The 71,691-nt window shown below is 38.0% G+C and overlaps 4 pseudogenes; all 4 read right to left on the bottom strand.

Moving 5' to 3' along the window:
• Window positions 1-12,364: 12,364 nt before the first annotated feature.
• Window positions 12,365-20,973, bottom strand: LOC149139838 (replication factor C subunit 2 pseudogene; annotated as a pseudogene).
• Window positions 20,974-22,012: 1,039 nt separating this feature from the next.
• Window positions 22,013-22,772, bottom strand: LOC149139837 (DNA-directed RNA polymerases II, IV and V subunit 3 pseudogene; annotated as a pseudogene).
• A 4,758-nt stretch (window positions 22,773-27,530) lies between these two features.
• Window positions 27,531-41,659, bottom strand: LOC149139836 (replication factor C subunit 2 pseudogene; annotated as a pseudogene).
• Window positions 41,660-42,811: 1,152 nt separating this feature from the next.
• On the bottom strand, window positions 42,812-43,249 carry LOC149139835 (DNA-directed RNA polymerases II, IV and V subunit 3 pseudogene; annotated as a pseudogene).
• Between the last annotated feature and the right edge of the window lie 28,442 nt (window positions 43,250-71,691).

Genomic DNA, 71,691 nt, shown 5'->3' with positions numbered 1-71,691 from the left:
TATGCTTTTCCTCTTTTGGTTTCAGGTTGTTGGTATTTAGGTCACTTTTTTGTCTTGTTTTAGCCTGGTGGATTTTGTGGTAGTACAATGGCTCTTTTGTTTGGCTTTGGACTACCATTCCTAGATTTAGGTCATACTGAGTATACTTTGAAGATTGGGTGGTTTGAAGATTTAGATAATTGCAGCAGGGTTGTCATTAATTTGTGTGGTTTCTCAATTGGTCGTGGGGTATGGTTTTCTAGGTTCTTCTTTTGGAGTCATCTTTGTTTTTTATGTGGGTGGTGGCGGTTATTTTCGTGGTGTTGCATGTCTCTACAATGACCTGAATTAACCAATCTTCTTGGATTCGAGCCCTTGATTTGGAGCTTGAGGGATGATCTGTTAATTTTGAGGTCTGGATTAGAGGGGGTGATAGTTCGACCTTTTTATTGTTATTTTGGTGGAGGGTTGTTTTGGGTTGTTTCTCTTGTCGAGTTGTAGAATCCATTATGGCTCCTTGGCAATGTATGGTGCCTCGTCATGGTGGTTTGGGGCACGTGAGTGTAAAACAATCACGACCTTTTGCATGTGACTCTGGCAACTCTTTTCGATTTTTCCCTCTTGAAGTTCGCAGGGAAATGCTAATCCTCGAATCTCAGTAAGATCATGAAAGTGTTGGCATTATGATACATATGTTGTACTTGATGGCAACCCACTCATCTTAGATAATAAATTATAATGTAGAGAAAAGTTCACACACTTATATGCAGAGAAAATTTTATTTCATGTAGAGAAAAGTTCACGCACTTTTATGCAGAGAAAAGTTTATTTCATGTAGAGAAAAGTTCACGCACTTTTATGCACAGAAAAGTTTATTTCATGTAGAGAAAAAGTTCACGCACTTTCATGCAAGGAGAAGCGCGTATATGTTGGAGAACTTACCTTTGGTCCATGGTAGTTAGTCCTTGGTATTTGAACCTATGAGGAAAAGCGCGTATATGTTGGAGAACTTACCTTTGGTCCATGGTAGTTAGTCCTTGGTATTTGAACCTATGAGGAAAAGCGCGTATATGTTGGAGAACTTACCTTTGGTCCATGGTAGTTAGTCCTTGGTATTTGAACCTATGGTTTTGGACATGGTACGCACTTTCATGCAAGGAAAAGCGCGTATATGTTGGAGAACTTACCTTTGGTCCATGGTAGTTAGTCCTTGGTATTTGAACCTATGGTTTTGGACCATGGTACCTCGTCAAAAGTGTTGATCTCGCGCAATTTCATGGTTGGTTCATGGTATTAGTCCGACAGTTTTTTGATCCTATGGTTTTGGCCCGTGGTATGGCATCCAAAAGTGTTGATCTCACGTACTTTCATGGTTGGTTCATGGTATTAGTCCAACAGTTTTTTGATCCTATGGTTTTGGCTCGTGGTATTGTGAAAGGCCTAAGACTATAAAAGAGGAAGGAGATCATTTGGCAAAGCATCTTCTGAATTATCGAATATCTGATAAAGTGCTAGATCTGGAATATTGTGATTGGGTTTTGGTGCAGATCTGGATCTGAATGAAGAAGGAACCTGAGCGTAAGGAGAAGGATAAGTTCTATTGATGGGTCAAAAACTTAAGGCTGGAATAGTGGTATCTCTATATGATTTTGATCTGTGATATGTGGCATACGCTTGATCTATAAATCTAATAATCTGGGTCTGAATTATTGATGCATGTTTTATTTTACACATGTTATGATCTGGGTATGTCTGATGTAACAACTGCAAAGTTATAAGGAAATATTTGCAGATCTGTATGCGGGTTGGCTTTGGTGAAATCAGAGATTGATGATGCAAGTGTAGTTGATGGGTTTTTGATGTTCTTGGATCCAGTTTGAAAATCTATGAAAAGTGGTCCTTGAAAGAAAAGAAGTAGGGGGTTGTAGCTCCCTTCCAGGAGAGACTGGAAAACGAGAGATAGTTGTAGCTCTCTGCAGGTTGCAGCCTGCGTACTGGTAAAGGAATGCACCAGTACAAAACCATTGTAAAAGGAGTTTCTAATTTGAAAGAAGATAGAGACATATTGCAGCAGGTGGTTTTCACCCACATTGGGTTTCCACCTTACATTTTGTGTTCTTTGGTGTGACTATCTGTTTTCTTTGTTCATGCTCATTATTTTATGGTACTGACATGCAAAAATAATTCAAAGAATAAATAAGGAAGATTTATTAAAAGAACTTGATAATACTGATTCACGCCCCCTCTCAGTATTATTTCCAACAATTGGTATCAGAGCAGGTCCTTCAGAGAAGCTTGATCGCTTGAAGGAAGATCATTCATCATGAGCAACTACGAGAGGGAAGCATCAATCAGGCCACCAATTTTTGATGGGACAAACTTCAATTATTGGAAGGTAAGAGTTACTGCCTATCTTCAATCTCTTGGTACAGAAGTTTGGGATATCATAGATACAGGCTACACTTTTCCTTCAGCTACTCCTACAGATACGGCCGAAAAGAAGAAATATGAAACAAATGCTAAAACAATCAATACTTTGCTGGGATGCTTATCTCAAACAGAATTCGTGAAGGTTATGCAATATAAATCCGCAAAAGAAATATGGGACAAGATTGTCTTGAGCTACGAAGGAGATGAACAGGTAAAGCGTGCTAAACTTCAAACCCTCAAGATTCAGTATGAGAATCTCAGAATGTATAATGATGAAAGTGTGGCTAACTATTTCCTTCGGGTAGATGAGATTGTTAATTGCATGAAAAACTTGGGTGAAGAAATAAAAGAGGCTATTGTTGTTGAAAAAGTTCTAAGATCATTGTCCCCCAAGTTTAAATCTAAAGTGTCTGCAATAGAAGAAAAGGAAAATCTACGAATTCTTACTATGTCTCAGCTACACGGAATTCTAACTGCTTATGAAATGAGAAAGGGAGGTCCATCAGACAGAAGAGAAGCTGCTTTCAAGGCTTCAGGCAAATGAGACTATTATGAAGCAAGTCACGTGCCAGAAGAAGAAGAAGAAGAATCAAATTTTGTCAGAAATCTTCAAAGGGGAACTGGAAGGTTCAGAGGTAAGTTACCTTTTAAATGCTTTGCTTGTGGAAGAGTAGGTCATTATGCTGCAAAATGTCCTCATAAGGATAAAGGAAAGGAACCTGCTAGATGGAACAAGAAAAGCTACTACACTCATGAAGATAGTGATGGTTTATCAAATAGTGACGAAGATGAACGAGGTAATGACTATAAACTCTTAATGGCATTTGAAGATGATGATTACATGGATGCTATAGATGTGGATAGCTTTTGTGAAGAAATTTCTAGACTCAAGACATGTATAGAAGAAAAGAATAGGATCATTGATACTCTACAACTTCAAATTGATGAAAAAGAAAAATATCTTGAAAAGTTAGAAGGCGAAATTGTTGGTCTTAGAAAAGAGATTGAGAAAACAAAGGCTATTAATCTTAAGTTTGTCAAAGGATCTAAAACTCTGGATGAGATCATCAATGTACAGCGCTCTCCTCTAAACAAGACAGGTCTGGGCTATAATGGAGAAACTTCTCAAGCATCCACGTCAAAGAGTTATCTTGATGCAGCAAGAAGGAATGAGCAAAAGCACAATGGAGATCACCAAGTAAAGCAGGGACCAATTACAAACAAAGACTATCAGGCAAATCAGGGGCAATCTGTCTTAAGGATGAACAAAAGCTACAACCAGCCACAGGTAAAATCCTCTCAATTTGCTTCAAGAATGAATGACAATAGAAATTACAATCGTTTGGCCGGAAGATTTGATAACCGCAGAAATTTCTTCAATGGACAATGCTTTTCTTGCCATAACTTTGGTCACAAAGCAGCTCAATGTGTTGCATATAAAACGATCATGACTAGAGAAGCTCAAAAACAAAGAAGTATGACCGGGATTACAAAAAGGACCTATAACAACTTTTCGGTTCTTGAAAATGAAGTTGAATGTTCTATTTGCAATAACTTCGGTCATGAAGATTCTGAATGCAGGAGCAGGTTTCAACAGACAAAGGAACAAGCCTCAAGCACCAAAACATGGAGAATAAAGGAACCACAAACAGAAAGATGTGGGATAGCATTTTATGCAGAGGGACAGGAAAATCTATGGTACATTGATAGTGGATGTTCGAAGCATATGACAGGTGATAAAGAAAAACTTGAATCATATTCTGCTCTAGAAAAAGGAAAGAAAGTTTCTTTTGGAAATGATACTCCTGCAACTATAAAAGGAAAAGGCACTGCTCAGTTAAAAGAAAAGCTCAAAGCTGGAAATGTTTTGTATGTTGATGGATTGAAACATAATCTTCTAAGTGTCAGCCAGATGTGTGATCAAAGAACCGAGGTGATATTCAGATCAAATGGATGTCTTGTTCGTGATCTTGATACAGGTAAAACAGTGATCAAAGGTAAAAGAACTCCAAATAATCTATACATATTTGAAGAAGGACAACAATAATGCTATCTGAGCACTGGTTATGGCACCGGAGGTTGGGGCATCTAAGCTTTTCACAAATAAGGAAAGCATGCAAATATCAGGCAGTTCGTGGTCTTCCAGATATCAAAGTTCCAGACAACACCATATGCAAATCATGTCAGTTTGGAAAGCAAACCAGAACTACCTTTCCGGAAAAGGAAGGATCAGCTAGCATGCCTCTTGAGCTAGTACATACAGATACATGTGGTCCATTCAGGAAAAGGACACCTCGAGGAGAAGAATACTTGATATTATTCATTGACGATTTCTCTAGGTTTGTCTGGTTAGGACTTATGAAGCACAAAGATGAAGCATTCGAAAAATTCAAATCCTTTAAAGCCTTGGTTGAAAATGAATCAGGATACAAAATTAAGTGTCTTAGATCCGACAGAGGTGGGGAGTTTACCTCAAATGAATTTTTCGATTTCTGTGAAGAACATGGGATAAGAAGAGAATTCTCTACAGCTAGAACTCCTCAGCAAAATGGAGTGGTGGAAAGAATGAACAGAATTGTCCAACAAATGGCTCGTGCTATGCTTGATGAATCTGGAACTCCCGCAACTTTCTGGGGTGAAGCAACACATGTTGCGGTTATTATTCTCAACAAAACAAATGTCCGAGTGAACAGCACTCAAACCCCTCATGAGCTCTGGTATGGTTAGACTCCTTCGGTAAAGCACTTCAAAATCTTTGGGAGCGAATGCTATATTAAAAATACTGATGAGCAACTTGGCAAACTTGAACCTAGAGCAGATGAAGGCATCCTTCTTGGTTATTCTCCACACAGCAAAGCATACAAGTGTTATAATAAAAGACTTGGAAGAATTGTTGACAGCATTGATGTAGTGGTTGATGAGAAGGGATATATTCCTAAGCAAGTAAATCATGAAGATATCGAAGAAGATGAAGGCCATCCTCAAAGGCAGAATGATGAAGAAGAAGAACCTCAAGAAGAACCAGAGGAGCAGATAAGGATAGAAGAGAAGACTCCATCCATATATGTTCAGAAGAATCATCCAGAATCTCAGATTTTGGGACAGAAAGAAGCAAGTGTACAAACAAGAAGAACAATTGCAGAAGCTTCAAGCTATTTGGCATTACTCTCTTCCACTGAACCACAAAATGTGAAAGAGGCATGCAAAGATGAATGTTGGGTCAAAGCAATGGATGAAGAACTTGAGCAGATCGAAAAGAACAACACTTGGGAGCTGGTTCCTAGACCAAAGGATAAGAATGTTATAGGAACAAAATGGGCCTTCAAAAATAAATTGAATGAAAATGGAGAAGTAATTAGAAACAAGGCCAGACTTGTTTGTAAAGGGTATGCGCAGCAAGAAGGAATAGATTTTGAACAAACTTTTGCTCCTGTTGCAAGACTTGAGGCCATCCGAATGTTCCTTGCTCTCTCAAGCTTTCAAAACTTCAAAGTATTTCAAATGGACGTGAAATCAGCCTTTCTGAATGGAGACTTGGAAGAAGAAGTATACATTGAGCAGCCAGATGGTTTCATTCTTGGAAATGATCCAAATCTTGTATGCAGATTGAAAAAGGCTCTCTATGGCCTCAAACAAGCTCTAAGGGCTTGGTACTATCGTTTGGACAAATATCTTCATCAACAAGGATTTTCAAAAGGATCAACAGACAGCAATCTTTATATAAAAGTTGAAAATGACAAATTGCTGATACTTGTTGTGTATGTAGATGACATTATCTTTGGCAGCAATGAAGAAGCTATGAGTCAAAGCTTTGCCTTGGTGATGCAGAAAGAATTCGAAATGTCCTTGCTGGGAGAACTTACATATTTTCTTGGTTTGCAAATCCAACAAAATGAAGGAGGGATCTTCTTGTCTCAAACCAAGTATCTCAAGCAGATTTTGAAGAAATATGGTATGGAAGAAGCAAAACCAGTATGTACACCCATGGTCACAGGATGTAACCTCAATGCAAATGATGAATCAGCAGCAGTGCATCAACCAACTTACAGATCTATGATTGGAATTCTACTTTATTTGACAGGTACCGGACCAGACATCATGCATGCAGTGGGAATAGTTGGAAGATTTCAGGCAAATCCAAAGGAAACTCATCTTCAGGCAGTAAAGAGAATCTTCAAATATCTTCAAGGGACTCAAAACTATGGCTTATGGTATCCTAGAGATACAGATCTCACACTTCATGCTTATACAGATGCAGATTGGGCCGGAAGCGTGGATGACAGGAAAAGCACATGTGGTGGTGCATTCTTTATGGGTTCCAGATTAGTATCTTGGTTCAGCAAGAAACAGAGTTCGATTGCCTTGTCTACAGCTGAAGCAGAATATGTTGTTGCTGCATCTTGTTGCACTCAACTCCTTTGGATGATGCAGACCTTGCAGGATTTTCAAATCACTTGTACACCACCCATCTCCATCTTATGTAATAATACAAGTGCAATCAGCATTTCAAAGAACCCAGTCATGCATTCAAAAACCAAGCACATACCAATCAAGTATCACTTTCTCCAGGAACAAGTGCTTGAACAAAAGGTCAAGTTGGAGTATGTTCCTTCTAAGGAACAGGTTGCTGATATACTCACCAAACCATTGCCTAGGGAGACCTTTGAATACCTCAGGCAAAAGCTGGGGGTTGTTGATGCATCATCTTGTTGTTGAAACTCTTCTGATTGTTGGTTGTACGCAAGGTTCATCTAAAGTATATGCGTACATGTGCTGGGTTGCGGATTGGTCAAAGATCAAATGGCACAGGTTCACAGGGAGCATATCATGCATTGTTGGCATTATGGAGGAAGTACAGAAGGAGATCATGGATGCTGGTCTGAATATTGTTGCAATACGTCTCTCTCTCTTTCATGGTCATGGATTATGGTTCTTCTTTGCAGATCTGGTTTATAGTCAGGGGGGGCATGTTCTTAGGGGGAGCATAACCCTTTGCCCTTGATGTCAAAGGGGGAGAGTGATTGGTTGTTGTTGCCATCAAGTCCAAAGGGGGAGATTGTTGGCATTATGATACATATGTTGTACTTGATGGCAACCCACTCATCTCAGATAATAAATTATAATGTAGAGAAAAGTTCACGCACTTATATGCAGAGAAAAGTTTATTTCATGTAGAGAAAAGTTCACGCACTTATATGCAGAGAAAAGTTTATTTCATGTAGAGAAAAGTTCACGCACTTTTATGCAGAGAAAAGTTTATTTCATGTAGAGAAAAGTTCATGCACTTTTATGCAGAGAAAAGTTTATTTCATGTAGAGAAAAAGTTCACGCACTTTCATGCAAGGAAAAGTGCGTATATGTTGGAGAACTTACCTTTGGTCCATGGTAGTTAGTCCTTGGTATTTGAACCTATGAGGAAAAACGCGTATATGTTGGAGAACTTACCTTTGGTCCATGGTAGTTAGTCCTTGGTATTTGAACCTATGAGGAAAAGCGCGTATATGTTGGAGAACTTACCTTTGGTCCATGGTAGTTAGTCCTTGGTATTTGAACCTATGGTTTTGGACCATGGTACGCACTTTCATGCAAGGAAAAGCGCGTATATGTTGGAGAACTTACCTTTGGTCCATGGTAGTTAGTCCTTGGTATTTGAACCTATGGTTTTGGACCATGGTACCTCGTCAAAAGTGTTGATCTCACGCAATTTCATGGTTGGTTCATGGTATTAGTCCGACAGTTTTTGATCCTATGGTTTTGGCTCGTGGTATTGCATCCAAAAGTGTTGATCTCACGTACTTTCATGTTGGTTCATGGTATTAGTCCAACAGTTTTTTGATCCTATGGTTTTGGCCCATGGTATTGTGAAAGGCCTAAGACTATAAAAGAGGAAGGAGATCATTTGGCAAAGCATCTTCTGAATTATCGAATATCTGATAAAGTGCTAGATCTGGAATATTGTGATTGGGTTTTGGTGCAGATCTGCATCTGAATGAAGAAGGAACCTGAGCGTAAGGAGAAGGATAAGTTCTATTGATGGGTCAAAATCTTAAGGCTGAAACAGTGGTATCTCTATATGATTTTGATCTGTGATATGTGGCATACGCTTGATCTATAAATCTAATAATCTGGGTCTGAATTATTGATGCATGTTTTATTTTACACATGTTATGATCTGGGTATGTCTGATGTAACAACTGCAAAGTTATAAGGAAATATTTGTAGATCTGTATGCGGGTTGGCTTTGGTGAAATCAGAGATTGATGATGCAAGTGTAGTTGATGGGTTTTTGATGTTCTTGGATCCAGTTTGAAAATCTATGAAAAGTGGTCCTTGAAAGAAAAGAAGTAGGGGGTTGTAGCTCCCTTCCAGGAGAGACTGGAAAACGAGAGAGAGTTGTAACTCTCTGCAGGTTGCAACCTGCGTACTGGTAAAGGACTACACCAATACAAAACCATTGTAAAAGGAGTTTCTAATTTGAAAGAAGATAGAGACATATTGCAGCAGGTGGTTTTCACCCACATTGGGTTTCCACCTTACATCTTGTGTTCTTTGGTGTGACTATCTGTTTTCTTTGTTCATGCTCATTATTTTATGGTACTGACATGCAAAAGTAATTCAAAGAATAAATAAGGAAGATTTATTAAAAGAACTTGATAACACTGATTCACCCCCCCTCTCAGTATTATTTCCAACAGAAAGGGCTGAATTTTCAGATTCTGAAATAGCTGGAGAAAGACTTAAATGGGTTCCTAACTTAGGTTGTTTTAAGAAAAGACAACTCAATTTCTTATATTCCATGTCTCTGCATCAACAATTAGACTCCCTGCTTCAACTGGTCTTCAAAGATAACCGAGTTATTAGTTACAATGTTTTCTCTTGTCTTGAAGACATAAACGCATTTGAGGAATCATCATTTCAGTCTTAACAATATTGATGCTCATTTGGGTTGTGTGGAAGGTTGCTTGACTTTTGATTCTACTTCCGGTGACTTAACGGATCCTCCAGTGGATCCTACTCTTCCAATAGTAGTAGCAGTTGAGAATGCATTGTTGTCTACTCAGATCCCAACTGAAGGTTATAGTTACTTGTTTTACTTTTTGTCAGGACAGTTTCCTTCAGTGAGGTATAAGACCCCATTGCACTATATGGCAGGGCTTTGCGAGGGTAACCGACATCATGTTTTGTATATTTTGTTGGTATTGTTTTTTGAATAGTGCAGGGTTCTATGGCTCACTACACTGATGTTTGATATTATCATGCGAAGGTTGTTTTGGTTCTATGTTTCTATCACCCTTGTGCATGTTGTTCGTGCATGTTTTTCGTTCAGGTTTTTTAGCATGAGTTTTTGTGATACGACTTTTCAAGTTGACTTCTATGTTTCTCTTCACAGAATGGTTGTGGATGGTGAGTTGTGCAACTCTTACTTTGTGTTGATTCTCCTTGGCACTGTGGCACTGAGTTACGATGTTTTTCTTTCCAGTTGGCACAACTCTTATGATATGTTGGTTTTTTTTGGCACTGTGGCACTGTATTATTATCTTAGTTGGTCACTGTGGTGTTTCATGAGCTTATGTGTTTCCTTAGTCTGTGATAGACAGATGGTTTATGTGTTTGTCATCTCTTGTGTTGTCTTTTTGGATTGTGCAAGTTGTTGCAAAACTCACACTTTTTTCTTGGGTTGTCATGATGAGTCTATTAGTGAGTTCCTCTAATGTTTTTGTTATCATTGGATATTCATGATGTAACCCATTTTTTGAATCAATAGAATTGTTTCAGCTTACCAAAAAAAATCAATTATGTATTTATATTAAAATGAATTGATAAATTCGAAAAAGTTTTTAGCTATAATTAAATTAGAAATGCAGTTATTTGAAAATAATTTTAAATGATTTACTAATTAAACTTACATAATTTGACTAGTGAAATATAAATTAAACATATCCTTAACTAAATGTTTATATTTAGAATTTTAACAATATTTTTATTTAGAAATAAATTAAATTTATTAAAATATTTATATATTTAAAATTTAAAATTTAAATTACATTTTTATTTAACATAAAATGAATTCGTTGGAAGATTTATTATTTTTGTTATGGTATGGACATTAAGCATTCTATATATTGAAAATCTTAGTTTTGTTAATGATTTATTTTCTCGTGGTAGACTAAAAATTAACAAAGATGATTTTAACTTGTCATCCATATAAGTCAACGAGGTCTTAGATAGATGACAATTGGGTGCATTGTTAAGGCACTCCTAGTTAAGTCACTAGTTCAAATCCTCACCCTATTCGGGTGTTATTCTTGAAGATGACCATGATGTAGCCTCATTGTTGTCGAAATTACAAAAAAATTACCCTCCATATATATCAATTTATTTTTAAATTATATATGAATATTAAAATTAAAACTCAAAAAAAAATATTTTAAATATTGTTTTGTTATTAATCTTTAAAAATAATATTGAAAATATTTATGTTGTTTTCAATAATAAAATATTAAAATAATATATTAAATCAAAAAAATTCCTCATAAATTATTCTCTTAAATTTAATCTTATTTATAGCATTTTTTAAAATATAATTATAAAAAATAGTGTAAAATAACATTATTAGTTTTTTTTAACTTTTAATATTATAAAAAATATATCTATTATCAAAATTAAATTACATATTAAACTAAAATATGTTTTACGGTGCATATGTTTTACAGTGCATGTAAAAATAACATTACTAAATTTTTTTATTTTTTTTTTAACTTTTATTATTATAAAAGAAACATTAAAACAAATAATATTAGTTTAGACCCCTGTGTGGTCAGTTGCTATGCCACAATGTTATAATGCATGTGCAACGTGTGTAGGATCTGTGGCCTAATTCAAGGGGTACTTTATCAACTCGTGTGAAATATCTAAGGCTTTTCCATCATCCATATACATGAAAAAGACCTTTTGGACAATGCCCTCTATCGCACATATGCTCCCTAATATACCATCTTTGATTGCTATCATGGTGTTGTTTGATGCCTTAGCTTGCCCTTGCCTTTGAGTACATTGCCACATCACTATTGGAACAACATTGGCTTTACTGTTGCATATATTGATCCAATGCAAGGCGTTACTCATAATTTGGATTTTGACACACCCCTTTGTCAATGTCTTGTGCATGCAAAACACTCAGCACCACTTCTTATCCATTAGCCATCCTCTGCTTTGCACTATCCTTCTGGGACTTCATAGTGTTGTTTAATAAGATGACAAAGAGCATAAGAATATGCAACCGCAGGAGATAACCCATTTGATCATGCCTCATCGCTTGACTAAGAGACAAAATGTGATGGGAATTAGGCAGGTCGCATTGGTTGTGGGTCGCAAATGTGGCCTTGAATGCAAGTCGCACACCCCCTGAGGACGTAGGTCACAGTGTAGACGGGTTAGTGTAGGTCACATTTCACCAACGCCATTGAAGAGGAGGTCGTAAAGTTGCAGACTCTGGGAGGTCGTGAGGTCTGCTGGCTCAAAATCATGTGACTCTGCGACTGGTCGTGTTCAGGAACCGCGCCTTGTGGAAGTCACATGTTCGCATTTGACCAAAGGTCACACCTTCAGTTGCTTCTTGAGGTTGCGACTCAGCAACTGGTGAGAGAGGGTTGCAATTGAGGGTCGCATTTCGGAGTGCATGGCTAGGGGAATATACCACACCAGCGAGGGTCTGCTCACTCTATTGATGCATGACCTCATTACACAGTGTGGCTCTGCATGCATATCATATCATACTGGTTCATGTTTGAATTCATTTCAAGAAAATATTCTTGAGACATGGCATGAAGGCATGCATCATACTGCTTGCTACATCCAGTACCTGCAAGTATTCGTCACCCTATCCACTAGTCACCATGACTTGTGAGCAGAGAACGAACTCATTAGTCAGCTATTTAGTCAAGTGTATTTCAGATCAATAACAGCATTCTTGGGTCATATTACACAAGGAGCGCATTGCATTGTTGGCTACATCAAGCAGCTGCAGGTATTCATCAGCTTCGTCAATAAGGCATTTATCAGCCTCAACTAATCTCTGGGTTATTCGTGCCTTTGTCTCATCAAAAGTATCTATAGTTTGGACTACCATGTCGTACAACTAAGAAAATATTTGGGATGTTGGTTGTCCCTCAGCTATGATGTCTAAAACGTCCTTCTGCGCCAAATCAAATTAGCCAATTCTGCATGATTGAAACAATGATTGGACCACCTCCTTTGGTACTATCCCAGAAACACTAATGAGGTCGGTGTTGGAAATGGATGATCCATACAAGCGAGCAACACTTTGAAAATACATGATAGTTCATCGAAGATCACCTTCAGAAATAGAACTCAACATTCTCAAGGCATATGAATCAAGATGAACTCCTTCCTCTTTGCAAATAAAACAAAACCTTGTAACTTTGAAGTATGTCTCCATCGTACGACGCAAGGAATTTTGGGCATCTCTTGTCATAGAATCTGCCTCATCTAAGATGATGAGTTTGAAAGGTGGACAAAGATAACCATCATTCATATTTCCAAAACCTACTACAACTTCTGCAAACTCCTTTATCTTTGTGCGTACAACATTAATACCACGATCATCACTTGCATTAAGCTATAAGACTCTTGATTTGTATTCAGGCCCGAAAGGCTAGTGTGCAATTGCAAGAGTTGTAGTTGTTTTCCTTGTCCCTGGAGGACCATACTTGAAACCGTCTTCTTTGCTATCATTCTCTGAAAATACAGAGAACACTTGATTATTTGAAAGGTTTTTGTTCTAATATGAAATTGTGGTGCCACTTCCTTTATGTATTGCGACTAATTACAACGCATCCCTTCGTGCCCCTTTAATGCCTTCCGTTATAGACAGGTACTAATGCAACACGTGGTCTTGGATGATTCAAAATAGATAAATCTCAGTGCTCTATCATTCGGCGTGATGCCAGTTATGCCACATGTATTGGTTTCATTAGCGTATATTTCAGCCAAGTTTCCAGCGCTATGAGTAGGTTGATATTGTCATAGCAGGTCAGTCCTTTTATACAAGTTTGTTTAGTACCGAACAAATGCATTAACCTAACGACCAAGGTGGTGTTAACATATCAAGGGGTTCTTGCCATGATGCAAATCTAGTGTGATGTGATACACATGGGGCATAAAGGTGAGGTTGAAACATGAAGGTGACTCCCATTCTGACCATCTAGGGTTTCAAGGATGCACATGATGAGGATAACAATACATCAACCCTCATGAATTTGGAATGGGTGAGGATGATAGTGAGGCGAAGTCATTGACAAAAGGTAATCCCATAAACCCTAATGCTACTGATGTGATCATGTTTCACAATAAGATGAGAAGGGTGAAGATGATAAGCACCCTAAAGAATGACGATTAATTCAAAGCAGGGTTGGACCTTCAATCACATAACTCTAGGGTTACAAGGATGCAAGGGGAATATATAATTCCCGCAAACCCTAATGCACATGCTGAGGTGTAGGACTAGTCAAGGACCTAGGGGTAATATGTTTTGCAATGACCCTCACTGTGATGTCGTGCAAATTCGATGAGAATGCAACCCTAAAGGCATGCGAATTAGGTCAATATAGGAAAGGGATCACACTTTTGCCAATTTAGGGTTTCTCTCAAACCCTAGTATGGTCAACATAACGAAAGCAAGATCAAAGTCTTGTTTGTTCACACAAGGTTCCACCACTAATTTAGCGATGAGTACTATGGAAAGTTAAGTTTTAAATTCATGGGAGACTCTCAATACATCAATGGAGCAACAAACCTTCAAAACCCCAATGCAATCATAAGGTCAGTATCTAAGACACCACATTATGTGTGGATTCAATATGTGAAGGATGAATGGGCAGACCAACAGGGTTTGATAGGAAGGATCGCAGGGAGTGTAACCAGTTGAAGACCTTATCAAAACCCTAATAGCCTAGGGCAAGCAAAGGGGGAACCAAAATTTTGGGTGTTGTTGTAGCGGCTACAACACAACCCTAGGAGAACTACAACACAGTCTATCTTGCAATTTTCCACCAAGGCTTCAAGTCTAGATTTTGTTGAGGTATTGCTCAACTTTTCAGGAGTATGGGATTTCTCTGTGGGTGATTTATCTGTTGTTTTTTCAAGGAAAGCAATGCAAGTCTAGTAGCACATTATCTGGGTGGTTTATCAACTTACTAATCAAGCACCGGGTGGTTTATCAACCTCCTTGGAAAGCACCCAATGGTTTATCAACACCTTTCTACAAGCACCCCGAGTGATGGCTACCCTTCCTAGTGGTTTAAAAGCATTATAGCAATCACACGAGTGGTTTATCAACCTACTAGGTAAGCATTGGGTGGTTTATCAACTTCCTCAACAAGTACCCAATTGGTTTCTCAACCCCCTTTCGGCAAGCACTCGTCACCCAAATTTTCTCCACTGATCCTTCCAACTTGGGCATCACAATCCAGCTACTCCCATGCATCAATGTTGAGGTGAACACACGTCAGTTGCGCTAATCAAAAGATTTTTTGAACTTTGTCTTGCATTTTTTTGCCTCTCTTACACACAACCTTCTCCTCCCATCCTTGCTATGCCCTCCTTTCTCTATTATCTTGAATAACAATGCCCCCTTTCTCTGTGTCCTTTTTCCTTTTTTTCATCCTCCCACGTGATGGGAATCATTCTCCCTTGAGGAATCTCGACGTAGCCTCTTTCCATCATCACAATTGTAACCATATGTTGGTGGGAATGCTATCATGGTAGCTCCCCCCAATCAAAACTCTCCCTAAACCATGTATATGTCAATCCCATTACTTACACCAACCTACCACGTTTCATTAAATCATTTGCAATTATATTTACAATTACAAAATATACCATTTGTTCATAGTCCTCTATGTTGGTGACGCGCTTCATCATTTGTTCATTAGAAAATAGGGGTCACGCAAGGGGTGCTACACCCCAAGAATAAAAGAGGTCGTGGGGTGAAGGATCCTCCACAATCCAAGCATACTTGGATACCAGGAAATGGAAAGAAAATATCTATTTGGGAGGACAACATCATGGGAAAGAAATCCCCTTCTCTCAAGGTAAAATTACACCCTCTAAAGCTATGGATGGATAGTGAAAATCTCAAAACCTTATTGACATTTCAAAAGTGGTTAGTGAGCTCTAATCACTCACTAGGATCGAACATAAGTACTCCTTTTGTTCACCTCGCTCATTTAGTTTCAAAGCTTACTAATGCATTAAGTGGATGCGCATCATGGGATATCCACTTAAGAGATCATAAAAGTTGGGGGTTTGCTGATTACTCTGAAAAAGGGGCATACATAACTCAGTTTTCATATCTTCCTCTACCTTTTCAATCTCGAATCTAGATATTCATTTAGCACGATGATAGGCTTCCCAAGAGTAACATATGTTGTGGGATTATGGTACCTGGAAAGCTCCTCACATCGAATAATTTGAAATAGAGAGGAAATCAAGGACCCTCATACATACCTCAGTTATCATATCTTCCTCTACCTTTTCAATCTCGAATCTAGATATTCATTTAGCATGATGATAGGCTTCCCAAGAGTAACATATGTTGTGGGATTATGGTACATGGAAAGCTCCTCACATCAAATAATTTGAAATTGAGAGGAAATCAAGGACCCTCCAAGTGTGAGTTATGCCAATCTAATGAAACCCTCCAAGTTTGAGTTATGCCAGTCTAATGAAACCCTCCAAGTGTGAGTTATGCCAATCTAATGAATAATATCATCTATGGGAAATTTTAAAGTCAAAAATGAATCTCAAAACAAAAAATGTACTAACAAAATTATCTTTAAAAGAACCAATAGTACTAACAAAATTATCTTTAAAAGAACCAATAGGATTCAATATGAAGTCATCACTAGGAGTAAATAGTTTGTAGGGAAAAGAAAACTATTTTTTTAATTGTATTTTTGACTTATCTCCTTATAGGATTACTCAAATGTCAAGTGTATACACATGTTGGATGCGAAATTAATTCCGCGTCTAATGAGTACCCACTTTGCATACTTCTAAGTAAACCCACATCGAAAAAAATTGAAAATACATGAAAAAACTATTTTTTTAATTGTATTTTGGACTTATCTCCTTATAGGATTACTCAAATTTCAAGTGTATACACCTGTTGGATGCGGAATTAATTCCGCATCCAATGAGTACCCACTTTGCATACTTCTAAGTAAACCTACATCGAAAAAATTGAAAATACATGAAAAAAATCGATGTTGTTCTACTTTGAATATGGTTTTTTCATGCATGTCATTTTTTTCGATGTGGATCTACTTAGAAGTGTGCATAGTGGACACTCATTGGATATGAAATTTAATTCCGCATCCAACAGGTGTATACACTTGAAATTTGAGTAATCCTATAAGGAGATAAGTCCATGATTTTTTCATACATGTCATTTTTTTCCGATGTGGATCTACTTAGAAGTGTGCATAGTGGACACTCATTGGATATGAAATTTAATTCCGCATCCAATGGGTGTGTACACTTGAATTTGAGTGAACATATAAAGAGATAAACCGAAAATACAATTAAAAAAAAATAGCTTCATTTCTTTTTCTTTAAAATTTCATATCTATTATCTTACTATTTTAACTATTATTTTATTGTTTTCCTTAGAAAGCCCATTTTAGACATCAAAATTCCATTAATGTTTTTAATATAACTATACCAAGTAGGTCTAGATATCAACTTTTGTAGGAATTAATCATGATGTTAGAATTCCCCACACATGGAAAGAAATGTTGTCCCTGTGGGGAAAAATCTATAAAGTAACAATGCAAAACAAAAATGCCTTAAAGAGAAAATGGGACGCCCTCTCTAAATATATATGTTAGGAGATATGGCTTTCTAGGAATAATGTAGTATTCAATCAGAAAAGATAAATCCAACCCTAACAACAACAAAGACAAAAGGACTCTTAGCAAAATATTTAGTTCATAAGTCTAAAAAGGAAGAACAAGCCCTGAAAAGGATGAAGAGGTCCAACTCAATCAACTTCAAATCCAAAATGCCCCTCATCCGCCCTCCACCTTGGTCAATCCAAGGTCATCCACATTAGATAATTTGGCTATGTAATTAGGAATTCATTGACTAGTGAAGGGAATTCAATCCAAGGAAGAACAAGCCCTGAAAAGGATGAAGAGGCCCAACTGAATCAATTTGAAATCCAAAATGCCCCTCATCCCCCTTCCACCTTAGTTAATCCAAGGTAATCCACATTAGATAATTTGGTAAGGTAATCAGGAATTCATTGACTAGTGAAAGGCATTAGGTAAAATCTGAGGTTTAAAATGGACATTATAAGCAAAATGATAAAATACTAATTAAAATAATAAAATAAAAATTCTAAATTTTTAAATAAAGATAATAAAATAGAAATTCTAATTTTTTAAAGAAAGATAATACAATAAGAGTTACGATTTTTTAAAGAAAAAAATGAATTCTCTATTGTATATTCAACTTATCTACTCATAGGTTCTATTCAAATGTCAAGTGTAAGCACTCAATGGATGTGGAATTAAATTCTACATTTGAGCACCCACTTTGCATAGTTTTGAGTAGATCCACACCAAGATAAATTGATACATGAAAAAATGTGTTTCTTTGAAAAATCACATTTTCTCATGTATCTTTAGTTTATCTCGGTGTGGATCTACTTAAAAGTATGCATAATGGGTATTTGTTAAACGCAGAATTTAAATTTGCAACCAACGAGTGCCTAAGCTTGACATTTGAATAAATCTATAATAAGTCAAAAATATGATTAAAAATTTATTTATTTTTCCTCCTAATATATTTACCTTTGAAATTGATATCATCTTCTTGAATTACCCCCTATGCATAGTTTTGAGTAGACTCACAATAAGATAAATTGAAGTTAACATGAAAACATGTGTTTCTTGCAAGAAACACATTTTTCAATTTATTTCAATGTGAATCTACTAAAAAGAATGCATAGTGGGCATTTGGATGCATAATTTAATTCCAAACAAGTATATCTATAAGGAGACAAATCCAAAATACGATTAAAAAAAAGTATTTTTTTCTTTTCCCTCCAAAAAAAATCTACCTGTGAGGTTGATATCATCTTCTTGAATCTTATTAGTTCTTTTAAAGTTGGTACATTTTTGTTTTGATGCCCATTTTGGACCCCAAAATTCCCCTACAGTTAAAAATCACACTTTCTATTCTTCAATGGTGCTTCAAACAGAAATCCAAGGTGGCAGGTGCAATGAGAATACTCTTTAATCCTAGGGGAAATACAATAGCATTTTTTGCATGGGGCCTAGGTCATGTAACAAATAATCAAACAGAGGCTTACACCTTATTTCAAGGCATCCTCATAGCCCAGGAAGAAAGAATCAGATCATTGATGATAATTGGGGATTCTATGATAGTAATCAAAGTCATGATTGATAAAGTGACACCAATGAACAACAAATTGGCCAACATTATACCAATGGCAAAAAGGAAGCAAGTTTCTTCTTGGATTCCTCCTTTTTGATATGTCAAAAAGGGCTTCAATTCTATGGCTAATAAATGGACTAATTTAAACACGAGTCTTGAACCAGGAAACCTTAGGAAAAATGGGGGTAGAAACAACATTTTTTATCCCATCAGGAAACCTTAGGAAAAATGGGGGTAGAAACAACATTTTTTGTCCCATAAAGTTCAGCTTGGATTGACATTCAATCATCATTTAATTCCCCAAGAATAAATGGACAGAGCATCATTCTCCATGCTTCAATATGGGAGCTCGGGGGACACAATATGGTACTTGTAGCATGCAAGCATTTAGACCGTCATCAATATTTAACAGCTCAGAGCTTTAGTATGCTTTCGCAGTGGGAAAATGACGAGAGCAGATGACCAAAATTGGCATCATAGTAGCCTAAATCCAATGAGTATCAACCCTTTTGTTTCACTCGAAATTTCTCTTTAGGCTATTGGTCGGCACCATCTGTGCTAATGTGGATTTTGGATTTGCTTCCGGTGATTCGGAGTTGGAGGAAGATTTTGGTTCAAAAACTCTGTAGGTCAATCTATATAATGAGCCTAACAATAAGCTCCATTTACAACTAAATGCCTCTTTGGTCTTGCTTTGGAATTTGACTTCTAGTATCGTATGCAATTCTGTAAGTCTTAATGCTATAGAGTCCGTCTCTGAATCCCTTTTCGAGCTGGTGATTTGCACCAAGGTAAGACTCAAAGGAAATTGCACTGTGGGACCAGGTTTGACATGTTTTCTTACGGCCCTATCCCTATTCTTCTAGGAATCTCGTGGAACCCTTATGTCTTTTATTAAGCTAATACTGTTAGAATTCCTATGGAAATAGTTTTTTACTCTATGTTCAGTTAGTTCAGTTAATTGTCCTGTATTTGTTAGCTTTGGTTCAGCGTCTCGTTCTGAGTTGGTAATTTGGGACAAGTCTAAAGTTCAAGGAGTCTTGTTAAGAGGTCTACTTATAGGCAATTTTATTGTTGTGTGTCTTTGTCCTCCATATTCTGAAAACTTTTTGAAGTACTCCCTTTCTTTCATTGCAAATTGGGAATCTACCCTAAATTCGAATTTCTCTAATCACAAAAGCCACAATCCTTTTGGTGCAAGGATATATGTCTTAGGGAATTAACTATGTCTCTAATCTGGACTTAACTTTTAGAATTCAAGGAATAGAAGACTTTTTCCATCAAGGATTTAAGATCCTCCTCTACAAGTCATCTCTCCAACTTTCTGGATAGCTAAACTGCACGGCATGGACAATAGGGACCTTGTGGAATTCAGAAGAATCATAAGTAGGCATGAGGAAAGCATCCATTTCAACAAGAAAATCTTCCTTTCAATTACGACAAAGATCAATGGGATTGAGCTCCATTGTTTATAAGAACGTGCAAATATAATAAACATGCTAATGCATCAAAAGCAAAGAATCAATACTGATGCTAAATGCAACAGGGTGAGAAATTTAGCCTTTGTAAAAAATCCCTATTTTTAGCATCCAATAATATAGCATCCGACAATTATGAAAGAGAAAAAACCAGTAGCCAACTCAAGAAGCCAATGAACCTGGAAAAGCGGAGCTCCCCTTCCTTTGATGCGGGGCAAGATGACTCAAATAGAAACCGGGCCTTTCATTGAATTTTATGTATTTCAAACTCATAAGATTCTTAGGAAATTTTGTGAAGCAAACCACAAGCAAGAACTCTTGGACTGTTTTTTTATGTAGGCTATTTTGTACTGCCATGTCTCGACTTTTGGAACTCTGAACAGCTCTATGTAATTATTGTTAACTCTACTACATTTCACTTATTAATATAATATTTTTTTAGTTTAAATATTTTTACTTTTTCACTATTCATGAATTATAAATAGATAAACTATCAGTGACTTTGAAAGCCGGACACCCCAAAAAAAATCAAATAAAGTTAAAAAACTATTCAGGACCCTTTTAACTAACCTCCAATCTTTAAATACTCATTCCGAAAATTCATATCTGCAATTAAAAGATGCGGACTATATTATACAGTTCTTGTTCTGTGTGAAAATAAACAAAGAAGAGCCGAAACAGTTTGCTGTTGATCTTTCTTGGAATTTAGTAGGGTCAATGTAAATGGTTTATTCCATTATTTACAGTACATATTAAAGCTTTGGCAATTAAGACGCAGATACTAAACCGTATATGCTGTTGATGCTCTTTATCCAAGGAGTTGTTTAAATAATTTATCTTATTTGATTTTGTCCCAATGGTAAAAATGTTCAGGAATGGGTATAATAGTGATTTCAAATAAATTGAATTCACATGAAATAGTTTTTTTTAATCAGAATATAATGATGATTTCAAGCAATAATTTGATTTTTTTATTATTTAAAATATATTTTTGAATATATAAATAAATTTAACATTCTGAAAAATATCCAAAACATATAAATTCTACATAATTTTACATATTAACTCAATTTTTTTCTACATAATTTATATATGAACTCAAATTTTTTTAATTTTCATCAAATTTTAATTAAAATTAACCAGAAAAATATCTTGAAATTTTTTTATAAGTTACACTATATAAAAGTTTTAAGCCTTTCTACAGATAAATTAAGAAGATTAAAAGAATAGATTGCTTGCAGTATCTGTTTTCTAAATAAAAGACAAATAAAAAAGACCAAACAATTATTTAAAATATATTTTTAAATATATAAATAAATTTAAAACCCTGAAAAATATCCCAGCACTAAAATCTTACATAATTTTACATGTGAATCAAATTTTTTTAAATCTTTACCAGATTTTTTTAAACCTTTACCAGATTTTTTTAAATCTTTACCCAATTTTAATTAAAATTAGCCTCAAAAAATATCTTAGAAAAAAAATCATGAGTTACACTCTATATAAAAGCTTTAAGCCTTTCCCATAGAAATTCCCATAGAAATTAAGAAGATTAAAGGAATAGGTCGCTTGCAGTGTCTGTTTTCTGAATGAAAGACAAATAAAGAAGGCGAATAAAGAAGGCGAGGGAAGCTTTCGATTGCCTACGTGGTCCCTTTGCGGGTGCTGACAGGCTCCACATCAGACTCGCCCATCGACATGGACGTGAGATCGGCGGCAGTAACATCAATATTTTCATCGCCTGTGCACCTGACCTCGAGGTTGAACTCCACAGTACAACGTTCGCAGGTGCCATCGCCATCGCAGGCATCGCAGTCCCTGGCGTACAGCATGCGGAGTGCGGAGTCGCTGACAAGAGGGATGAGTCCCAACCTGTGGGCCAAGAATTCGTCCGGAAGCACGCTACTGTTTGCCGTGATATCGACCAGCTCGATGGCCACCGTGGGCACCTCCCCTATCATCACCCTGCGGAGCGCGTTGGCAATGCTCAGATCAGTACCCTTCAGATCGAATTTCATGGAATCCTCTTTCAATTCTCGGATTTCCACAGTGGGGTAGCGCTGGTAAGACACGCCCGCCATTTTCCTGTTTCTGGACCTTAACACTTACACTTCCCCCAATTTTAAATTTCGCTAATCTTGCACTTCTGTTCAAGATGGCCATTATATTTGACTAGTTCGTTATTGTGTTTCTTGTAACTGCCCTCTATATGGCTGCATGAGGTGGCATTTTTTTTTGTTGCAAACAAATATATTTGAGAACTAATAACGAACTAGAACCAAAAAGAAAGGGGTTCGAATGGCGGCACTGCTAAGGATCCAATCACTGCGATTTGTGTTTACGAGCTAACTTGGCTTCCATATAGTGCCGGGGTGGGTGAAATAGAAAATGCGGTTGGAAATCCCAGCAATCTTTAGCTCTCGACTTTGGGAAATAGATGAATAAGCAGTTGCAATCAACAAGCAGGCAAGTTATTAGTGCTTCCCTTTCTGGGTTTCCCGCGCTAAACCTCTCCCAACACAACGCTTCTCCAGTCCGCTCGGACAGTAGTTATAACGGCTTACTACGCCCCTTTTGCTATCAAATAGTACGCAATGGTAGGTAAGTCGTTTGTTATGAGCGTTACTCCGCAATAGTATATAAGTCACTTGTTAGAAATTTGAGTATGCACTAATATATAATATCTGTGAACATGTGAGGTATGTTATTATGTGTGAATATGTGAGGTATGTTATTATTTATTTTTATATGTAGTTTTTAGTTGATTTGGTTAAAATGATATTGAGGATGAAATTATTTAAAATTAAAAAATATTATTGCAAATTTATATATTTAAAATTTCAATTATATATTCTTAAATCAGGTTGTGTTCAGAGATCATGGGTAGTTGTTTGGGTGGTATGCCAGACACATATTTGTTCTATGAGCTAGGTAGGGTGGCAACGTTTGGGAGAGGGAGGTAGACATCCCATCGCTTTAAATTTCACTCATTCTTTATGCACTGGCACAAGTAAGAACGATGGAGGATCGGAGGTGAGGTTCATACCTCAACCTCTTTCAACTTTAATTCATTTGTTGTGAGTAGTTCCTTTGATGAGATATGTGCTAAGGAGGTTGGGTCTTGTTTCTTGATTTCCTGAATATTTATGCTTCAGTGTAATTGGGTCATTCAGTGTCAATGTTTTTCGTATTGTACCTACATAATTCTTATTTTAGGCTGGTTTTTTAATTGGTGATCATTTTCTCATAGTTACCTTTTTTAGATATTGAGTTTCAAGGTATTTCTTATGCTTGTCCTCTTTTGGTTTCAGGTTGTTGGTATTTAGGTCACTTTTTGTCTTGTTTTACCCTGGTGGGTTTTGTGGTAGTACAATGGCTCTTTTATTTGGCTTTGGACTACCGTTCCTAGATTTAGGTCATACTGAGTATACTTTGAAGATTGGGTGGTTTGAAGATTTAGATAATTGCAGCAGGGTTGTCTTTAATTTGTGTGGTTTCTCAATTGGTCATGGGGTATGGTTTTCTAGGTTCTTCTTTTGGAGTCATCTTTGTTTTTTATGTGGGTGGTGGCGGTTATTTTCGTGGTGTTGCATGTCTCTACAGTGACCTGAATTAACCAATCTTCTTGGATTCGAGCCCTTGATTTGGAGGTTGAGGGATGACCTGTTAATTTTGAGGTCTAGATTAGAGGGGGTGATAGTTCGACCTTTTTATTATTATTTTGGTGGAGGGTTGTTTTGGGTTGTTTCCCTTGTCAGGTTGTAGAATCCATTATGGCTCCTTGGCAATGTATGGTGCCTCGTCATGGTGGTTTGGGGCATGTGACTGTAAAACAATCACAACCTTTTACATGTGAATCTGGCAACTCTTTTCGATTTTTCCCTCTTGAAGTTCGCAGGGAAATGCTAATCCTCGAGTCTCAGTAAGATCATGAAAGGGCTGACTTTTCAGATTCTGAAATAGCTAGAGGGAGACTTAAATGGGTTCCTAACTTAGGTTGTTTTAAGAAAAGACAACTCAATTTCTTATATTCCATGTCTCTGCATCAACAATTATATAACCTGCTTCAACTAGTCTTCAAAGATAACCAAGATATTAGTTACAATGTTTTCTCTTGTCTTGAAGACATTAAACGCATTTGAGGAATCACCGTTTCAGTCTTAACAATATTGATGCTCATTTGGGTTGTGTGGAAGGTTGCTTGACTTTGGATTCTACTTCCAGTGACTTAACGAATCCTCCAGTGGATCCTACTCTTCCAATTGTAGTAGCAATCGAGAATGCATTGTTGTCTACTTAGATCCCAACTGAAGGTTATAGTTACTTGTTTTACTTTTGTCAGGACAATCTCCTTCAGTGAGGTATAAGACCCCATTGCACTATATGGTAGGGCTTTGCGAGGGTAATCGACATCATGTTTTGTATATTTTGTTGGTATTATTTTTTGAAGAGTGCAGGGCTCTATGGCTCACTACACTGATGTTTGATATTATCATGCGGAGGTTGTTTTGGTTCTATGTTTCTATCACCCTCGTGCATGTTGTTCGTTCAGGTTTTTTAGCATGAGTTTTTGTGATACGACTTTTCAAGTTGACTTTTATGTTTCTCTTCACAGAATGGTTGTGGATGGTGAGTTGTGCAACTCTTACTTTGTGTTGATTATCCTTGGCACTGTGGCACTGAGTTACGATGTTTTTCTTTCCAGTTGGCACAACTCTTATGATGTGTTGGTTTTTTTTGGCACTGTGGCACTGTATTATTATGTTAGTTGGTCACTGTGTGTTTCATGAGCTTATGTGTTTCCTTAGTCTGTGATAGACAGATGGTTTATGTGTTTGTCATCTCTTGTGTTGTCTTTTTGGATTGTGCAAGTTGTTGCAAAACTCACACCTTTTTCTTGGGTTGTCATGATGAGTCTATTAGTGAGTTCCTCTAATGTTTTTGTTATCATTGGATATTCATGATGTAACCCATTTTTTGAATCAATAGAATTGTTTCAGCTTACCAAAAAAAATCAATTATGTATTTATATTAAAATGAATTGATAAATTCGAAAAAGTTTTTAGCTATAATTAAATTAGAAATGCAGTTATTTGAAAATAATTTTAAATGATTTACTAATTAAACTTATATCTGGTGAAATATAAATTAAACATATCCTTAACTAAATGTTTATATTTAGAATTTTAATTATATTTTTATTTAGAAATAAATTAAATTTATTAAAATATTTATATATTTAAAATTTAAATTACATTTTTATTTAACATAAAATGAATTCGTTGGAAGCTTTATTATTTTTGTTATGGTATGGACATTAAGCATTCTATATATTGAAAATCTTAGTTTTGTTAATGATTTATTTTCTCGTGGTAGACTAAATATTAACAAAGATGATTTTAACTTGTCATCCATATAAGTCAACGAGGTCTTAGATATATGACAATTGGGTGCATTGTTAGGGCACTCCTAGTTAAGTCACTAGTTCAAATCCTCACCCTATTCGGGTGTTATTCTTGAACATGACCATGATGTAGCCTCATTGTTGTCGAACTTACAAAAAAATTACCCTCCATATATATCAATTTATTTTTAAATTATATATGAATATTAAAATTAAAACTAAAAAAAAATATTTTAAATATTGTTTTGTTATTAGTCTTTAAAAATAATATTGAAAATATTTATGTTGTTTTCAATAATAAAATATTAAAATAATATATTAAATCAAAAAAAAATCCTCATAAATTATTCTCTTAAATTTAATCATAGTATTTTTTAAAATATAATTATAAAAAATAGTGTAAAATAACATCACTAATTTTTTTTTTTTTAATTTTTAATATTATAAAAAATATACCTATTATTAAAATTAAATTACGTATTAAACTAAAATATGTTTTACGGTGCATATGTTTTCCAGTGCATGTAAAAATAACATTACTAAATTTATTTATTTTTTTAACTTTTAATATTATAAAAGAAACATTAAAACAAATGATATTAGTTTAGACCCCTATGTGGTCAGTTGCTATGCCACAATGTTATAATGCATGTGCAGCGTGTGTAGGATCTGTGGCCTAATTCAGGGGGTACTTTATCAACTCGTGCGAAATATCTAAGGCTTTTCCATCATCCATATACATGAAAAAGACCTTTTGGACAATGCCCTCTATCACACATATGCTCCCTAATATACCATCTTTGATTGCTATCATGGTGTTGTTTGATGCCTTAGCTTGCCCTTGCCTTCGAGTACATTGCCACATCACTATTGGAACAACATTGGCTTTACTGTTGCATATATTGATCCAATGCAAGGCGTTACTCATAATTTGGATTTTGACACACCCCTTTGTCAATGTCTTGTGCATGCAAAACACTCAGCACCACTTCTTATCCATTAACCATCCTCTGCTTTGCACTATCCTTCTGGGACTTCATAGTGTTGTTTAATAAGATGACAAAGAGCATAAGAATATGCAACCGCAGGAGATAACCCATTTGATCATGTCTCATCGCTTGACTAAGAGACAAAATGCGACGGGAATTAGGCAGGTCGCGTTGGTTGTGGGTCGCAAATGTGGCCTTGAATGCAAGTCGCACACCACCTGAGGACGTAGGTCACAGTGTAGACGGGTTAGTGTAGGTCACATTTCACCAACGCCATTGAAGAGGAGGTCGTAAAGTTGCAGACTCTGGGAGGTCGTGAGGTCTGCTGGCTCAAAATCATGTGACTCTGCGACTGGTCGTGTTCAGGAACTGCGCCTTGTGGAAGTCACATGTTCGCATTTGACCAAAGGTCACACCTTCAGTTACTTCTTGAGGTTGCAACTCAGCAACTGGTGAGAGAGGGTTGCAATTGAGGGTCGCATTTCGGAGTGCATGGCTAGGGGAATATACCGCACCAGCGAGGGTCCGCTCACTCTATTGACGCATGACCTCATTACACAGTGTGGCTCTGCATGCATATCATATCATATTGGTTCATGTTTGAATTTGTTTCAAGAAAATATTCTTGAGACATGGCATGAAGGCATGCATCATACTGCTTGCTACATCCAGTACCTGCAAGTATTCGTCACCCTATCCACTAGTCACCATGACTTGTGAGCAGAGAACGAACTCATTAGTCAGCTATTTAGTCAAGTGTATTTCAGATCAGTAACAGCATTCTTGGGTCATATTACACAAGGAGCGCATTGCATTGTTGGCTACATCAAGCAGCTGCAGGTATTCATCAGCTTTGTCAATAAGGCATTTATCAGCCTCAACTAATCTCTGGGTTATTCGTGCCTTTGTCTCATCAAAAGTGTCTATAGCTTGGACTACCATGTCGTACAACTAAGAAAAGATTTGGGATGTTGGTTGTCCCTCAGCTATGATGTCTAAAACGTCCTTCTGCGCCAAATCAAATTAGCCAATTATGCATGCTTGAAACAATGATTGGACCACCTCCTTTGGTACTATCCCAGAAACACTAATGAGGTCGGTGTTGGAAATGGATGATCCATAAAAGCGAGCAACACTTTGCAAATACATGATAGTTCATCGAAGATCACCTTCAGAAATAGAACTCAACATTCTCAAGGCATATGAATCAAGATGAACTCCTTCCTCTTTGCAAATAAAACAAAACCTTGTAACTTTGAAGTATGTCTCCATCGTACGACGCAAGGAATTTTGGGCATCTCTTGTCATAGAATCTGCCTCATCTAAGATGATGAGTTTGAAAGGTGGACAAAGATAACCATCATTCATATTTCCAAAACCTACTACAACTTCTGCAAACTCCTTTATCTTTGTGCGTACAACATTAATACCACGATCATCACTTGCATTAAGCTATAAGACTCTTGATTTGTATTCAGGCCCGAAAATATAGTGTGCGATTGCAAGAGTTGTAGTTGTTTTCCTTGTCCCTGGAGGACCATACTTGAAACCGTCTTCTTTGCTATCATTCTCTCAAAATACAGAGAACACTTGATTATTTGAAAGGTTTTTGTTGTAATATGAAATTGTGGTGCCACTTCCTTTCTGTATTGCGACTAATTACAATGCATCCCTTCGTGCCCCTTTAATGCCTTCCGTTATAGACAGGTACTGATGCAACACGTGGTCTTGGATGATTCAAAATAGATAAATCTCAGTGCTCTATCATTCGGCGTGATGCCAGTTATGCCACATGTATTAGTTTCATTAGTGTATATTTCAGCCAAGTTGCCAGTGCTATGAGTAGGTTGATATTGTCATAGCAGGTCAGTCCTTTTATACAAGTTTGTTTAGTTCCGAACACATGCATTAACCTAACGACCAAGGTGGTGTTAACATATCAAGGGGTTCTTGCCATGATGCAAATCTAGTGTGATGTGATACACATGGGGCATAAGGGTGAGGTTGAAACATGAAGGTGACTCCCATTCTGACCATCTAGGGTTTCAAGGATGCGCATGATGAGGATAACAATACATCAACCCTCATGAATTTGGAATGGGTGAGGATGATAGTGAGGCGAAGTCATTGACAAAAGGTAATCCCATAAACCCTAATGCTACTGATGTGATCATGCTTCACAATAAGATGAGAAGGGTGAAGATGATAAGCACCCTAAAGAATGACGATTAATTCAAAGCAGGGTTGGACCTTCAATCACATAACTCTAGGGTTACAAGGATGCAAGGGGAATATATAATTCCCGCAAACCCTAATGCACATGCTGAGGTGTAGGACTAGTCAAGGACCTAGGGTAATATGTTTTGCAATGACCCTCACTGTGATGTCGTGCAAATTCGATGAGAATGCAACCCTAAAGGCATGCGAATTAGGTCAATATAGGAAAGGGATCACACTTTTGCCAATTTAGGGTTTCTCTCAAACCCTAGTATGGTCAACATAACGAAAGCAAGATCAAAGTCTTGTTTGTTCACACAAGGTTCCACCACTAATTGAGCAATGAGTACTATGGAAAGTTAAGTTTTAAATTCATGGGAGACTCTCAATACATCAATGGAGCAACAAACCTTCAAAACCCTAATGCAATCATAAGGTCAGTATCTCAGACACCACATTATGTGTGGATTCAATATGTGAAGGATGAATGGGCACACCAACAGGGTTTGATAGGAAGGGTCGCAGGGAGTGTAACCAGTTGAAGACCTTATCAAAACCCTAATAGCCTAGGGCAAGCAGAGGGGGAACCAAAATTTTGGGTGTTGTTGTAGCGGCTACAACACAACCCTAGGAGAACTACAACACAGTCTTTCTTGCAATTTTCCACCAAGGCTTCAAGTCCAGATTTTGTTGAGGTATTGCTCAACTTTTCACGAGTATGGGATTTCTCTGTGGGTGATTTATCTGTTCTCTTTTCAAGGAAAGCAATGCAAGTCTAGTAGAACATTATCTGGGTGGTTTATCAACTTACTAAGCAAGCACCGGGTAGTTTATCAACCTCCTTGGAAAGCACCCAATGGTTTATCAACACCTTTCTACAAGCACCCCCAGTGATGGCTACCCTTCCTAGTGGTTTAGCAGCATTATAGCAATCACACGAGTGGTTTATCGACCTACTAGGCAAGCATTGGGTGGTTTATCAACTTCCTCAACAAGTACCCAATTGGTTTCTCAACCCTCTTTCGGCAAGCACTCGTCACCCAAATTTTCTCCACTGATCCTTCCAACTTGGGCATCACAATCCAGCTACTCCCATGCATCAATGTTGAGGTCAACACACCTCAGTTGCGCTAATAAAAAGATTTTGTGAACTTTGTCTTGCATTTTTTTTGCCTCTCTTACACACAACCTTCTCCTCCCATCCTTGCTATACCCTCCTTTCTCTATTATCTTGAATAACAATGCCCCCTTTCTCTGTGTCCTTTTTACTTTTTTTCATCCTCCCACGTGATGGGACTCATTCTCCCTTGAGGAATCTCGACGTAGCCTCTTTCCATCATCACAATTGTAACCATATGGTGGTGGGAATGCTATTATGGTAGCTCCCCCCAATCAAAACTCTCCCTAAACCATGTATATGTCAATCCCATTACTTACACCAACCTACCACGTTTCATTAAATCATTTGCAATTATATTTACAATTACAAAATATACCATTTGTTCATAGTCCTCTATGTTGGTGACTCACTTCATCATTTGTTCATTAGAAAATAGCGGTCACGCAAGGGGTGCTACACCCCAAGATAAAAGAGGTCGTGGGGTGAAGGATCCTCCACAATCCAAGCATACTTGGATACCAGGAAATGGAAAGAAAATATCTATTTGGGAGGACAACATCATGGGAAAGAAATCCCCTTCTCTCAAGGTAAAATTACACCCTCTAAAGCTATGGATGGATAGTGAAAATCTCAAAACCTTATTGACATTTCAAAAGTGGTTAGTGAGCTCTAATCACTCACTAGGATCGAACATAAGTACTCCTTCTGCTCACCTCGCTCATTTAGTTTCAAAGCTTACTAATGCATTAAGTGGATGCGCATCATGGGATATCCACTTAAGAGATCATAAAAGTTGGGGGTTTGCTGATTACTCTGAAAAAAGGGGCATACATAACTCAGTTATCATATCTTCCTCTACCTTTTCAATCTCGAATCTAGATATTCATTTAGCACGATGATAGGCTTCCCAAGAGTAACATATGTTGTGGGATTATGGTACCTGGAAAGCTCCTCACATCGAATAATTTGAAATAGAGAGGAAATCAAGGACCCTCATACATAACTCAGTTATCATATCTTCCTCTACCTTTTCAATCTCGAATCTAGATATTCATTTAGCATGATGATAGGCTTCCCAAGAGTAACATATGTTGTGGGATTATGGTACATGGAAAGCTCCTCACATCAAATAATTTGAAATTGAGAGGAAATCAAGGACCCTCCAAGTGTGAGTTATGCCAATCTAATGAAACCCTCCAAGTTTGAGTTATGCCAGTCTAATGAAACCCTCCAAGTGTGAGTTATGCCAATCTAATGAATAATATCATCTATGGGAAATTTTAAAGTCAAAAATGAATCTCAAGACAAAAAATGTACTAACAAAATTATCTTTAAAAGAACCAATAGGATTCAATATGAAGTCATCACTAGGAGTAAATAGTTTGTAGGGAAAAGAAAACTATTTTTTTAATTGTATTTTTGACTTATCTCCTTATAGGATTACTCAAATGTCAAGTGTATACACATGTTGGATGCGAAATTAATTCCGCGTCTAATGAGTACCCACTTTTCATACTTCTAAGTAAACCAACATCGAAAAAAATTGAAAATACATGAAAAAAACTATTTTTTTAATTGTATTTTGGACTTATCTCCTTATAGGATTACTCAAATTTCAAGTGTATACACCTGTTGGATGCGGAATTAATTCCGCATCCAATGAGTACCCACTTCGCATACTTCTAAGTAAACCTACATCGAAAAAAATTGAAAATACATGAAAAAAATCGATGTTGTTCTACTCTGAATATGGTTTTTTCATGCATGTCATTTTTTTTCGATGTGGATCTACTTAGAAGTGTGCATAGTGGACACTCATTGGATATGAAATTTAATTCCGCATCCAACAGGTGTATACACTTGAAATTTGAGTAATCCTATAAGGAGATAAGTCCAAAATACTTCTAAGTAAACCTACATCGAAAAAAATTGAAAATACATGAAAAAAATCGATGTTGTTCTACTCTGAATATGGTTTTTTCATGCATGTCATTTTTTTCGATGTGGATCTACTTACTTAGAAGTGTGCATAGTGGACACTCATTGGATATGAAATTTAATTCTGCGTCCAACGGGTGTGTACACTTGAAATTTGAGTGAACATATAAAGAGATAAACCGAAAATACAATTAAAAAAAAATAGCTTCATTTCTTTTTCTTTAAAATTTCATATCTATTATCTTACTATTTTAACTATTATTTTATTGTTTTCCTTAGAAAGCCCATTTTAGACATCAAAATTCCACTAATGTTTTTAATATAACTATACCAAGTAGGTCTAGATATCAACTTTTGTAGGAATTAATCATGATGTTAGAATTCCCCACACATGGAAAGAAATGTTGTCCCTGTGGGGAAAAATCTATAAAGTAACAATGCAAAACAAAAATGCCTTAAAGAGAAAATGGGACGCCCTCTCTAAATATATATGTTAGGAGATATGGCTTTCTAGGAATAATGTAGTATTCAATCAGAAAAGATAAATCCAACCCTAACAACAACAAAGACAAAAGGACTCTTAGCAAAATATTTAGTTCATAAGTCTAAAAAGGAAGAACAAGCCCTGAAAAGGATGAAGAGGTCCAACTCAATCAACTTCAAATCCAAAATGCCCCTCATCCGCCCTCCACCTTGGTCAATCCAAGGTCATCCACATTAGATAATTTGGCTATGTAATTAGGAATTCATTGACTAGTGAAGGGAATTCAATCCAAGGAAGAACAAGCCCTGAAAAGGATGAAGAGGCCCAACTAAATCAATTTGAAATCCAAAATGCCCCTCATCCCCCTTCCACCTTAGTTAATCCAAGGTAATCCACATTAGATAATTTGGTAAGGTAATCAGGAATTCATTGACTAGTGAAAGGCATTAGGTAAAATCTGAGGTTTAAAATGGACATTATAAGGAAAATGATAAAATAATAATTAAAATAATAAAATAAAAATTCTAATTTTTTAAATAAAGATAATAAAATAAAAATTCTAATTTTTTAAAGAAAGATAATACAATAAGAGTTACGATTTTTTAAAGAAAAAAATGAATTCTCTATTGTATATTCAACTTATCTACTCATAGGTTTTATTCAAATGTCAAGTGTAAGCACTCAATGGATGTGGAATTAAATTCTACATGTGAGCACCCACTTTGCATAGTTTTGAGTAGATCCACACCAAGATAAATTGATACATGAAAAAATGTGTTTCTTTGAAAAATCACATTTTCTCATGTATCTTTAGTTTATCTCGGTGTGGATCTACTTAAAAGTATGCATAATGGGTATTTGTTAAATGCGGAATTTAAATTTGCAACCAACGAGTGCCTAAGCTTGACATTTGAATAAATCTATAATAAGTCAAAAATATGATTAAAAAATTATTTTTTTTCCTCCTAATATATTTACCTTTGAAATTGATATCATCTTCTTGAATTACCCCCTATGCATAGTTTTGAGTAGACTCACAATAAGATAAATTGAAGTTAACATGAAAACATGTGTTTCTTGCAAGAAACACATTTTTCAATTTATTTCAATGTGAATCTACTAAAAAGAATGCATAGTGGGCATTTGGATGCATAATTTAATTCCAACAAGTATATCTATAAGGAGACAAATCCAAAATATGATTAAAAAAAAGTATTTTTTTTCTTTTCCCTCCAAAAAAAAATCTACCTGTGAGGTTGACATCATCTTCTTGAATCTTATTAGTTCTTTTAAAGTTGGTACATTTTTGTTTTGATTCCCATTTTGGACCCCAAAGTTCCCCTATAGTTAAAAATCACACTTTCTATTCTTCAATGGTGCTTCAAACAGAAATCCAAGGTGGCAGGTGCAATGAGAATACTCTTTAATCCTAGGGGAAATACAATGGCATTTTTTGCATGGGACCTAGGTCATGTAACAAATAATCAAACAGAGGCTTACACCTTATTTCAAGGCATCCTCATAGCCCAGGAAGAAAGAATCAGATCATTGATGATAATTGGGGATTCTATGATAGTAATCAAAGTCATGATTGATAAAGTGACACGCATGAACAACAAATTGGCAAATATTATACCAAGGGCAAAAAGGAAGCAAGTTTCTTCTTGGATTCCTCCTTTTTGATATGTCAAAAAGGGCTTCAATTCTATGGCTAATAAATGGACTAATTTAAACACGAGCCTTGAACCAGGAAACCTTAGGAAAAATGGGGGTAGAAACAACATTTTTTATCCCATAAAGTTCAGCGTGGATTGACATTCAATCATCATTTAATTCCCCCAGAATAAATGGACAGAGCATCATTCTCCATGCTTCAATATGGGAGCTCGGGGGACAATATGGTACTTGTAGCATGCAAGCATTTAAACCGTCATCAATATTTAACAGCTCAGAGCTTTAGTATGCTTTCGCAGTGGGAAAATGATGAGAGCAGATGACCAAAATTGGCATCATAGTAGCCTAAATCCAATGAGTATCAACCCTTTTGTTTCACTCGAAATTTCTCTTTAGGCTATTGGTCGGGCACCATCTGTGCTAGTATGGATTTTGGATTTGCTCCCGGTGATTCGACGTTGGAGGAAGATTTTGGTTCAAATACTCTGTAGGTCAATCTATATAATAAGCCTAACAATAAGCTCCATTTACAACTAAATGCCTCTTTGGTCTTGCTTTGGAATTTGACTTCTAGTATCGTATGCAATTTTGTAAGTCTTAATGCTATAGAGTCCGTCTCTGAATCCCTTTTCGAGCTGGTGATTTGCACCAAGGTAAGACTCAAAGGAAATTGCACTGTGGGACCAGGTTTGACATGTTTTCTTACGGCCCTATCCCTATTCTTCTAGGAATCTCGTGGAACCCTTATGTCTTTTATTAAGCTAATACTGTTAGAATTCCTATGGAAATAATTTTTTACTCTATGCTCAATTAGTTCAGTTAATTGTCCTGTATTTGTTAGCTTTGGTTCAGCATCTCGTTCTGAGTTGGTAATTTGGGACAAGTCTAAAGTTCAAGGAGTCTTGTTAAGAGGTCTACTTATAGGAAATTTTATTGTTGTGTGTCTTTGTCCTCCATATTCTGAAAACTTTTTGAAGTACTCCCTTTCTTTCATTGCAAATTGGGAATCTACCCTAAATTCGAATTTCTCTAAGCACAAAAGCCACAATCCTTTTGGTGCAAGGATATATGTCTTAGGGAATTAACTATGTCTCTAATCTGGAATTAACTTTTAGAATTCAAGGAATAGAAGACTTTTTTCATCAAGGATTTAAGATCCTCCTCTACAAGTCATCTCTCCAACTTTCTAGATAGCTAAACTGCACGGCATGGACAATAGGGACCTTGCGGAATTCAGAAGAATCATACGTAGGCATGAGGAAAGCATCCATTTCAACAAGAAAATCTTCCTTTCAATTACGACAAAGATCAATGGGATTGAGCTCCATTGTTTATAAGAGCGTGTAAATATAATAAACATGCTAATGCATCGAAAGCAAAGAATCAATATTGATGCTAAATGCAACAGGGTGAGAAATTTAGCCTTTGTAAAAAATCCCCATTTTTAGCATCCAATAATCAAGCATCCGACAATTATGAAAGAGAAAAAACCAGTAGCCAACTCAAGAAGCCAATGAACCTGGAAAAGCAGAGCACCCCTTCCTTTGATGCGGGGCAAGATGATGCAAATAGAAACCGGGTCTTTCATTGAATTTTATGTATTTCAAAGTCATAAGATTCTTAGGAAATTTTGTGAAGCAAACCACAAGCAAGAACTGAAAAGAGCAGAGGTGCACAGCTCTCTAACTCAACACACAAACACTGAACACAAGAACATCTGAACACTTGCTTCATTCACAGATTAAACAGGTATATATACAAGCTGGAGAAGTTTCTGGAGATCAGTTGAGTCGGTGGCTTGTTGGAGAAGCTTCCCTGTTTTCAACAGTTTCTAGAATCAACATTAAATCGTTGTTGAACATTTGTGACAGGTAGTTGGAATTAATTAGTTTCTTCCAACACTCCCCCTTAATTCCAACTACATATAATAAACAAGACACTATACTCTTAATGGTCATGCCTGCTGGTCTAAGTCTCAGCTAGGCTTACAACAAAATTTGGATTTTCTACAATGTACAACATATTTCTACATATTTCAAATTTAGCCTTTCCAAGAGGCTTGGTGAATATGTCAGCCACATTTTCATTTGTATTACAATATGATAAGTCAATTTCTTTTGATTGCAATTTTTCTCTTACAAAATGATGTTGTGTCTCAATGTGTTTTGTCCTTGCATGATATATAGGATTGTTTGCCAATTTGATAGTGCTTTGATTGTCACATCTGATTACTGTAGGTGCTTGTTGTGTTTCTCCAACATCTTCAAGGATCCTCCTAAGCCATATTGCTTCACAGGTTGCACTGCATAATGCTTTATATTCAGCTTCAGTGGATGACAATGAAACAGTTGGTTGTTTCTTACTGCTCCATGATATTGGTCCTGAACCAATATTGAACACGTATCCAGTAGTTGATTTTCTATCATCTCGATTTCTAGCCCAGTCAGAATCAGAATAACCTGCCAATTCAACATCAAATTCATCAGTATACATAATACCAAAATTAAGTGTTCCTTTCAGATATCGAAGGACTTTCTTTGCTGCTTTCCAATGGCTTTCACAAGGCTTAGCCATGAACTGACTAAGTATGCTGACAGAATATGCTATATCTGGCCTGGTAGTGGTGAGATAATTTAGACTTCCCACCAGTTGACGGTACATAGTTCCATTCACCTCTTTGGTTCCATCATCACTGCACAATTTGACATTCTGTTCTAAAGGAGTAGATGTTGCCTTGCATTCAATCATATTGAATCTTTTAAGGATTTCCCTTGTATATTTGCTTTGTGTGATCAGTGCCTTACCAGGCTCCCTCCAAACTTCAAGACCTAAACAATAATGCAATTCACCAAGATCCTTCATCTCAAATACATGTGACAACTGATTTTTAATTTCTTCAATCATCTTGCATGCATTTCCTGTTATGATTAGATCATCAACATATACTGATATTAAAGCAACATTCTTGTCTTTATCTTCCTTGATGTATAAGTTAGGATCATTCTTGCTTCTTATAAAACCTTTCTCATAAAAGAAAGAATCAATTTTCACATACCATGATCTTGGTGCTTGTTTCAAGCCATATAAAGCTTTCTTTAACCTGCAAACCAGATGCTCCTGTCCCTGTTTTACAAACCCTTCAGGTTGAACTAAATAAACTTCTTCTTTTAACTCACCATTCAAAAATGCAGATTTGACATCTAATTGGTGCATTTTCCAATTATATTTTGTAGCTAATGCAATCATGATTCTAATTGTGTTCAACTTAGCTACAGGTGCAAAAGTATCTTCATAATCAATTCCCTCCTTTTGTGAATATCCTTTAGCAACCAATCTAGCTTTATGTTTATCAATACTTCCATCAGCATTAAATTTAGATTTATAAAGCCATTTGCATCCTATGGGAACTTTGTTTTTAGGCAATTCTGTTAATTCCCATGTGTCATTCTTCATTATAGAGTTATATTCTTCATTCATTGCATTTCTCCATTCTTCATATTCTTTAGCTTCATCATAGCTTGAAGGTTCTACAACATTCATAACCTGAGACATTAATGCATAATCTTTATACTTTACAGGTACCTGACTTTGACGTGATGACCTTCTTGGAGTTTTACTGCTTTCATCTTTCTTTTGGCTTTGCAGAGTCTCCTCTCCTCTCTTTGGAGTGTCATGACTGCTTGATGCTACTTGTTCTTGATCTTGTACCTGTTACTGTGCTTGTTCCTGTTCTTGTTCAACTCTTGTGTCTAATTTGACATAATCATCAATATTATGCCATACACTATTATTTATTTTATTACCTTCATTTGCATTCTCATGAAACACCACATCCCTACTTGCAAGCAGTCTATGAGTACTGGGATCAAACAACTTGTATGCTTTCTGATTATCACAATAACCAATAAATATGCACTTAATTGACTTTGCATCGAGTTTTCTTCTTTCATCTTTTGGAATGTGAGCAAATGCCTTGCAACCAAAAACTCTTAAATGACTCACTTTTGGTTTGTACCCATAAAATGCTTCAAAAGGTGTTTTAAGCTCTAAACTTTTGGTTGGACTCCTATTTTTCAAATAAACAGCAGTATTAATGGCTTCAGCCCAAAAAACATTAGAGATATTTTTACCTTGAAGCATACTATGTGCACATTCAACTAGTGTTCTATTTTTCCTCTCAGCAACTCCATTTTGCTGAGGTGTATGTGGAACTGTAAATTGTTGCTGAATCCCATTGATTTTACAATATTGATTAAATTCTCTTGATTTGAATTCTCCCCCTTGATCAGATCTCAAGATTTTGATATAATTACCAGTTTGTTTTTCTACCATGTTCTTAAATTCTTTAAAGTACTCAAAAACATCACTCTTCTTTCTTATGAAATAAACCCATGTATACCTAGATCTATCATCCACAAAAATAAGAAAATACCATGCTCCACCAATAGATCTAGTTTGCATAGGTCGACATACATCAGTATGAATTAATTCAAGTATTTCCCTTTGCTTTTTTTCTTTATGTATAGGAAATTCCTCCCTATGTTGCTTGCCAAGTACACATGCCTCACATTCAACAGGATCATTTTTCAAGACAGGAAGACCTTCAACCATAGTGTTATTTTGAAGTAGCATTAAATCTTTGTGATTTAGATGTCCATACCTTTGATGCCATAAATCTACTGTTGATATTGCTGTAGATGCCAATGCTTGATGACTTTTCCTGGTCACATCCAGCGTATACAAGCCTCCAACTTTGGTTCCTGTGGCAATGACTTTGTACTTGTCTTTCACTACACACTGTGATTTAACAAATTTCACCTTCAAATCTTGGTCAGTAATAGTAGAAACAGAAATTAAATTCTTTTTGATATCAGGAACATACATCACATTATGGATCTGTTTCTCTTGTCCATTAGGCAAATTCACACCTATTACTCCATAACCTTGAACTTTAAGTGATCTGTTATCTCCTAGGCAAACATATGTTCCATCAATATTTTCATGATATTCATCAAACCACTCCTTATTACAAGACATATGGAGTGATGCCCCAGAATCAATGAACCAAGCATTCTTATCATCATTTTCCATAGACAATGCAGCATCAGAAACAAACAATTTAAGATTTTTAAATCCATCATTGATATCTTTGTCCACTAAATTTCCATTATGCCTTCTGTTTCTTTGCCTAGACTCATTATATTTCCTTTTATAACAATCTTTAAAATGATGCCCAGGTTTGCCACAATAATAACACTCATCATTTCTCTTTAGAAATTTAGACTGTGCCATACCTTTTTGCTTTGCTTGAAACTTGCCTCCTTTGTTCTTGTCCCATGGCTTGCCTCTGTATGGATATTTGCCCTTGGCCACCAATGCCAAATCTGAACTGCTAGAGCCCAAAAAGTTCTTCATCCTCTCCTCCTCTTGTAGAAGAATTCCTGTCAATTCATCAAATGAAGGGGGTTTCTCTCTAGCTGCAAGACTTGAAACAAAAATTTGATAATCTTGCACTAAGCCATTTAATATGATGGTGACTAAGTCAGTATTAGACACCTTTTCACCAATATCTCCTAACTTATCACTTAAATCTTTGACACGAGATATGAAATTGCTTATACTTTCATTTGCTTCCATTTTTAGAGATAAAAGCTTAGTCTTCAAAAACAAGATTCGGTTTGTATTTTTTGTTTCATACAAACCCTTCAACGTATCCCATGTTTCTTTTGATGTCTTGCAATCTCTGATATGAGGAATAATGTTGTCCTTTATGGACATACGCAACAATACCTTTGCTTTTGTCTCCCTTCTCTCCCAATCTGGAATAGAACCTGCAACAGTGGGTTTGGGCTCTTCCACTCACAATGGACCACAAACTATTTCCTTCTAAAATAGTCATTAACTTAAATTTCCAATTTACATAATTTTCTTCATCAAGTTTGGTGGATTCATTCATATAATTATCAAGCAACAAATTTGCCATGATGAAAAAAAAACTTTATCCAATCACCAAAATACCACCAAATCCAAATGCACCAATTTTTCACTAAATCTTAGAAACCTTTTCACCACTCATGCACCATAAAAATCTTCTTCTTCTTTTTTCTTTTTTTCTTGTCTTTCACAATTTCAATGTTTCCTTAATAATAAAGTGTCAAGATAAACCAAATTTCCGACCAAAAATACCACTGGACTCCTATTTTGTGGTTTATCACATCTACCATACTCGTACCTCCACACTCCTCTTTAACTACTTAAAAATTTCCAAATTTTTTAAAGTTGCAAACAGAGTGGGACATAGAATTAACGAGTGGGACATAAACTGATTTCTGACATTACTGTAGTTTGCAGAAGATAAGTTCCTCCTAAATTAGATTGAACTCTTTACTAAAATTGACGAAAAGTGGGAACTTCATACATGCAGACCACAACACTGATTTTTTTTTTTCATATCCACGCACAAGTTCAAAATTATCATACTTCATCCATCTATCAAAAGACTGAAACTACAGACTCTTAAATCTTCCAGCCCACAAATTTTAAATTAAGAGATTAAAACACAGATGACTCCGATCTTAAACATCCACAAATCTGAGACCTTGTAGCTTAATGTGTCTATAACATTCAAGCCTTTGATTTCTTCGCCGTAGTCTTTCAACAAGAAGCTGGAATTTCAGAGGCCTTCGAGCCCTGGGGCGCCTCTTAGATTAAGAATGTCAAGCTGGAGAATTCAAGATTTTCACATAATAATAACATTGGCAAAACAATAATGGGATTTTAAAAATGCCAAACGGCCATCACAATTCTAGCCTGAAGAGACCTTAAGCATCAGCCGCACCAAAACTTGAAAAAAAAAACATCACTCATCAGCATAAAATAAGGCATCCAGCATTTTAATGCACAGTCACAGAACTTACTCAAATGCCGTTTTCTGCCACGGTCGCCTCACTCACAAATATAGAATACTCACACAGAACTTCAACTTCTTCACACGGCGCTCACCACTAAGGTTCACACGACGCTCACCATACTTTCGCAACGTGGCTCCGATACCATGAAAAGAGCAGAGGCACACAGCTCTCTAACTCAACACACAAACACTGAACACAAGAACATCTGAACACTTGCTTCATTCACAGATTAAACAGGTATATATACAAGCTGGAGAAGTTTCTAGAGATCAGTTGAGTCGGTGGCTTGTTGGAAAAGCTTCCCTGTTTTCAACGGTTTCTAGAATCAGCATTAAATCGCTGTTAAACATTTGTGACAGGTAGTTGGAATTAATTAGTTTCTTCCAACAAGAACTCTTGGAATGTTTTTTTATGTAAACTATTTTGTATTGCCAGGTCTCTCGACTTTTGGAACTCTGAACAGCTCTATGTAATTGTTGTTAACTCTACTACATTTCCCTTATTAATATAATATTTTTTTTAGTTTAAATATTTTTACCTTTTCACTATTCATGAATTATAAATAGATAAACTATCCGTGATTTTGAAAGCCGGACACCCCAAAAATAAAAATAAAAAATCAAAGAAAGTTAAAAAACTATTCAGGACCCTTTTAACTAACCTCCCATCTTTAAATACTCATTCCAAAAATTCATATCTGCAATTAAAAGATGCGGACTATATTATACAGTTCTTGTTCTCTGTGAAAATAAACAAAGAAGAGCCGAAACAGTTTGCTGTTGATCTTTCTTGGAATTTAGTAGGGTCGATGTAAATGGTTTATTCCATTATTTACAGTACATATTAAAGTTTTGGCAATTAAGACGCAGATACTAAACCGTATACGCTGTTGATGCTCCTTTATCCAAGGAGTTGTTCAAATAATTTATCTTAAAAAAAATCAATTAATTTTGTGCCAATGCTAAAAATGTTCAGTAATGGGTATAATAGTGATTTCAAATAAATTGAATTCACATGAAATAGTTTTTTTTAATCATAATATAGTGATGATTTCAAGTCATAATTTGATTTTTCTTATTATTTAAAATATATTTTTGAATATATAAATAAATTTAACACCCTGAAAAATATCCAAAACATATAAATTTTACACAATTTTATATATCAACTCAAATTTTTTTCTACACTCTATATATGAATTCAATTTTTTTTAAATTTTTATCAAATTTTAATTAAAATTAACCAAAAAAATATCTTGAAAAAAAAATCATAAGTTACACCATATAAAAGTTTTAAGTCTTTCCACAGATAAATTAAGAAGATTAAAGAATAGGTTACTTGCAATGTCTGTTTTCTAAAGGAAAGACAAATAAAAAAGGCCAAACACTTATTTAAAATATATTTTTAAGTATATAAATAAATTTAAAACCTGAAGAATATCCAAGAATCTTACATAATTCTACCTGTGAACTCAATTTTTTTAAAATCTTTACCCAATCTTTTTAAATCTTTACCAAATTTTAATTAAAATTAGCCTAAAAAATATCTTGAAAAAAATCATTGTATGTCACTCTATATAAAAGCTTTAAGCCTTTCCCATAGAAATTAAGAAGATTAAAGGAATAGGTCGCTTGCAGCGTCTGTTTTCTGAATGAAAGACAAATAAAGAAGGCGAATAAAGAAGGCGAGGGAAGCTTTCGATTGCCTACGTGGTCCCTTTGCGGTTGCTGACAGGCTCCACATCAGACTCGCCCATCGACATGGACGTGAGATCGGCGGCAGTAACATCAATATTTTCATCGCCTGTGCACTTGACCTCGAGGTTGAACTCCACAGTACAACGTTCGCAGGTGCCATCGCCATCGCAGGCATCGCAGTCCCTGGCGTACAGCATGCGGAGTGCGGAGTCGCTGACAAGAGGGATGAGTCCCAACCTGTGGGCCAAGAATTCGTCCGGAAGCACGCTACTGTTTGCCGTGATATCAACCAGCTCGATGGCCACCGTGGGCACCTCCCCTATCATCACCCTGCGGAGCGCGTTGGCAATGCTCAGATCAGTACCCTTCAGATCGAATTTCATGGAATCCTCATTCAATTCTCGGATTTCCACAGTGGGGTAGCGCTGGTAAGACACGCCCGCCATTTTCCTGTTTCTGGACCTTAACACTTACACTTCCCCCAATTTTAAATTTCGCTAATCTTGCACTTCTGTTCAAGATGGCCATTATATTTGACTAGTTCGTTATTGTGTTTCTTGTAACTGCCCTATATATTCGAGAACTAATAACGAACTAGAACCAAAAAGAAAGGGGTTCGAATGGCCGCACTGCTAAGGATCCAATCACTGCGATTTGTGTTTACGAGGTAACTTCGCTTCCATATAGTGTCGGAGTGGGTGAAATAGAAAATGCGGTTGGAAATCCCAGCAATCTTTAGCTCTCGACTTTGGGAAATAGATGAAGAAGCAGTTGCAATCAACAAGCAGGCAAGTTATTAGTGCTTCCCTTTCTGGGTTTCCCGCGCTAAACCTCTACCAACACAACGCTTCTCCAGTCCGCTCGGACAGTAGTTATAACGGCTTACTACGCCCCTTTTGCTATCAAAAAGTACGCAATGGTATGTAAGTCGTTTGTTATGAGCGTTACTCCGCAATAGTATATAAGTCACTTGTTAGAAATTTGAGTATGTACTAATATATAATATCTGTGAATATGTGAGGTATGTTATTATTTATTTTTATATATAGTTGTTAGTTTATTTGGTTAAAATGATATTGAAGATGAAATTATTTAAAATTAAAAAATATTATTGAAAATTTATATATTTAAAATTTCAATTATATATTCCCAAATCAAAGTGTGTTCAGAGATCATGGGTAGTTGTTTGGGTGGTATGCCACACACATATTTGTTCTATGAGCTGGGTAGTGTGGCAATGTTTGGGAGAGAGAGGTAGACATCCCATCGCTTTAAATTTTGCTCATTGTTTATGGACTGGCACAAGTAAGAACGATGGAGGATCGGAGGTGAGGTTCATACCTCAACCTCTTTCAACTTTAATTCATTTGTTGTGAGTAATTCCTTTGATGAGATATGTGCTAAGGAGGTTGGGTCTTGTTTCTTGATTTCCTGAATATTTATGCTTCAATGTAATTGGGTCATTCAGTGTCAATGTTTTTCGTATTGTACCTACATAATTCTGATTTTACGCTGGTTTTTTAATTGGTGATCATTTTCTCATAGTTACCTTTTTTAGATATTGAGTTTCAAGGTATTTCTTATGCTTTTCCTCTTTTGATTTCAGGTTGTTGGTATTTAGGTCACTTTTTTGTCTTGTTTTAGCCTGGTGGGTTTTGTGGTAGTACAATAGCTCTTTTGTTTGGCTTTGGACTACCATTCCTAGATTTGGGTCATACTGAGTATACTTTGAAGATTGGGTGGTTTAAAGATTTAGATAATTACAACAGGGTTGTCTTTAATTTGTGTGGTTTCTTAATTGGTCGTGGAGTATGGTTTTCTAGGTGCTTCTTTTGGAGTCATCTTTGTTTTTTATGTGGGTGGTGGTAGTTATTTTCGTGGTGTTGCATGTCTCCACAATGACCTGAATTAACCAATCTTCTTGGATTCGAGCCCTTGATTTGGAGGTTGGGGGATGACCTGTTAATTTTGAGGTCTGGATTAGAGGGGTTGATAGTTCAACCTTTTTATTGTTATTTTGGTGGAGGGTTGTTTTGGGTTGTTTCTCTTGTCGGGTTGTAGAATCCATTATGGCTCCTTGCCAATGTATGGTGCCTCACCATGGTGGTTTAGGCACATGAGTGTAAAACAATCACGACCTTTTGCATGTGACTCTGGCAACTCTTTTCGATTTTTCCCTCTTGAAGTTCGCAGGGAAATGCTAATCCTCGAATCTCAGTAAGATCATGAAAGGGCTGACTTTTCAGATTCTGAAATAGCTGGAGAGAGACTTAAATGGGTTCCTAACTTAGGTCGTTTTAAGAAAAGACAACTCAATTTCTTATAGTCCATGTCTCTGCATCAACAATTAGATACCCTGATTCAACTGGTCTTCAAAGATAACCGAGTTATTAGTTACAATGTTTTCTCTTGTCTTGAAGACATTAAACGCATTTGAGGAATCATCGTTTCAATCTTAACAATATTGATGCTCATTTGGGTTGCGGAAGGTTGTTTGACTTTGGATTCTACTTCTGGTGACTTAACGAATCCTCCAGTGGATCCTACTCTTCCAATAGTAGTAGTAGTCGAGAATGCATTGTTGTCTACTCAGATCCCAACTGAAGGTTATAGTTACTTGTTTTACTTTTTGTCAGGACAGTCTCCTTCAGTGAGGTATAAGACCCCATTGCACTATATGGCAGGGCTTTGCAAGGGTAATCGACATCATGTTTTGTATATTTTGTTGGTATTATTTTTGAAGAGTGCAGGGCTCTATGGCTCACTACACTGATGTTTGATATTATCATGCAGAGGTTGTTTTGGTTCTATGTTTCTATCACCCTTGTGCATGTTGTTCGTTCAGGTTTTTTAGCATGAGTTTTTGTGATACGACTTTTCAAGTTGACTTTTATGTTTCTCATCGCAGAATGGTTGTGGATGTTGAGTTGTGCAACTCTTACTTTGTGTCGATTCTCCTTGGCACTGTGGCACTGAGTTACGATGTTTTTCTTTCCAGTTGGCACAACTCTTATGATGTGTTGGTTTTTTTTGGCACCGTAGCACTGTATTATTATGTTAGTTGGTCACTGTGGTGTTTCATGAGTTTATGTGTTTCCTTAGTCTGTGATAGACAGATGGTTTATGTGTCTGTCATCTCTTGTGTTGTCTTTCTGGATTGTGCAAGTTGTTGAAAAACTCACACCTTTTTCTTGTGTTGTCATGATGAGTCTGTTAGTGAGTTCCTCTGATGTTTTTGTTATCATTGGATATTCATGATGTAACCCATTTTTTGAATCAACAGAATTGTTTTAACTTACAAAAAAAAATCAATTGTATATTTATATTAAAATGAATTGATAAATTCGAAAAAGTTTTTAGCTATAATTGAATTAGAAATGCAGTTATTTGAAAATAATTTTAAATGATTTACTAACTAAAGTTATATAATTTGACTAGTGAAATATAAATTAAATATATCCTTAACTAAATGTTTATATTTAAAATTTTAATTATATTTTTATTTTGAAATAAATTAAATTTATTTATATATTTATATATTTAAAATTGAAATTACCTTTTTATTTAACATAAAATGAATTCATTCAAAGCTTTATTATTTTTGTTATGGTATGGATATTAAGCATTCTATATATTGAAAATCTTAGTTTTGTTAATGATTTATTTTCTCCGAGTAGACTAAATATTAACAAAGATGATTTTAACTTGTCATCCATATAAGTCAACGAGGCCTTAGAAAGACGACAATTGGGTGCATTGTTAAGGCACTCCTAGTTAAGTTAGTAGTTCAAATCCTTACCCTATTCAGATGTTATTCTTGAACATGACCATGATGTAGCCTCATTATTGTCGAACTTACAAAAAATTACCATCCATATATCAATTTATTTTTAAATTATATATGAATATTAAAATTAAAACTCAAAAAAAAATTGTTTTGTTATTAATCTTTAAAAATAATATTAAAAATATTTATGTTGTTTTCAATAATAAAATATTAAAATAATATATTAAATAAAAAAAATCCTCATAAATTACTTTCTTAAATTTAATCATATTTATAGTATTTTTTAAAATATAATTATAAAAAATAGTGTAAAAATAACATTACTAAATTTTTTTTTTTTTAAATTTTAATATTATAAAAAATATACCTATTATAAAAATTAAATTACATATCAAACTAAAATATGTTTTACAATGCATGTAAAAATAACATTACTAGAAAAATTATTTTTTTAATATTATAAAAGAAATATTAACTTTTAATATTATAAAAAAAATATTCTATTATAAAGATTACATTACATATCAAACTAAAATATGTTTTAAAGTTCAAAATGACACAACAACAAAATTAAAAACCAGCACAATATTACTCAATATAAACTTAAACATATAATTTTTTAAATAAAAAATTTCTATTTAATTATATATATATATATATATATATATATAATTTTTTATATTATTCAATAAAATTAAAAAACAAATACTTATTTCTTAATAACAATAAAATAAAAAATAAATAAGAATATTATGATTTATTTATTATCAAAAAGTTTCGAACCCTAATCTATTTAAAATTATAAATTGTATTTTATTAATATTATAAAATCCATCTTTATTATATATAATAAAGAAGATATTAAATTTTAAATCATGGTAAGTAATATAAATTTTTAATAAAAGTTTTGTTTTTGCATCATTTCAAGTAAGCAATTTGTAAAAATCTATACATTTTCTTAAGTAGCTATTAGGTGCAAGCTTTAGAAGACCTAGTATTGGATCTGTGTCCCTTTTCTTTTTGGCAAAAGACTATTTTTAGTTCCCTTTTTTTTAGATTTGTAGAAGAAATTTTTTTTGTAACAATCACTCCAATATACCAGCATTCTGTTCCAAACAGCGTTAAAAATCCTAGTGACTTAGTATTAGATTTGTGTCCCCTTTTTTCGGGCAAAAGATTATTTTTAGTTCCCTTCTTTTTAAATTCGTAGAAGAAATTTTCTTTGTAACAATCACTCCAATATACCAGCGTTGTGTTACAAATTTTTCTTAATATTTAAAAATAATGATAATATCATTAACACAGGATCATTAACACAAATGCGGAACAAATATGGAAGGTAGTAAATGAAGATAGCCAGAGGCTTTGATTTATATTTATCAGAAATAGGATTCAGATATTACAGAAGGATTATTTCTTTACAGAGATCGACTGTCGTCGCATTTACCGGACTTCATACCGTTCGCTGGGAACAAGTATTACCGGAGGCTGCCTGGCGATGGACAGACTCTGCCTTAGAAATATTATGACAGACTTTCAGACTTTTCCTATGGTTCAGCCACTTTAGGTTCTCACCAGTGCCGAGCACACTGATGCGCAGGCTTCCAAACCAATACTATAAGACCAGGGTGAACCTTTCGTGATGCAAGCAGATCAGACACTATGGTCCGCAGATGCAGAGCAGGAAAATTCACTCGACTCCAGACTCCTAAAACTCTAAACTCTTCAGACCCGAATGCCCTCCATCCTCAAGTCTCATTTATTTATAGGACTCAAGCATCTCATGAGTCATCAACAAGATTGACAGATAGCAAGATGCTTCTGCTGACAATAGGATGTACAGACTGACAAAAGCAAGATGCTTTAAAAGGACCAAATCCGGGCATGAGCGGACTACTCATGTTATCTCATCCCTATTCCGATACGGAAAGCCAGAGGCATATGGGGACCGGATTTATTTTATGTTTACACAGAGGAGATTCGTACAAGAGAACCCTCGAAAGACTGAAAAGATGAGATTTGCATATCTCATTATTTACACAGTAGATATTCTTGACCGGGGAATCTACGCAAGACCCGTCCAACTCCATTGTCGGTTGGAAAGACTTTACATCATGGTGTAGTAATCTACTTGAGGCCAGCTGTAGTGTTGGAGATTCCACCATTCAATCAAGTAATTTGAATAGTACTGGACCCATATCTCTTTCTCTGTTTCCCAAATATTCGTGTCATGGGGATCTGGTAATTCCAAGTAGTTAAGATGAAGATAAGGATTGTGTTCTGGATTTATCTGCTGATGAAAATCTTCATAATTGGAATTATTGCTGGTGTAAAGTATTCTTTCTTTGTAGTGATTCATTACGAACCAGCATATATGGCCACATCTTCGTACTCCTTGTAGAAAATCAAGATCACTCAGATTTGCAAGATCATTGATTGTTTTTCTTAGGACATCTGTCAGGCATGGTGTCTGCGGAGTGAAGTTGGGAATCTTTAATAAGGTGAAGGAATATGGTTTTAAGATTAATGGAGATAATCCATAAATCTTCCACCAATCTAAGAACCATTCTGGAAGTGGGTCTTCCTCTTCCATATCTTCGACTAGCATGTGCTCATACCAAAAAGGAGAACTGCACAGAGTAAAACAAATTAGTTACAAAATTTTGTAATCCCATACCTGTGTAGAATGCCTGTTCTTGTCGTTCTTCATCAAAGTTGTCTCGATCTAGAAAGTTGCAGAATCTTCTTAGAGTAATGTGGCAACTAGTGATCTGAATTTGAAACTACTTGAAATTTGTTTGCAAGGTATTCAATTCAGAATTAAACATGTTTAAAAGATTTCCATGTCTTGCAGAAAGAAAACACATGAAATTTTCAGCTGTTCATGACCCATTTAAGCATAGCAGAGTTATTTCCTTTTACTGTTTAACACATTAAAATGAATTTGTTCTGCAAAATAAATCAACCACATATGCAAAAGAAGTTGATAAAGCAGTTCACCCCTCCAGGGCTACGTCTGCTGGGTCCAAAGCTCCCAACTGGGCTTGTCCTTGTTTTTATTAAATGCTCAAATTGAAAATACAGCTGAATAGAAGCATCTACAGGAGAAATAGATGGTATAAATGGATTCAAAACACTTGAATCCTTTAGGATTGACTATTGGATCACCTCCAATGGATTCCTGCAACCTTGTACAGTCTTCCCAATACTAGCCTCTAGTGGTTCCTAGAAATTTCACGGCTCCAAAAAGTATGCAAATGGCCTCTGATGGCTGTAAGACCTGCACCAATGGCTTCAGAAGGTCGAAAATATCCAAAATCAAAAAAAAAAAATCGTCCAAAACCGACTTTCCTAGCCAAAGTTATGGCCATTTACTCCCAACTGCCAGTTTGGCCTAACAAAACCCCAGTTAACTTTAGTGACGGCCAGTTAGGCCCGCCAAAGATGGCGGGACCGCCAAATTTGGCGCTCCGCCAATTCCGCCGCCAACTGAACTGCAGTTTTAATAAATGCATGTGACCAAAAAAATCGCGCTGGCTGTTTGCATAGGATTCCGCGCCGGGCGGTTAAGGTTTTAGCTCCTGGTTCTGGCGCTGGTCATATGGTGTTGGGGGGCTGGCCCCCTTCATTTTCCCGCTCAACAATTTTTAAAATTTAAAATGATATTGCTCCGCCCTTTGAACAAATCAACTGGTTGTGGCGCGTTGGTAAACCTTTGTAGTTACACGGCAGAGGTCGCGGGTTCAAACCCGGCCCATGCCAATCTTTTTTAACATGCGCCCAAAAAAGGCCTGCTGACGTCATCTGGGGCCACGTGGCGCCCTCCGGGCCTGCCACGTGGCGCCCTCTGATTGGTGGCTGAAAAGGGAATATTCCCTAGAATATTCCAAGGAATATCCTGGGGAATATTCCAAGGAATATCCTGGGGAATATTCCTTTTTTAATTAATTTAAAAAAAATTAAATTAAATTTTCTAATGTTTTGGACAAATTATTCTTTTTGCCATATCTTCCTCATACGGCGACCGTTTTTCGAACCGTTTGCAGCGCCGGAATCGGGAGGACGAGCACTTTCCAGTCGTTCAACTTTGAACCAGTTCTGAGCACTTTAAATTTTGAGCATTTTTACGACACTTAGGACATGAGCACCTGATCACGCCTCCCCATTGGGAAGCTTTTGGACCCCAAAAGCCTTCAACTACCTGTTAAAGAGGTGAGGGTACAGCTCCCTCACTCTTTCCACCTCCATCCACTTTGCTTGTTCGGTTTGCTGCCTTTGAACCCAACCCGAACATAATCTACACTGCCCCTTCTTGAAGTGCATGTCCTTCTGTCAAGGATTGTATCTTCTTTCAGCTCATCTAAGAATTCTGGCGAGAAATCTTCTATAGATGGCAGTTGAACAACACTTTCATGATCAGCAATCAAAGGAGGTTCATACAAACGTAAGTTCTCCACATTGACAACATAATACATTTGCATGTAGGAAGGCAAATCTAATTGAAAAGCATTATTTCCAACCTTCTTGAGGATTTTGAATGGACCATAATGAATAGGCTTCAGCTTTTTACCTTCTCCTTGCATCCTTTCCTTACTAATGTACAGCCGTACCTCATCCCCTTCTTGAAACTTGTGATCGACTATATGCTTGTCGTGTCTTTCCTTGTACTTGCATTGACTCTTCTCAAGCTGTTCTTGAATTTGCTGATGTATTTGCTGAATTCTTTCAATGAATGAACGAGCTTTGTCAATATCACTATGTCCCTCAATGGCAACATCTTTCTCAAGAATGAAATCAAGAGGTGATTTTGGCAAGTAACCAAAACAAGCTTCAAACGGTGAGGTGTTTGTGGAAGAGTGCTTGGCACGGTTGTAAGCATGCTATATGTAGTGCAAATGTTCATCCCAAAGCTTGGTATGCTTGCTGAAATAACCTCTCAAGAGGTGCACAATGGTTCTGTTCACAACTTCGGTTTGTCCATCTGTTTGCGGATGGAAAGCAGTACTTTTCTTCAACTTTGTGTCCATCATCTCCCATAGGTTGGACCAAAAATTCCCCACAAATCTAGAATCCCTGTCACTAATAATGGAAGTAGGCAAACCAAAGTGAATCCGTACATGATGAAAAAATAATTCAGCAGTTATAGTTTTCTTACAAGGCATAAGTATACACATTTTGCTGAAACGATCAAATACTACATATAAATAATCATGCTGCTTTCTAGATTTTGGCAAACCTCCTACGAAATCCATAGAGATGCTCTCCCATGGTCTAGAAGGTACCGGCAAAGGAGTATACAAACCAAGCTTCCTATTGCTAGGCTTGCTTGTAGCACATAATGAACAACCTCTTATGAACCTTGCAACAAAATCTATGATCCAGGTGGATATTGGTGGCCACCTGCCAAGTCCACCTGGACCCCCACCATTTTCTTTCTCAGCATTTTCAGTTTCCTTAATTGTAGCACAACTTACTATTTTTAGCAGTTTTTCGGGTCCTGAACTTCCGGAGCCGTTTTGAGGCCCTAAACGACGTTTTTTGGGAATCCGGGGGCAACACGAGTCCATAGAATGGACTGGTGTTGCCCGTTCCAACAATGATAGTGCTCGGATAGATCTTTCTAATGAGCTATTGTACGCGTCAAACGGAGATCATATGCCAAAGTTACGACCCCGGGAAGTTGATGTACCAACTTACCCCCAAACGGGGCCCACAGTTTGGCGTTTCATCTCCTAGGGTTAGGTTTTGGAATGTTAAGGGTTTTTCCATTGTTTCTCAACAATAAATAGGCCTTCGAGCCTCATTGTAACACAGTTCAGAGGCATGTAGCCATCACATCTCTTCTCAGAGATAAGCTACCATCGCCGTAGCTAGTTTATTGCCATTTCTGTTTGTAAGCATATTTCAGTATTTTCCATTAATGAAATGAAGTATTATTTCCGTTGCATCTTTGTGTATATGGTTATCTCTGTAATTTGTTGCGTTCCTGTTTTAACCCGGATCAGTGGTATCAGAGCGGTCTGCTTTTTCTCTGTTTTTCTTTGCATGTCCCCAACAAGGTCGGGATATAAGGAGTTAGGGCTTGAACTGGTTGAACCTTTGCAAGACCAGCCTCGCAAATCCCGACGGCCTCCCATGGCGGACGAGAAGAAAGACGAGGGGGCAGGAGATCCCATCAAAATCTTGCTCGAAGAAGCGCTCGAGCGACAACGGAACGTGATGATGGACAACTTTGCGCAGATCCTTCAGCGGCTACCCAGAAGCGGCGCATCGGCTTCCAACAGCTCCTCTGGAAACGCCACACCCTTTAAGGTACAAGTTAATTTTGAAATCCCCATATTCGAGGGTCAGATAGACGCCGATGCCGTAGATAAATGGTTAAATCTGCTAGAGGGTTATTTTTCTGTTCATGAATTTTCGAGTCGGGAAAAGATTGTTTTTGCTCTTCTCAAAGCAGCCCCCCACGTCAAGGACTGGTGGGAAACCTACTGCGAGCAGAAGGATGAAAGTACTGGCTCACTATTTTCAGCCGCACCCACCTGGGATTCGTTCCGAGATGCCATCAAGGAGCAGTACTACCCTGTCGGAAGCTATGAGGATGAATAAAAAAAGTGGACCACGCTGCGGCAAGGGAGGGACCAAGACGTGCCGGAGTTCACCAATCTTTTCCATACGCTTCGCACAAAGTTGGGTATCAAGGATTCAGAGCAACATTTGATACTCAAATACCGTGGCTGCCTGCACAAGTACATCCAGGAAGAAATACAATTCCTAAACATCCCCTCGCTCGGCGCAGCATACCGGTATGCCGTCAAGGTCGAGCAGAAGTTTAAACAAAAGAAGCGAGACTTTGGATCTGCGAATCCAAAGCAGGGGAAAGGTGCCCCTAAACCACAGAACAAAGGACAAAGCCAAGGCGGGATAGCCCAAAACAACCAGTCGAAGCTGCAAGCAAAGAGCAACGCCGCGAAGCCGAGAAAGGACACTGGAAAATGGTGCGAGTTCCATAAGAGCTCCACTCACAACACAAGTGAGTGTCGGGCCAAGCAGTCACTGGTGGCTGAGCTAAAGGTTTTAGAATCAGATGCATGTTCCGACTCTGAGTCAGAACCTGATAAGGGGTATGAAAAAGGGAAGCAGATCATTGATGCGGATCCCAGCGCCACTGTTGCTACCGCAAAGATCCAGAAAAATGAACCTGAAGATCCAGAGGAGGAGGAGCGTCTCTTCCACTCCCAGATGTGGGTAAAGGGCTCCCCGATACAGTTCATTGTTGATAGCGGGAGTCAAAAGAACCTCATTTCGGCAGAGGTCGTGAAGCGGTTGGGCTTACCGACCACAGCACATCCACAACCATACACCATTGGGTGGCTTCACCAAGGGCGAGATCTTCGCGTGAGCCAGCAGTGTCTCCTTCCATACAACATCAAGTCCTTCACGGATGAGGTATTGTGTGACACTGCTCCCCTTGAAGTTTGTGATGTATTACTAGGACAACCATACTTGTGGAAGCGACATGATGTGTATGAATCAAGGCCCCGTGCTGTTATTATTACATTGGGAAATAAGTTGTTCAGGATACCAGAGGTAGCACCACCTGCCGCCATCTCTTTGATTACTGCAAAACAATGCAGTAAGATCATTTCCAAAACCAAGAAATTTGTTTTCCTGATGATACGCCCTCAAGGGAAGAAGAAGACAGTGGCCGCGGCCTCCAAACGGGGTCCCTCTGCACGACAGCTACAGATGGACAAGATTGTGGAGGAGTACGAAGACATCTTCACCTCCCCGGCAGGGGTTCCTCTACACTGTCAAGTCAAGCACTCCATCGATCTGACCCCAGGTGCGCCGCTACCCAATGGACCAATTTATCGGCGCTCCGTTCTGGAGAACAATGAAATCAAGAGGCAGATTCAGGAGCTCCTGCAGAAAGGTCACATCCGTCCGAGTTCTTCGCCCTGTGGGAGCCCGATAGTGTTGGTACAGAAGAAGGATGGGATGTGGAGACTCTGTATTGACTATCGGGCGCTGAACAAGATCACTGTCCGTAATAGGTACCCGATCCCGCGGATTGATGACCTCCTAGACCAACTAAAGGGGGCGAAATATTTCAGCAAGATCGATCTGAAGTCAGAATATCACCAGGTACCAATTGAACCCTCAGATGTGTGGAAGACTGCCTTCAAATCCAAGGAGGGCCTCTTCGAATGGTTGGTCATGCCTTTCGGATTGACGAATGCTCCTGCAACCTTTATGAGGCTAATGGATGACATCTTGCGGCCATTCACCAACTCCTTTGTAGTAGTATACTTGGATGACATTCTGATCTTCAGCCAGAGTTGGGAAGAGCACCTCCACCACATCCGACAGGTTCTCCAAACACTGCGGCAACACAAGCTATGTGCCAATTTGGAGAAATGCACTTTTGGCATGACCGAGGTTCAGTATCTGGGATACATCATTGATGAACAGGGGGTGCATGTCGATCCAGCCAAGGTCCAAGTCATTCGGGATTGGCCCTCTCCAACCACTCTAACAGAGCTCCGCAGCTTTCTAGGTCTTGCCAACTTCTACCGCAGGTTTGTGTTGGGATTTTCTCATATTTCTTGGCCCTTGAGTCAAGTCACCAAGGGCGGGGCGAAAGCAAAATTCTTTTGGTCTGAATCTCAACAGAAGGCATTCAGGGAGTTGAAGGATCACCTCTGCACGGCACCAGTGCTCGCGTTACCAGATTTACAACAACCATTTGAGGTCGAGACAGATGCCTCTGACTATGCTATTGGGGCAGTCCTTACTCAACATGGACATCCAGTGGCATACCATAGTGAAACACTTTCAGACACAGTCTGGAGGTACCCCACTTATGATAAAGAGATGTATTCCATTGTACAGGCCTGCCGACAATGGAAGCATTACATTTTGGGGAAGGAAACGGTCATCCACACAGACCACCGACCTCTGCAGTTCATATAGACCCAAGGGAAATTGCAGAATGATCGCCATCAGAAGTGGTCTACATACCTGCAACAGTTTCACTTGAATATCAAGTATAAAAAGGGCAGCACCAATAATGTTGCAGATTGCCTCAGTCGACCACCGATCATGGCGCTAACCACCGTGCTCAACTCTTGCGGGCACGAGACTTCTGATTGGCCACTTCTCTACAAAAGCGACCCAGAATTCGGCCACACATACCAGACACTCTTGGAGGGTCGGCAGGTTGCAGATTTTCACCTCCAGGATGCCCTATTATGCCACCTCGGTCACCTCTGTGTTCCTTCAAGCGAGCGTGCCAAGATGATTTGGGAAGCACACTATAGTCGGGCTGCTGGGCATTTCGGGGTCGAGAAAACAGTGGCAGTACTGCAAAACTATTTCTATTGGCCGAATCTTCGACAGGATGTTGGGAAGTACATCCGATCATGTACTGCCTGTGCCATTGCCAAACCGACCATTAAGAAGCAAGGCCTCTATACCCCGTTGCCTACCCCTAGTCGACCTTGGGAATCCATCTCCATGGATTACATGTCAGGCCTTCCTTCCACTAAGCATGGAAATGACTGTGTTTTTGTGGTCGTCGACAGGTTCTCAAAGATGGCCATTATGATGGCCTGCAAGAAGAATATCACAGCAAAAGCCACTGCTAAACTCTTCTTTGAACGAGTGTGGGTGCACTTTGGGATCCCACAGTCTATCATCTCAGATCGGGACAGTCGGTTTCTCAGCACCTTTTTGTCCAGTCTTTGGTCAATGCTGGACACCAAACTCACGAAGTCCACAGCCTTCCATCCTCAAACTGATGGCCAGACAGAGGTTGTCAATAGGATGATTGTGCACATTCTGCGCAGGTATAACTCAAAGCATCCACGCACATGGGACGAGAGCCTCCCCTACGTTCAGCACAGCTACAACCGAGCTCTTCACAGCTACAACCGAGCTCTTCACAGCTCCACTGGCCATAGCCCTTTTCAGGTGGGTTTGGGATTCCAGCCACTATGCCCCATTTATGTGGCCATGCCACTTGCAGCTACTCACATGAATTCAGCTCATGTCCAGTCCGAAACAGATAAGGTCACCAGCTTCATTGAGCGCATCCAACATATTCGCCAGCAGGTCCATGACATTCTTGAGAAATCAAATGCCAAGTACAAGCAGCGACATGATCAACATCGGGTGCCACACAAGTTTTAGGTGGGCGACAAAGTCTGGTTGCATTTGCAAAAGGAACGCCTTACTGGAGCCTATCGTAAATTGAGACCACTCCGATATGGTCCTTACACCATTACTAAGGCTAGGGGAGACAATGCATTCGAGCTCAGCATTCCCCCATTCCTTGGCCTGCACCCAGTATTTAATGTGGACCGCCTTCGGCCATACTTTCCACCATTGCTAGACACATCCGACATTGCAGAACAGCTCAAACCCACAGAATTAAATCCGGATTGCATGGAACAAGCTGCAACTGATCGGATCATGGACACACAGATCAAGAACACTCGCCAACAGAATATCCAACTGTATCGAGTTGTCAAAGCGGGCCAACTCCTTCAGCAGGGCAAGTGGCTCACCAGGGAACAAGTTCAGCAGAAGTTTCCTCATCTCATGGAGGAGCTCAACGCAATGGGGACCATTGCTTCCTAAGGGGGGAGGAATGATCCAGGTGGATATTGGTGGCCACCTGCCAAGTCCACCTGGACCCCCACCATTTTCTTTCTCAGCATTTTCAGTTTCCTTAATTGTAGCACAACTTACTATTTTTAGCAGTTTTTCGAGTCCTGAACTTCCGGAGCCGTGTTTTGAGGCCCTAAACGACGTTTTTTTGGGGAATCCGGGGGCAACACGAGTCCATGGAATGGACTAGTGTTGCCCGTTCCAACAATGATAGTGCTCGGATAGATCTTTCTAATGAGCTATTGTACGCGTCAAACGGAGATCCTATGCCAAAGTTACGACCCCGGGAAGTTGATGTACCAACTTATCCCCAAACAGGGCCCACAGTTTGGCGTTTCATCTCCTAGGGTTAGGTTTTGGAATGTTAAGGGTTTTTCCATTGTTTCTCAACAATAAATAGGCCTTCGAGCCTCATTGTAACACAGTTCAGAGGCATGTAGCCATCACATCTCTTCTCAGAGATAAGCTACCATCGCCCTAGTTAGTTTATTGCCATTTCTGTTTGTAAGCATATTTCAGTATTTTCCATTAATGAAATGAAGTATTATTTCCGCTGCATCTTTGTGTATATGGTTATCTCTGTAATTTGTTGCGTTCCTGTTTAAACCCGGATCAGTGGTATCAGAGCGGTCTGCTTTTTCTCTGTTTTTCTTTGCATGTCCCCAACAAGGTCGGGATATAAGGAGTTAGGGCTTGAACTGGTTGAACCTTTGCAAGACCAGCCTCGCAAATCCCGACGGCCTCCCATGGCGGACGAGAAGAAAGACGAGGGGGCAGGAGATCCCATCAAAATCTTGCTCGAAGAAGCACTCGAGCGACAACGGAACGTGATGATGGACAGCTTTGCGCAGATCCTTCAGCGGCTACCCAGAAGCGGCGCATCGGCTTCCAGCAGCTCCTCTGGAAACGCCACACCCTTTAAGGTACAAGTTAATTTTGAAATCCCCATATTCGAGGGTCAGATAGACGCCAATGCCGTAGATAAATGGTTAAATCTGCTAGAGGGTTATTTTTCTGTTCATGAATTTTCGAGTCGGGAAAAGATTGTTTTTGCTCTTCTCAAAGCAGCCCCCCACGTCAAGGACTGGTGGGAAACCTACTGCGAGCAGAAGGATGAAAGTACTGGCTCACTATTTTCAGCCGCACCCACCTGGGATTCGTTCCGGGATGCCATCAAGGAGCAGTACTACCCTGTCGGAAGCTATGAGGATGAATACATAAAGTGGACCACGCTGCGGCAGGGGAGGGACCAAGACGTGCCGGAGTTCACCAATCTTTTCCATACGCTTCGCACAAAGTTGGGTATCAAGGATTCGGAGCAACATTTGATACTCAAATACCGTGGCTGCCTGCACAAGTACATCCAGGAAGAAATACAGTTCCTAAACATCCCCTCGCTCGGCGCAGCATACGGTATGCCGTCAAGGTCGAGCAGAAGTTTAAACAAAATAAGCGAGACTTTGGATCTGCGAATCCAAAGCAGGGGAAAGGTGCCCCTAAACCACAGAACAAAGGACAAAGCCAAGGCGGGATAGCCCAAGACAACCAGCTGAAGCTGCAAGCAAAGAGCAACGCCGCGAAGCCGAGAAAGGACACTGGAAAATGGTGCGAGTTCCATAAGAGCTCCACTCACAACACAAGTGAGTGTCGGGCCAAGCAGTCACTGGTGGCTGAGCTAAAGGTTTTAGAATCAGATGCATGTTCCGACTCTGAGTCAGAACCTGATAAGGGGTATGAAAAAGGGAAGCAGATCATTGATGCGGATCCCAGCGCCACTGTTGCTACCGCAAAGATCCAGAAAAATGAACCTGAAGATCCAGAGGAGGAGGAGCGTCTCTTCCACTCCCAGATGTGGGTAAAGGGCTCCCCGATACAGTTCATTGTTGATAGCGGTAGTCAAAAGAACCTCATTTCGGCAGAGGTCGTGAAGCGGTTGGGCTTACCGACCACATCACATCCACAACCATACACCATTGGGTGGCTTCACCAAGGGCGAGATCTTCGCGTGAGCCAGCAGTGTCGCCTTCCATACAACATCAAGCCCTTCACGGATGAGGTATTGTGTGACATTGCTCCCCTTGAAGTTTGTGATGTATTACTAGGACAACCATACTTGTGGAAGCGACATGTTGTGTATGAATCAAGGCCCCGTGCTGTTATTATTACATTGGGAAATAAGTTGTTCAGGATACCAGAGGTAGCACCACCTGCCGCCATCTCTTTGATTACTGCAAAACAATGCAGTAAGATCATTTCCAAAACCAGGAAATTTGTTTTCCTGATGATACGCCCTCAAGGGAAGAAGAAGACAGTGGCCGCGGCCTCCAAACGGGGTCCCTCTGCACGACAGCTACAGATGGACAAGATTGTGGAGGAGTACGAAGACATCTTCACCTCCCCGGCAGGGGTTCCTCTGCACTGTCAAGTCAAGCACTCCATCGATCTGACCCCAGGTGCGCCGCTACCCAATGGACCAATTTATCGGCGCTCCGTTCTAGAGAACAATGAAATCAAGAGGCAGATTCAGGAGCTCTTGCAGAAAGGTCACATCCGTCCGAGTTCTTTGCCCTGTGGGAGCCCGATAGTGTTGGTATAGAAGAAGGATGGGACATGGAGACTCTGTATTGACTATCGGGCGCTGAACAAGATCACTGTCCGTAATAGGTACCCGATCCCGCGGATTGATGACCTCCTAGACCAACTAAAGGGGGCGAAATATTTCAGCAAGATCGATCTGAAGTCAGGATATCACCAGGTACCAATTGAACCCTCAGATGTGTGGAAGACTGCCTTCAAATCCAAGGAGGGCCTCTTCGAATGGTTGGTCATGCCTTTCGGATTGACGAATGCTCCTGCAACCTTTATGAGGATAATGGATGACATCTTGCGGCCATTCACCAACTCCTTTGTAGTAGTATACTTGGATGACATTCTGATCTTCAGCCAGAGTTGGGAAGAGCACCTCCACCACATCCGACAGGCTCTCCAAACACTGCGGCAACACAAGCTATGTGCCAATTTGGAGAAATGCACTTTTGGCATGACCGAGGTTCAGTATCTGGGATACATCATTGATGAACAGGGGGTGCATGTCGATCCAGCCAAGGTCCAAGTCATTCGGGATTGGCCCTCTCCAACCACTCTAACAGAGCTTCGTAGCTTTCTAGGTCTTGCCAACTTCTACCGCAGGTTTGTGTTGGGATTTTCTCATATTTCTTGGCCCTTGAGTCAAGTCACCAAGGGCGGGGCGAAAGCAAAATTCTTTTGGTCTGAATCTCAACAGAAGGCATTCAGGGAGTTGAAGGATCACCTCTGCACGGCACCAGTGCTCGCGTTACCAGATTTGCAACAACCATTTGAGGTCGAGACAGATGCCTCTGACTATGCTATTGGGGCAGTCCTTACTCAACATGGACATCCAGTGGCATACTGTTCAGTCAATTTAGTGTTATCTAAATTGCTAGTATTTATTGTCAACCCGGGCTCGTAAGCTGATGAAGCGAAGGTGTACTATATGTACTTAAGTAACCTCTTAGAGTTTTTCTTATCGTTGGGGGTGTTGTTGTGGTTAATTATGTTCCTAAGATGGAGTGATAATTTATAAACAAGTGAGTGATGGTGTGTGTGTAGAGTGAATCCTAAATGAGTGAAAGTGTGTGTTTAGTGATCTCTAACTACTTGCTTGAAAGGAAATGCTTGAAAGGAATAAGTGAACTGAAATGACTTGAAATAAAATTGAAAGCAAATGACCACTTCCAATGGCACTAGACACCGTTCAAGCTGCTGCTAATAAAAGAAAAGAAAGTCACTTTTAAAACCCAAAAATAAAGATTATCTCTCTCTAACTCGATGCTTCAAAGCACATGTACTGTGTAAAGCACGGATAGAAAGTAGCTTAAGTTGAATTAGAAAAGTGAGAAAAATCTGCTTGAAAGACTAATGATAATGGTTTGCTCTTTCTAATTCTCTACTTCAGCCATATGTACTATGCAAAGTATGATTAGAAAGTAGTGAAAGAATAGTCTAAGAAGCACTTAAAATCAAAACTCTACTTTAAAGACTAGTGGTAATATTTTGCTCTTTCTAACTCTCTACTTCAGCCATATGTACTATGCAAAGTATGGTTAGAAAGTAGTGAAAGAACAGTCTAAAAAGCACTCAAAACTAACTGCAAATTAGTGATATTCTGATCTTAAAAGATAACAGTTTATGATGAAGATCATTCATGTGTTAGCAGCTCTTTGAGAAATAAGATTAAAAATCAGCTATAAAAACAAAGGTAGCACTTGAATTTGTCAACTTCAAATACCATTAGTTTGTAAAGCAAACACACACACATAAAAATAAATCCCGGGCTAAAAGAAACCTGCAAAGAAATAACACTGATCAGCTTGAAAGAAAGGAAAACAAGTAAATGAAACTATACATGCTTAAGGAAATGAATAAGAAAATAAAGAAATACTGCACATAAAATACTTTACAGAGGCTGAGATGAGCAGGGGCCCTCTATTCATTCAGCCACAAGAAAACTCAAAGATCTGGAAACTTCAAAACAGTGCTATGTCTATTCCTCCATTTGCAAAAAGTGTACAAAACAGAGTGCTAGGATAGCACTAAAAAAACAAGTTCACAACGCTCTTAAATTTAACACAAGTTCAGAAATTACAACTAATAAAAGTCTGATGAGCGTACGCAGACGCAGCTATTTATAGAGGTTTCTAAGATAGCCTACTCGTACAGCTAATTAACTGAAAAACAACAAACAGTCATGCGTATTTATGGTCCCTTGACACATCATGCGGCTGCGTGGATGAGTTTAATGCTTCTGTCGTCATGGGTAATGAATCCCATGTTGGATCATGTCCCCTGCCACCTATAGAACGTGGACAAGTCACCGTTTAAGATGACGTGACCAAGCAGCTCACAATCACCGTTAAACAGCCTTGAGTTGACCGTAACTTGACCAGCTTTGACCATGGGTAAAGATGACGTGGATGGCTGGAAAAATGGGACAGGAACCTCGAGCACGTTGATACCTAAGTGCCCATGTAGCTCATCTAGCAAACCGACACGTGGAACATTGCGTTTAACAAAAAGGCTGCAGGATCTTCAGATAGCTGCAGGATCGTCAGATAGCTGCGGGATTCCTGCAAGTAAGTCAAAATCTAAACAAATAGTCATTCATTAGCAAAACTTGCTTGATCATGCTTAATGACACCTAATGTAATGATCTGGGTGGTTTTATGGTGAAAATGAGGCAAAAGTGAAGGAAAGATAAGGAAAAACTGAGGAAAATGGTAGACAAGTAGGTGTAGAATAGAGGCTCTACATACCCCCACTCCGAGGGTATTGCATGTCCTCATGCAATGAAAACACAATTCAATCCACCTGCTGGGATGCCTCAGCTAAGACATCCAATCTCCTCCTCTTCCTTTGTGTGGAAACATTAACCTTTGGTCTCTTGAACATGCATCTGAATTTCAAATTGATTAAGGCTCTGTTCAGCCTTCTACATCTCTTCTTGAGTCTGCTGTGTTTCTTCTGCCACATGCTCATGTGAAGAAAGGTGTTATCTTGGATTGCTTTGGCAATATCAGCTTGCTGCTTCATTTCTTCATTTCTCTGTTTAATGTGACGGTTTAGCACCTCAAGTTCATAGATCTCTTGTTTGAGTAAGTCTATTTGCTGCTCATGAGGTATGACATTACTTGGGCCAGCAGTGTTCTGCTCCAATGTTTCAAAATAGTTGTACACCTCTTGTTGAACTGGGTCAACAATTGGTGACTTCCTTGGACTATATTCATGCTCAGTTTCAGTTTCAAACTCCGGCTGAAACGGACTGTCCTCCCTTGGAGGAGTAGCTGCCTCACGTTGTGGACTATCCTCAAGGTCTGTTTTTATAGCACCCTTCTCAGGTGTGCTTAGATCAACGAAGAGTGTCCTTGTGGCTTTCCCTTTATTCTGCAATCTACTACTCCTCCTTACAGTGGCAGCACTCTGTGTTTCTTTTTGTGCCTTTTTCCTTGGTTTTTGTACTTTTACTTTCTTGGAGAGGGCAATTTTCTCATGGAGTTTAGCTAACCTTTGTGCTAAGGGCTGGCTATCTCTTTCTTCATCATTAGAATGCTCTGGAGTCTGATCAGTTTCTTGAATTACGGATTTTCCCTTGTCTTGTTTTTGTTTCTTTTTATCTTCTCTTCTCTTTTTGGCAGCTTCTTTGGCAAGTTCAGCGAGGGTTTCTGAGATAATCTCTTGAGCACTGTCTTCAGTAGGTTCAATCTCAGGTTCAGGATGATATACTTCTATTTCCTCTACAGTTTTTCCTTGAACAGTCTCAGAGATACTTTCTTTTCTCTTCCTTCTGCTTTTCCTAGGTATAGAAGATTCTCCAGGTTCTTCAAAATGATTCCTTACAAGGAATTTCTCCCATGTGTCTTGTTTTTCTTTTAATTGTTCTTCTATCAATAACTTAACAAGACTATGGTGACAGAGGTAAGCTTCTATGTTTCGTGGATTCCGTTGAGCCATGGAACACATTTTCCTAAGGCTTTGGAATAGAAAGTAGGGAAGATTTATATCATGTTCTCCTTGAAATTGCAGCATAATTTTACCATGATAAACGTACAATACTCCAAATCTCCCTTCACACGTGAAAATTTTTTGCACTAACAACAGTAGAACTTTCCATTCTTCTTTAACATGAGAGATAGGAATTCCTTTGGTGAAAACACTTGTATTCATACCTGGGTTTTTAAAAATCCGCTTCCATTGTTGATCCTGGACTGCCCGGTTTTTGAACCAACGTTCACCGGTTTGTGGAAGAGATGTAGCCTTGCTATGCTTCCTTCACTGACTGCAAATGTTAAATCACCCACCTCTACTTGACTGTCTTTATCCTTGAATGACCTTGCAAAGGCCTTTGTTACTTCTTTGTGGTAGCCCTTAAACTTCTTGATGCACTGTAGCCAATTGGCTTTTTGCAATGCCTCCTCAACCTGAGGGTATGCCTCCAAGAATTTCGAACCTTCTGGTTCAGCCCTTAAAAGTTTTCCCATCGACTCCTCAGCTCTGTTTAAAACACGACTTTGATGGTGACTTTACACAGTAATTCCGTGACTTTACACAGTAATTCCTCGGTTCCTGTTCAGACTTTGTGGAACAGAGGATATATGGGTGCATCAACAGCCTCAGACACCGAGAATTCACGGCTTGAATCAGAGTTAAGTGGTGGATAACAGCGTGAACACAGTGAAACGGTGACTAGCAGTCGTAATACAACTGTATCACACGTTTACTGGCTATACAGCAGAGGGAAAAATAGAGTATGGTTTATGGAGGTAATCGTAGTGAGTGAAACGGAATAAGGGAGATGATAGCGAGGAATGGAGTGTTATGAGTGCAGAGGGTTTCGAGATGATGAATGGAACGGCTATATTCTCCGATTTCGGCTGTGGATTGACACATGGCTGCGGGACGAGAACTGAGAGACGTAATACGGTAGGTTACGTCATTAGGGTACGAGACCTTAATGACAGAAACAGCCATATGTGATTTCAAAAATCATGGGTATTATGAGCTGGTAGACGTGGAGGATTCGTGGATTTGTGGTCGCATGGGAAAGAAAATGGGTAATCATTACGATTAGTGGCCAACAAGACATAACCCAGAAAATTCCGCGTAATGAAATAACTATAGGTTTAAAATTTTAAACATACCTCAAATCCGCATTTGATTTGGCTTCTGATAATTTGCTACTAACCTTTTGTTAACTTTATTGCTAGCACATGATTCTTTCCTCCTTGTCTTTGATGATTTTGAACTGTACATATTTTCTTCAGACAGACTGTGTTTCTTGTGCAGGTGCAGAAGGCTGCAGAAAGGCTAAACGGCTGCAGAATTGTCAAATAGCTGCAGGAACTGTAATGAAGTCTTCCAGCTGCATAAAATACTTTAGTTGCCTAAAAAAACTTTATTAATGAAATGAAACGGAATGAATGAATGAATGAATGAGTGGAAAGTAGTGAGGTGAAGTAAGAATAGTGAGATGGAAGGAAATGGTGAGATGGAATAAATGAAATGAGATGAAAGAGAGAGAGAGATTTTTTTTGGAAAACATGAGGTGTCAGGTGACCCTGATTTTCACCTCATGTTTTCTGCATGAGACTGCCAATCAAAGATTGGTTTTCAGGCTCATACATTTATTTATTTTTCCTTTTTTTTTTTTTTTTTTTTTTTTGAAATTGAAAGAAACAGAGATTAGGCTGATGGAGGAGAAGAATTCTTCTCAACCAGCCTCATTTCAGAATCGCCTTGGAATAACTTAACAAACTCCTCTTTTGAGAGTGGCTTGTGGTAGACTTTCAACCGGTGGCCATTCACAATAAAGGGAGTTTGAAGTTCATCAATAGTCTTCTCTCTAACTGCTCCATTATTAAAGACTTCATCAATCTCATATGGCCCAAGCCAATGAGTTTGAAATTTTCCTTTGAAGTCCTTAAATTTTGAATCAAACAAGAGTGCCCAATCACCCTTTTGAAACTTCTTTTCTTTGATATGTCGATCATGCCATTTGCTTCTTTGGTGCTGAACTAGATCAGTTCTTAGAATTGCATCTTGTCTCATTTCATCTAGTTCGTTTAACTGGTCCATTCTGTGCTTCTGATAAGCTCATCCCCAATTGAACTGCTGTCTTGAAGGTCTTGATTTGGAACTCAATGGGGAACAGGACTTCCTTCCCATAAACAAGTTCATAGGGAGAATGTCCTGTGGTGTTCCTCCATGTAGTTCTATAGGCCCATAAGGCTTCAGGAAGCCTTTCTGCCCAATCTCTTCTATGAAGATGAACAGTCTTTGTGATGATGCTTTCAAGAACTTTATTTGTAGATTCTACTTGACCATTCGCTTGCGGATGGTATGGAGTAGATGTTCTATGCTTGATCTTATATTCCTCCATCAGCTTCTCTATCATCCTTGATGTAAATTGGCTTCCCTGATCTGTTACAATTTCTCTTGGGACACCAAAACGAGTGAAAATATCCTTGAAAAGAAATTGAACAACTGAATTTTCAATAGCAGAAGTTAATGCTATAGCTTCTACCCACTTGGTAACATAATCAGTACAAACCAATATATATCTATTTTGTTTGGATGGCGGATTAATTGGTCCAACAAAATCTAGAGCCCATTTCTCGAAAGGTTCGATGCATACCTGTGGCTGTAGTGGCATTTCATTTGAAAGAGTTGGTCTCCCAATTCTCTGACAACTGTCACACCTCTTAACATATTGCTTCGCATCCTTAAAGAGAGAAGGCCAATAATATCCTGATGAAAGGATTTTATAGGAAGTCCTCTTATCAGAAAAATGTCCGCCACAAGGTTCGTCATGACATGCCTTAAGGATGTTAGGCATCTCATCCTCCCGTACACATCTTCTGATCATCAAATCTGGCCCTGTTCTGAACAATTCATTAGAAATCCAAGAATAATGTGAACTATCCTGAATGATTTTCCTTTTCTCATTAGGAAATAAATGTAAAGGTAACTTTCCAGTAACTAAATAATTAGCAATATCAGCATACCAAGGGGTTTTGGTAGTTACTGCAAACAAATACTCATCTGGAAATTTATCCTCTACAGGAGAGTCCTCATTAGTGTTTTGGATTCTAAACAAGAAGTCAGCTACTGTGTTCTGTTTACCTGGTCGATCTAACACAGTTATGTTGAATTCTTGTAAAAGCAAAAGCCATCTTGTAACTCTACCATTAGTGACTGGTTTGTTCATGAGGTATCTAATGGCAGAGTGATCAGTGTGGACAAAGGTTTCATAGCCGGTTATATAGTGTCTAAACTTGTTTATAGCATGAACAACGGCTAGAAATTCCTTTTCAGTAACAGTATAATTTAACTCAGTAGGAGTCAAATTCTTACTTGTGTAATAAATGGCATAAGGGATCAAATCCTTTTGTCCCAAAACAGCTCCTAAAGCTGTATCTGAAGCATCAGTAGAAATGTGGAAAGGGAGTTTCCAATTTGGACCCCTTAAAATGGGTGCTTCAGATATTCTAGTCTTTAAAGCTTCAAAGGCAGATTGACATTCAGGATCCCACTTAAATTCACAATCTTTAGTAAGTAGTTTGAAAAGAGGGGATGCTATCTTAGTGAAGTTTTCAATAAATCTTCTGTAATAACCAGTAAACCCAAGAAAACTTCTAACATCTCTTTGGCAATTTGGAACAGGTAACTTAGAGATGACTTCTACTTTAGATCTATCAACTTTGATTCCATCTCCTGAGATATGATGTCCTAAAACAATCCCTTCAGTAAACATCATAAAACACTTTTCATGACTTAAAGAAAGATTTGTTTCCTTACATCTTACCAGTACTTTTTCCAAATTTGCCAAAGCTTCTTCAAATGTATTACCATAGACTGTGAAATCGTCCATGTATACCTCTACACAATCATGAATCAGATCTGAGAAGATTCCTAGTACAACCCTTTGAAATGTAGCGGGTGCATTGCACAATCCAAAAGGGAGTACTCGATAGGCAAAAGTTCCCCAAGGACAAGTAAAGGTGGTTTTGTCTTGATCTTCAGGTGCTACCTGAATCTGATTGTAACCACTAAAACCATCCAAGAATGAGAAATACTTTTTACCTGCTAAAGTGTCTAATACCTGATCAATAAAAGGTAGAGGAAAATGATCCTTTAAGGTTGCCTTGTTCAATTCTCGATAGTCAATGCAAACTCTCCATTTACCATTCTTTTTGGGCACTATAACCAAGGGAGAAACCCATTGGCTATCTGAAATGGGGTAAATGAAGTTTACCTTGAGCAATTTCTGAAGTTCTTCTTTCACAATTTCCCTAAGATTTGGATTCATCCGTCTTTGTGGCTGCCTAATGGGTCTGCTGTTTTCTTCAATATAAATGTGATGAATACAAGTCTTAGGGTCGATTCCTTTCATGTCAGTATATTCCCATGCAAAGGCAGTGGAATGTTTTTGCAACAGTTTAGTTAATTCTTCTTGTTGTAGTCTTTCCAAGTTCTTGTTAATGTTTAATGTTTTTCCTGGAAAGATTTCAACTGTAGAACTACCAAACTCTTCCATTGAGAAGAGAGACATCTGTCTAGAGGAGAGATATTCAATATCTGCATCTAACTGAAACTGTGAAGAGTCATATTCTAAAGGTACCTCAAAATTTTCTAATGTATTTAGAATTTGACTGTCCTCACTGATCTCAGAGATGGTTAGAACAGGTTGAAGAGTATCCTCATCATCAATCCACTCATCTTCTCCTATTTCTGTTATTGCCTTTGCGGGAGGATACAAGTTGAATTTCTTGGTAGAATTACCATCTGATATATACATGTCTCCCGACCTACAACTTATGAAAGCATCAGCTGTGGCCAGCCAAGGTCTTCCTAGAATAAGAGGATGTCCTCCTAGATTGTTCTTGGGAGTTAAAATCATAAAATCAACTGGATATTCCCAAGAGTCTAGTGAGACTGGAATGTCTTCCAATACACCATCAGGTTTAATGATTGATCTATCTGCAAGTTGCAACAAAGTAGGTGTAAAGAGAAGGTTAGGAAGTTTTAACTGATCCATGGTCTGTCTACTCATAATGTTGATAGCGGCTCCTAAGTCAATCAAGGTATTTGGGATTTCAACCCCATTAATATGAGTTTTAACAATAGGGCTACGGGATCTACATATTTTTGCATGGTAATTTTACCCATCATAATGTCTGCAATTTTTCCAACTAGATGTATCCTTTTGGTATCTCTGGTTCTTTTTATTGTTTTTTTCAAACTCATCTCCTTTATTGTCTTTGCTAGAATGGGAATCTCCTTAATGGCTGTTAACAAGGGAATCTTGATACAGACATTTTTCAATTCATCTAGAAAGCTATAGTCAGGCAACCAAATCTGCTTCTCCACTCCTTTATCAATTTGCAATCTTTCAGGAAAAGGAGGAATAGCTGAAGATGTGGGTTGCTCTACTAAGGGAGTTGATTCTTTTTCTTTTTCTTTAATGCTTGGGTTTTGAAGGGATACTTCAGAACCCTTATTGGCTTTGAGAGATTCTTCCTCAGAAATGCTTGGTTGTTGAGCACTTGTAGAAGGTTGGTCTAGGATTCTACCTGATCTGAGTTGGACCTCATTGAGAGGAACAACCATATAGGTAGGGAATGGTTGACCTTCCATGAGTGGTTGACCTTCCATCACGTAAGCACTTTGAGGATTCCTATTATTGGGGTTTGGTTGAGGTTGAGAGGGAAGTTGATTTGGCCTATGTTGAGATTGTAACAAGAGTTGAGAATTTTGATTTTGTGGAGGAGGTTGTTGTTGTTGAGGGAATGGTAATGACAATTGTTGACCTTGATTTGGAAGTTGGGGAGCTTGCTGATTTTGAAAGGATTGAGGATATTGATAGAATTGGGCAAATCTCCCATAAGGATTTTGCATTTGCATGCTTTGCAACCATGCTTGGAAAGGATTTTGTGGTTGTGACCAAGGTTGTTGCCAAGGATTCCAATTTGGTGGGGGTTGGAAATTCATAGAGTTATTAAACCCTTGATTTTGCTGCCCCTGCCAAGGTCTTCTTGCAACAAAACAAAGGGATTCAAGCGTACTTGGATCTTCTTGAAAGACTGCTTTGAGGCCAGGGATTGAAGGACATTCCTTGGTCTCATGGGTTTCTGAGCAAATTACACAGGTTTCTACAATTTGTGCTTCCAAGGGACATTCCCTTAAAGCATGCTTCTTTCTACACTTCGGGCAAAAGATAGTCATAGCCTCGGCTTCTGCTTTTTGTTTATTTTGAATCTTAAGGGTATCAATTTGTTCACTAAGACTCCCTAAGATGTCAGTTTTAAATTCATCTAGCATATTACCGATTTCAGCCCTACTCACTGATCCTGTTGCAGATTTATTTGCCCTAAGGAGAGAAGGATCTCTAGGCCCTTTTTGAGTTTTTGATTTGCCCCTTGAGAGATGGATACAAAGTTCTGCTATATCATTGAGAGAAAGTTGAGAAATATCCCCCTTTCCCATCATGTTTAAGATATCTATCCATTCATCCCTAATGGCTTTTAATAAGAGGGCTTTTAAGGTCTCTTCATCCAAGGTACTCATTTTTGCTCTTTTTAAATTATATTGAAATCTCTCAAGTAAATCTTCTAAGCTCTCATCTTCTTTTTGCACCATTTTAAAAACCTCATCCTTATGATTAGTAGGCATACAATAGTCCAAATACCTATCCAAAAAGGTTTGTTTCATTTCATCCCAGGTCCTAATGGATTGAGTAAGTAACCCCATGAACCATTTCAAAGCTTGATCTTTTAATGTTGATGGGAACAGTTTGAGTTTCTGAGTATCATCCAGATAGTCATAGGTTCGACACACAACTTCAAATTCAAACAAGAATGTTTCAGGGTCCTCAGTTCTTAATCCATGAAAATTTGGGAGGACGGATGGTGATATGTTTTTCATGGTGGCTCGGGAGTCCTCATTAACAATGGGAAACCCAAATGAATTATCCCCGTCTCTATTTCCTCCAATGGGACCTCTACCTCCTCCATTATTATTGTTATTTCCTCCTCCTCCTCTACCTCTACCTCTACCACCTCCTTCTTCCTCTGCCATGATGATTCTCCTAGGGATTTCAAAATCTTCTGGTTCTTCTACAAAGGGTGAATGAGAAGAGATTTCTCCTTCCTCCTCAGGTGAGTCTATTTCCTCAATTACAATTGGTTTTCTTGTAGGAGAAAGAGAAGAGTCTCTTCCTAGTTCAAACTCAATAGAAGGTATAGGAGAGTCAACTCTTGGCTCTTGAATTTCAGGACTAGGAGTTTCGGTTGGAGATAAGGGAGGTGTCTCTTGTCTATCTCTTGAAGCAGATGGACTTGTAAAAATTGAACTTCGAGCTCTAGCTAAAAACCTTCCCCTAGAATCTCTAGCTCTATGCATGTCATTTTTTTATTTTATCTTCAAGTCAAGTTAAATAGTTCTTTTTCTGTTCTTCCAGTTCACTCTAGGTGCAAGAAGAGAGCATACTCAAGAAACTATTAAATCAATAACTTTCTCCTTTCTGATCCTCCAGATCACTTCAAAGTGCAAGAGGAGAGCATACTTAGATAGGCTATTAACTTCTTTCCTTGAAACTTTATATATTTTTTTTTCTTCTAAGAATATGGCTACTTAATTTCACTTCCTCGGCAACGGCGCCAAAATGTTCAGTCAATTTAGTGTTATCTAAATTGCTAGTATTTATTGTCAACCCGGGGCTCGTAAGCTGATGAAGCGAAGGTGTACTATATGTACTTAAGTAACCTCTTAGAGTTTTTCTTATCGTTGGGGGTGTTGTTGTGGTTAATTATGTTCCTAAGATGGAGTGATAATTTATAAACAAGTGAGTGATGGTGT

The sequence above is a fragment of the Pinus tabuliformis genome, chromosome X, assembly GCF_031772625.1.
Source record: "Pinus tabuliformis cultivar Carrire ecotype Pingquan chromosome X, CPIR1, whole genome shotgun sequence".
Classification (NCBI taxonomy): Eukaryota; Viridiplantae; Streptophyta; class Pinopsida; order Pinales; family Pinaceae; genus Pinus; species Pinus tabuliformis.
The sequence above is the reverse complement of the archived record's forward strand: the minus strand, read 5'-3'. Positions and strand labels throughout refer to the sequence as shown.